The 60,945-nt window shown below is 41.3% G+C and overlaps 2 protein-coding genes across 2 annotated transcripts; one reads left to right on the top strand and one right to left on the bottom strand.

The window, feature by feature from the left end:
- The first annotated feature begins 2,055 nt into the window (after positions 1-2,055).
- Positions 2,056-28,981, top strand: PP2D1 (protein phosphatase 2C like domain containing 1). The gene is made up of 3 exons (XM_043874540.1): positions 2,056-2,154; positions 4,519-5,591; positions 26,950-28,981. Exons 1-3 carry the CDS (start codon positions 2,132-2,134, stop codon positions 27,750-27,752), a joined length of 1,899 nt encoding a protein of 632 aa, XP_043730475.1. The 5' UTR covers positions 2,056-2,131; the 3' UTR covers positions 27,753-28,981.
- On the bottom strand, positions 27,932-59,556 carry RAB5A (RAB5A, member RAS oncogene family). The gene is made up of 6 exons (XM_043874541.1): positions 59,176-59,556; positions 55,811-56,066; positions 35,199-35,350; positions 34,779-34,901; positions 32,684-32,777; positions 27,932-29,314 (listed from the first exon to the last, which is right to left on the bottom strand). The coding sequence occupies exons 2-6, from the start codon at positions 55,971-55,973 to the stop codon at positions 29,199-29,201; spliced, it is 648 nt and encodes a 215-aa protein (XP_043730476.1). The 5' UTR covers positions 55,974-56,066; positions 59,176-59,556; the 3' UTR covers positions 27,932-29,198.
- Between the last annotated feature and the right edge of the window lie 1,389 nt (positions 59,557-60,945).

The raw sequence follows: 60,945 nt of genomic DNA on the forward strand, positions 1-60,945 counted from the left end.
GAACTGTGATGTTGGAGAAGACTGTTGAGAGTCCCTTGGACTCCAAGGAGATCCAATGAGTCCATCCTAAAGGAGATCAGTCCTGGGTGTTCACTGGAAGGACTGGTGTTGAAACTCCAATACTTTGGCCACCTCATGCGAAGAACTGACTCATTGGAAAAGACCCTGATGCTGGGAAAGATTGAAGGCAGGAGGAGAAGGGGAGGACAGAGGATGAGGTGGTTGGATGGCATCACCGACACAATGGACATGAGTTTGAGCAAGCTCTGGGAGTTGGTGACGGACAGGGTGGCCTGGTGTGCTGCAGTCCATGGGGTCACAAAGAGTCGGATACGACTGAGCGACTGAACTGAACTGAACTGAACTGAAAAGAGGTGGAGCTTGAAGGTTTTATCCCAAGAACAAGGGCAAATCGGTCACGAGGCTCAGGCAGTAGGGTCAGCACTGCGTGCTCCGAGGGGGTCGCGCTGAGGAGCCGCCAGACGAGGGGGAAGAGCGGCCTCCTCCCAGGGGGGTCCTGCTGGCCGAGTGTTTTGGTCCCGAGACCACGTGGGAGAGGCGGGGCTGCGACAGCCGGTCCTGAAGGGGAGGACCGGTGATGCTGGTGGCGCCTGTGTCAGCTCGGGTTCAGTCAGTAACGCTGAAGCCCACGAGTGATGGAGTGAAGATTTTACTGTTGAAATCTGACCTTACACAGTTTGTGGAAGGAGCCGGGCAAGCAGACCTCCGGGACAGGGAAGGGGCAGAGGAGTCCCCGACAAGCCTGAGAAGCTGAGAAGGCGCAGCCGCGGAGGGAGCACCATGCGGGGACGCTGGCGGACGAGTCTGCAGGGAGCGTCTGCCTTCGGGGTTCCGAGGGCAGGAGCTGCTGCGGATTCGGGGAGTCTTCATCAGTGCTGAGAGCCGGACAAGCGCCCCTGCACCTGAGGTCGACACGCTGAGACGTGACGGCGCTCAGAGGCGGTGCCCCCAGGCTCCCTTCTTGGCCAACTCTAATCTGGAACCGCAGGGAAAGGGACCCAGACCAACACTGTCTCCAGCCTCAGCACGTTAACGGTGGGAGGCGATTCTGGAGGAAAGGGGAGTGTGTGAGTGCTCAGTGGTGTCTGACTCTTTGCGACCCCGTGGCCTGCAGCCCGCCAGGCTCCTCCGTCCATGGGATTCTCCAGGTAAGAATGCTGGAGTGGGTTTCCTTTTCTTACTCCAGGGGATCTTCCTGACCCAGGGATTGAACCTGAGTCTCCTGCATCTCCTGCATTGGCCGGTGGATTCTTTACCCCGACACCACCTGGGAAGCCCAGAGGAAAGGTAGTGAGTTCCATTTTGGACGAATAACTTTGGGTTGACTGGGATATGTGCCTGCTGTGATGGCAAGTAAGTAGCCAGGCTTGTCCAATCTTCAATATGCAAACAAGCTACTCTTGGACTCCAGTTCTAATCCAGCCCAGGGTGAGAAAGTGGAATACAGCTGTGGATTAAGAACCTAGGAACCCAGACTTTCCTGGTGATCGAACGGTTAAGACTGTGTGCTTCCATTGTAGCGAGGGCAGCTTCAAAGAGCCTAAGAACTAAAGGTATCGGCCACAAAGAAGTCAGCCTCAAGAAACAACAAGTCCAGAAAAAATGGCGGGGACTGGAGCTGTAACTTTCAAGCAAAGATTTGGAGCAGACAGGCTCTCCAGGACAGGGAAGAAGGCATGTCCTTGAGAGATGGCCCAAGATACCTTTCCCTGAGTGGGAACACAACTTAATTGACAGTCAATTAGTTGACATGAATTGATAGGCACTCCTTTCATTTTTTGAATCTGATCATGCAGGCATAAAGCAGTATATTCAATGAATGATCCTTCTTTCAGAAATTTCAAAGACAATTTGTTACTTAGCACAATTTGTGCCCTTATTGCTTCATAGTCCTTCAGAATCAGAGTCAGTTCTGACTGAGGTTCCAGATGATGTAGCAAACCTTCCACATGGGGAGGTCCATGACCAAGTCAGGGGACCCTCCCCCGGCCATCAACACCGTCCCCATCAGCCCACTCCTACCGCCACCATCGCCAGGCAGGTTGGAGGGACAGGGGCCGGGGGACACTGGTGAAGAGAGGGCAAAGGAAGGTGGCAATCCCAAAGGAGCATGGAGGCAAACAGTGCTTTCAGGTAATTTTTTTTTTTTCATTTGTATCAGATAACAAATGTAGTTTGTAAACAATTATATTTGCAGTTTTCTTTTTCTTCCACTTTCTCAGTCAAATGAAACCGTGATTTCTTGGTAGACTATGTTCATGGAGGGGTGATATATTCATCTGACTACCTTATACTAAAAGTGCTTCTGTCTCTCTACCTTTTGTTGTTGTTGTTTTTTGGGCCATGCCACACAGCATGTGGGATCTTCTCTGACCAGTGACTGAACTGGTGCCCCGCAATGGAAGCTCAGGGTCTGAACCACTGGACCGCCCAGAAGTCCCTCTTTGTCTACTCTTATTCTTTTCCCTAACAGTGTCTTTATTTATTTTTAGCTTACCGTTGGCTGCACTGGGTCTCATTTCTGCCTGCGGGCTTTCCCAGCTGCGGGAGTGGGAGCTCCTCTCCACCGAGGTGGCTTCTCTCACCGCGGAGCGCGGGCTCCAGGCCCTCAGTGGCTGTGCCTCTCGGGCTCAGCTGCCCAGTGGCAGGGGTTCTTCCCTGGCTGGGGATCAAACCTGTGTCCGCTGCCTCAGCGGCAGACTCTTAAGTACGGGACCTCTGGGGACGTCCTTCCTCTTGTCCTGCCCTGTTTCTCACGCTAGTAGTTCTCTGTCTGATGGCATCAGTTTCCGTGTTTCCTTTAGTTATTGTCTGTTTTCGTATGAGGCTATAAGCTTAATCACAGGCAATGCCTTTGTTCACCTCTCTGTCTGAAGCAAATAAAACAGTCCCTGGCAAATGGCAGACCCCCCCTAATGTTTGTTGAACGAATGAACGGACATGTTACTTTCCCAGAGTGGCTCTATGTGAGAGAGAGTTGTATTATGGCTATCCTCTATAGACGGAAAAATAAAGTGATGATATAACTTGATTTTTATTTGAAGACTCTAGGTCTAACTACAGAATAAGTGTGCTTTAAATATGGTCCAAACAGTTCAACAAGCCTCAGAAAAACTGCATCCTTTACATGGATGTTATGCAATAATAGCAGTTAAAAGATATTTGATATACATTTTGGTCAGAAGAGCTGAAAAGTTTTGCCATTTTCCCATACATCTGTGCTTGCCTGTCCAGCTCCCTGGCTGGGTCCTCTTCCCCCTCCTGCCTGCTAACTGGTAGCCCCGTGTGTTTGCCTTGGAGCTCTTGCTGCTTTTTCTCAACTGAGTGTTTCTCGAGTCAGCTCAGCTGTCACAGGGCCCCTTTCCTGCGCAGATGAAGGGCTGGGCCCTTGGTTGGGCCTCATCACGGGGCTCTGCCTGGCTCCATTGGACCTGTCTGGTTCTTTGTATGAGCGTGCGGATGAGGCCACAGACTCCTTGCCTTGTTGCTTCAAGGCCAAGGCACCGACTTGATTCCTAAGCGGCACTGTGGCTGCACGGCAGCTGGCCTGTGGTAGATATTGAAGAAGTGAATGTGTGCTGACTAAGTACTGGAGTGATGAGTGAGACCGATAGAATTGGAGGATGTGCTTTAAAATACTCCAGTAAAGAAATGAGTAAAATGAAATAATATGTGGTTGAGGACATAGAGGAAATGAGAGTGAAAAAATGTTAATAGTGGTTGAAGCTGGTGATGGGGGCTCACTACATATTTCCATTCTTTTGTGTTGTTTGAATTTTCCATTAAAAAAGAGAAACAAGAATTGGCTGGTGAGGCAAAGCCAGGAAAGTTTGCTAATAGGCTAATAGACCAACGAGCATTATGAAGTGGAAATTGGTGAATGAAATGTTCCTGTAGGGATGAATGGCTACATCCAACAGAGCTGTGTATGGCAGGGATTTAAATACATGCAGGGAAAGCAGCACATTAAATGCACCCGCATCAGATACATCTCCCATTCATTTCCTTGAGAATGCTTTAATTAGGACAAAAGTGCTTTTAAAAATTATTATATCTCTTTATACTATATATTATTATATAATTATTTTATAATAATATAATGTGTGATATCATTATAATAAACAATAAATTATTAATTATTATATAATAAATTACTTTATTATTAGGAAAAATTTAAGTACAAAAATAATTATGCTCATACTTGAAATCACATTGCTAAGGCTCAAGCATATACCTTCACTTGCCCAGATACAGTATAATGCTGATTTCTCTATTTGTTCTTAGAGGTCTATCTGGCTTCCTAGAGATTTTGCCTAATTTCACTGAGGCCTACACAGATCAGTGACCAATTTTTTGGGTTGGTACTCTGTATTTTGGAGGAGGAATCACAGAAAGAGCAATCAGAATATTTTAGAGCAATATTAAATCTCGAGGAGTCAAAGCAAACTGCAAATTGCCTCATTTCTGGCATGTAAATATCTTTCATCCTGTTCGTAGAGTGTTTTGGAAATCAAGGCAATTGTACACGAGAGAACCAACAGCTGATTCAGAGTATGAAGTCCCACTGACATGGAAAAGAAAGCACTTTAAAAGGAAGAAGAAGAGACCATCAAAAGAAGTCTCTGAAAAACACTCTCCAGTGCAGGACTGTGATGAGATGATCACGTTCCCCTGCTCCATTTGCAAGCGTGAGGTTGGCCTGCCTGGAGTTTTCCTCCACAAAAAGCGGCACGTGGCTCTGAACACGCTGGGCCTGCAGTGGACTGGGGAGAGGAGACCAGGGCTCTCGGCGATCATGGACCAGAGACAGTCCGTCATTACTAAGCTGCTGTCATCTTTTGCGTTCAATGAGAAAACCTTGCAGAGCATTAATAATGCTTTTGAGCTACTGTGGAAGAGACAGGTACCAGCATACTATAGGATTATGGAGAACATTTGCGAGAGTTCCATACACCCTCAAAAAATCAGTCACCTATTAATTAAAGGAGCAGCTATTTGCAATGACAGGAATGCCACATGGAGAGTTGACATGAACGATAAATTCATTGTTGTGAATAATTTTGGCAGTAAACCCAATGTGTGTTTTTTTGGTTTGTTTGATGGACATCACGGAGCCTCAGCGGCCGACTTGACCTCAACAGAACTCCCAGTTTTACTTCTCCATCAACTTTCCAGACTTGATCCTTCCTACCAAATGACTCCTGAAGAGCAAAAAGTAATCAATTCTTTTAACACAGTGTTTAGAGAAGACTATAGAGCTATAGAAGACTCCTTCTCCTCCAAAAAGAAAAGGACAAAAGGAATGAAAAGCGTGTATGAGAACATACACAAAGCCTTTGCCAAAGCGTTTTGGAGAATGGACAGGCTTTTACGTCTTGGAAGGAGGGAAGTGTCCAGGGTCCGATGGAGTGGCTGTTCTGCAGTCACTTGCGTGCTGGAAAGCAATGCTGAGAGTCCCGAAGCCAGGAAGTCTTGGGGAAGAATCAGTGACCTTGGTGCTTTGGCAGATAGGCATCTTTGCTCAGGAATGCCAAAAATCACCACTGGAGTGCTACACGTTGCAAATGCTGGTATGTATGTTGAATGGTGGCAGATTACATCTTAATATGTTTTATTCCTGGCAGCAAAACATCTCATGCTTCCAGAATTATCTACTGATCTATTCTTTAGTGACTTATTCATGCCTAGATATTACATTGACCAGTTTAAGAAATGATCAACAACCACAGTTTAGATTCAGATTGCAGACACAAAATGAATTGTAATTATTTCTCAAAGAGGCACGTATATGAAACAATGTGATTCAAATATGAAGTTTTCTAAATGGGGTAGTCACACAGCAGTTGATAAAGGCAAAGCGAATCTATTACACTGGCTTAGGTCTGGATGGAACCAAAACATTTCCCACACTTCCCTCTTTTAGGAGAAAGGAAAGTTCTTTGAGTGTTGTTAATATAGCTGCTCAAAGTGGTCAGTTATTCCGGTAACTAACACGTTTGCAAGAGGTCATTCTTGTGCTCACTGGCCAAGCCGCGTCAGTTTCACCTTAGAGGAACCAGTCGTTCATGACTGTGTTACCGGTGTGGGTTTTTTCTGTTTTCATCTTTTTTACTGCGCCACTTGGCATATGGGGATCTCAGTTGCCCAACCAGGGACCGAACCTGTGTCTCCTGCATTGGAAGGGGGAGTCCTAACCACTGGAACACCAGGCCAGTCCCTAGGCATATATATGCTTCTTCAAAAACGTGGCTGGAGTGTTTTATTTCAAGAAGCAGTTCTTTTTAAATTTTATTTTAATTTGTACTCATCTATGCACTTATTTGTGGCTGTGCTGGGTCCTCCTTGCTGTGTGTGGGCTTTCTCTGGTTGCAGAGAGCAGGGGCTGCCATCCCCCGGGGTGCGAGGGTGTGTCACGGTGTCAGTTTCCCTTGTTGCGGTGATCGGGCCTAATTGCCTCACAGCATGTGGAATCCTCCCAGACCAGGGATTGAACCTGTGTCCCTGCATTGGCAGGCGGATTCCCAACCGCCAGGGAAGTCCAAGAAGCAATTCTTTTCACCTGCATTCTAAAGTTCTAGCTAAGGAACTTGCCAAAATGGAAAGCCCGGAGGTCAAAAGTCTCAGCCAAGTTAACCTGAGCTCCTTGAGATGCTTAACCAGGGTTCCACCACCCTTTCCTGGGTAGAATTATTACAAATGACAATGTCCACCTATTAAATATAGAGTGATTTCTCACACAGTCTTCCAAGAATTCTCATATCTAAGGGTATCTAGGTACCGCTTTTAAAAAGTACATATTTTTATTTGTACATATTTGTACTTTGTAACATTCTGTCAGTTTAAGAGGTACATGTTAATTTGATACAATTTTATACTGTAACATGACTGCCATAGTAGCAATAATTACCACTTCTATCACATTACATAATTATAATTTCTTTTCAGTGGCTGGAAGTTCTAGTCTCTTCGCAAGTTTGATGATTAAAATATATATGCTCTCTCGTCCCGATACTGTGCATTCCATCTCTAGGACTGATTTACTGATCATTGTAAGTCTGAATCCTTAAACAACATCTGTTCTATCTCTTTCTCAACCCCTGCCACCATTTCTAAGTGGTGTTGACTCGATTTTCCAGATGAGAGAATGGAAACTCGAGAGGTGAAATTATCTGTTTAAGGTGTCAGAGGTAATAGGAACTGGAGATGGAAATCAAGCTGCCTCTGAAGGGGATTGTTCTCGAGTCTGAAGAGTCTGGGCCTCAGGGAGGAGGACTTTGACTCCAGAGCAGGGCTTGGTAGACCCACGGAGACCATTACAATGTCAGGGTCCCTGGAAGCGGGCCTGTTTCTGATTAGCTCTGGCTGTGAGCCCAAAATGCAGACTCCAAACTAAGCAAAACCAAGGAGGCAAATGTAATGCCAGCTTCCTCAGGGTCTTTGCCATTTCTCAGGTTATACCCTGAGGTTCCAAAGTGCTTCAGAGAAGGCCTCCTTCATGGGTGGAGGATTTTAAGGTTTCAGACTAACCTGGGAACTGACCCATATCTTTGGACTTGAGACCTCTGTTAGAATGTATCATTTGATATCAGGGTTCTTGGAAAATGAAAAGTAAATTTATGAGATATTCAGTAAGGAGATACTATCATCAAATGTTCAGTTTACTCTGATTGATTCTTTCTTTCTTTCTTTTTTTTTTTTTTTGATTCATTATTTCTAAGCTCATTTCACTGCTGTTCGGCAGGTTCTAATCTCCAGGTCAAACATTTGTTGGAGCTAACTTACAGGAATTGTGTTAAATAATTGTGTTAAAATGTGTTAATTGTGTTAAAATGGTTTCACTTGGGCATCTTTCATTTTAATAGAAACAAATAAGTAGAGGAAAAAAATTCAACTTGTGAAAGGGAGGTCATGATTTATAGTATAAAAGTGCTCCTAAAAGAAAGTAATTTAAGTGAGTTACAAAAAAATTAATTTGGACACAAACTTATCAGGAGCATATTTTGTATTTTATAAAATAAGACCTATAAAACTAGCAAGGAGATTCATTTTTCTTTGAAATTTATCAAATACCAGTATCACCATAACTCTGAAATTAAAACAAAAAACAAACAAAAAAAACCCCAAACCCACCTCACTTTATAATGAAGCGCAAATGTGGTGATAAAGCCATTGAATAAATGTTGAATTTGTGCATGTGGGAAAAGATTCTTCAAAACAGACATTCTTGGTTGTTTGTTCTTGGCACTTCTCATTTACATTGCATTTTATCATTTCTCTTGGCACTCAATTATTTTACTTCAGTTAATCCTCATAGGATTAGAATACTAATAAACTTATTGATATGGAAACATACACTTTTTTCATAATATCAAGTAAACCACAAACTTTATGTTTTTACTTAACCACACTAGTCCTTATAAACATAAGGGATTTTCATTTGATCTCTTAAATCCTTTTCCCCAGTGCTTTCATCTTTAATAGCTCCTCTGACACACAGCTCACAAAGCACTAAGTCGCCCAGGTGAAGTGTGAGTCTCCGTGGTCTTTAGTACAGTCGCTGGGATGGTCCTTTCTCCCCGGCCCTGGGCTTTCAGTTTATGTGTCTTTGAATCAAGTGTCTTCTTAGCTATAGTTGGATATTGCTTCTCTTCGTTCCCTGTGGCTGCTATTACAAATTTATCATAAACTTGGTGGCTTAAACTACAGAAATTTCTTCTCTCACGGTTCAAAACCTCCTGCTTCAGCATAACTGGCTCAGCATCTTCACGGCAGTGCCCCCTCCGGAGGGGGTGGGAAGGATCTGTTTCCTGTTTCTAGCTTCTGTCTGGCTGCCAGTATTCCCTGGGTTGTGGCTGGTCAGTCAAGTGTGCCTCCACAGGCCAAACCTCCAGCCTGTGATGGCATTTAGAGCCCACCCAGACAATCCCGTGTAAGCATCTCACGGTCAAAGTCACATCTTCAAAGTCCTTGCCGTTTAAAGTAACACTTTCAGGCTCCAAAAGTTAGGGTCTGATACCTCTGGGGACTTTATTCAGCCTCCCACTGTGTGTGTTTGTTGTTCCATTTTGCCATTCTTTCCCTTTTGATTCAAGTTAGGAATTCATTTACATTTAATGTAATTAATTATAGGGTAGGATATATGTTAGATATTTTGCTGTTAGCTTTCTATCTCTTTTTTCTATCATTACTGCTTTCTTTTGTATTAGATATTGTCTAGTTTTCTATTTTGACTCCTGTGTTTCTCTTCCTATATATTAAAAAAATTTAGTGGCTATCCTGAAGATTATAATAAAATCTTAAAAACAATTTGGCTTGGATTCATGCCAATTTAACTTCAAAAAGATGTATACAACATCTTTGCTCCAGTACAGCTCTATTTCCTCCACCCTTCTTTGTACTTTATAGAATTACATCTTTACAGAGTACAAGCCTAAAAAAGTTTTATAATTTTTGTCTCATGCAGGACAGAAGAAGAGTGTTAAAAAGTAGTTTTTACTGTTTTATATTTACCTATATACAGTTGTGCCTTGAATGACATGAATTTGAACTGTGTGGGTTTACTTATATGCAGAATTTTTTCGATAGTAAATGCCTATTACACAATCCATGGTTGGCAGAATCTGTGAATGTGCAGATATGGGGGCGGGGCTGGCTGTTGGACTTGAATATCCACAGATTTTGGTGGATCTTGAGTACCCACAGGTACTTTTCGTGCCTGGACTTGAATACCCACAGATATCTTCAGGGAGTCCCAGAACCAATGCTCCCCGATACTCAAAGACAACAGTAGTGACTTTTCTTTTCTGTCGGTGGGTTCAACTTACAGTCTGGTGTTTTCATTTTAATCTGAAAGACTCCCTTCTTATTTCTTGTATGGCAGATCTGCTAGTGATGAATTCTCTTGTCTTTGTTTACTTGGGAACATGTTAATTTCTTCACCGTTAAAAGGACAGTTTGCCTTTTGACTATGTCATGCCATTGCCATCTAGCCTCTGTGGTTTCTGATGAGACATGATTGTTGATCTTATTGAATTTCCCTTGGCTGTAGGTAATGAGTCACTTTTCTCATGCTGTTTTCAATATTCTTTTTTCCTTTGTTTTTAGACAGTTTGATTATGACGTGATTAAGTACTGACCTCTAATTTATACTATTTCGGGTTTTTTGAGCTTCTTGGATCTTTTGATTGAAATTTGGGACATTTCTGGCCATCATTTCTTTGAACATTCTTTCCCCGCTCTTTTCGTTCACCGTGTGCATGTTGGTGTACCTGGTGGTAACTCGCAGGCCTCTGAGACTGTTTGCATTACTTCATTCTATTTCTTCTCTTCTTCAGACTGGATGATTTCAATTTATCAATCAAATTTGCTGATACTTCCGCCAGTTCAAATATGATTCTGAGTTCATTTTAGTGAATTTTCCACTTAAGACAGTGTCGTTTTCGACACTGCTCCAGAATTTGGTTTGCTTGTTAAAATTGCCAGCTCTTTACTGAGAGTTTCTAACTCGGGGGATCAGCATTCTCATGCTTCCAGTTTCAGCCTTATTTCCCTTTAAACATTTTATAACTTCTAAAACATTTGTTTTTTTGGGACAGTAATTCTAATGCCTGGAATTCCTCAGGGACAGTTTCTGCTGATTTCTTTCTCTCCTGCATATGGTTGTTTCATTGCCTGTTTCACTGTTCTTTTTTGTTGTTGTTGAAAAGTGGACATTTACAATAATACAGATGTCCTTCCTCTCCAGGGCTTGTTGTTGCTGCTGCTTTGTGACTTTTAAGAACTAATTTTCTAGAGTCTATAAGCTGTGTCATGTGTAGACACAAAGTCTCTGCTTGGTTGGTTATCTTGGAGTTCAGCTAAGAACTAGATGAAGATTTCCTTAAACACCTAGTACTAATACATATGTCTTCCAGTCTTTCTGAAGCTTGTCTTGTAAACAATAGCAGGCAGTTTACAATGCTGCCTAAACTTTTACTTGCTATTTGGGTCTGTCCTGAAGACCACCCACAGGTGAGTCATCCGGGCCTCTTCGCATCCCGGCAGGGACACAGTCTGCCACGTGTGCACCCTTTTCTGTTTCCCCAGGAATATATTTGAGCTTTTCAAAGCCCTCTACAGTGTCTCGTTATTCAGCTCGTTATTATTTCTTACACATTTCATTGGATGCTGGGATCAATCTCTTGTCATCACTGCTTCAGGCAGCTGTGCTCTGAAACAGTTGCAGCTGACTGTTCTCAGCATGCACACTGCTCAGTCACTCAGTTGTGTCCGACTCTTTGTGGCCCCAAGGACTGTCACGCACCAGGCTCCTCTGTCCATGGGATTCTCCAGGCAAGAATACCGGGGTGGGTTGCCATTTCCTCCTCCAGGGGTGCTTCCCAACCCAGGGATCGAACTTGCATCTCTTATATCTCCTGCATTGGCAGACAGATTTTTTACCACTAACATCATTTGGGAAGCCTGGCAAACACACTGAGGGCCAGTTATTTGCAGAGTAAGCTCTGAGTCTGATCAAATGATGACAAGATTTGAGAATGCAGCTTTCTTCAGGTAACTGCAATATAGTCCGAATAGTGACGTTTCTCTGAGGGTAGATTTTTAGGGAGGTCCAAAGCCATTCTTTCCCCTGCAGAGGCTTCTAGACTGGACTGTTGATTTTCATTATAAAACTTTTGGTTTTCAAGGCTACTGCAGAGCTGAAGAGAAAAGGTTTGGAGTAGGTCAAGTTATAAGGCCATAAACACTTCTATTTTTATTAATACCTACTTCAAGCTGTCTCTCTTCAATAATGCTCAGATTTTTGCAAACCTTTGGTCAACTTCCAGCATTCTAGGAAAATTGACTTTGCCAGCTTTTCACAGTGCTCCCCTTCCTTTTACTGAGGAGCAGATTTTCAGAGATCCTTACTCTGCAATGGGCTTCCCAGTTGGCACAGTGGTAAAGAATCCACTTGCCATTGGAGGAAATGCAGGAGATCAGGTTTGATCCCTGGGTTGGGAAGATCCGCTGGAGTAGGAAATGACAACCTACTCCAGTACTCTTGCCTGGAAAACCTCATGGACAGAGGAGCCTGGTGGGTTTTAGTCCTTGGGTTTGCAGAGTTGGGCGTGACCGAGCACACATTGACTCACATTACTCTGCAAGAATCTAACCTTTTCTTCTGGGATGTTGAATCTGCTGTTAATCATATCCAGTGCATCTTTCATTTATTTATTTCTGGCTGTGCTGAGTCTTCGCTGCCGCACAGGCTTCTCACGTGGCGGCGTCTCTCGTGGCCCATGGGTTCTTGGCACGCAGGTTTCAGTAGCTGCACTTGCAGGCTCTAGAGCACAAGCCCCAACGTTCTGGCACGTGACTTTAGTTGCTCCATGGCCTGTGGGATCTTCTGGGACCAGGGATTAAATTCATGTCTCCTGAATTGGCAGGCAGATTCTTTACCATTGAGCCACCAGGGAAACCCACATTTCATATTTTGTATTTTATATCTTCAGAAGTTTGATTTTTAAAATTATCTTCCATGCCTATGGGCTTCCCTGGTGGCTCAGACGGTAGAGTCTGCCTGCAACACAGGAGACCTGAGTTCGATCCCTGGGTTGGGAATATCCCCTGGAGAAGGGGATGGCTGCCCACCCCAGTATTCTTTTTTTTTTTTTCCACACTAGCATGTCACTTTTATTTTTATTTTTTATTTATTTATTTATTTTATTTTTTATTTTTTTTATTAGTTGGAGGCTAATTACTTCACATTTCACTGGGTTTTGTCATACATTGACATGAATCAGCCATAGATTTACACGTATTCCCCATCCCGATCCCCCCTCCCACCTCCCTTTCCACCCGATTCCTCTGGGTCTTCCCAGTGCACCAGGCCCGAGCACTTGTCTCATGCATCCCACCTGGGCTGGTGATCTGTTTCACCATAGATAGTATACATGCTGTTCTTTTGAAACATCCCACCCTCACCTTCTCCCACAGACTTCAAAAGTCTGTTCTCTACTTCTGTGTCTCTTTTTCTGTTTTGCATATAGGGTTATCGTTACCATCTTTCTAGATTCCATATATATGTGTTAGTATGTTGTAATGTTCTTTATCTTTCTGGCTTACTTCACTCTGTATAATGGGCTCCAGTTTCATCCATCTCATTAGGACTGATTCAAATGAATTCTTTTTAACGGCTGAGTAATATTCCACGGTGTATATGTACCACAGCTTCCTTATCCATTCATCTGCTGATGGGCATCTAGGTTGCTTCCATGTCCTGGCTATTATAAACAGTGCTGCGATGAACATTGGGGTGCACGTGTCTCTTTCAGATCTGGTTTCCTCGGTGTGTATGCCCAGAAGTGGTATTGCTGGGTCATATGGCAGTTCTATTTCCAGTTTTTTAAGAAATCTCCACACTGTTTTCCATAGTGGCTGTACTAGTTTGCATTCCCACCAACAGTGTAAGAGGATTCCCTTTTCTCCACACCCTCTCCAGCATTTATTGCTTGTAGAGTTTTGGATAGCAGCCATCCTGACTGGTGTGTAATGGTACCTCACTGTGGTTTTGATTTGCATTTCTCTGATAATGAGTGATGTTGAGCATCTTTTCATGTGTTTGTTAGCCATCTGTAAGTCTTCTTTGGAGAAATGTCTGTTTAGTTCTTTGGCCCATTTTTGGATTGGGTCATTTATTTTTCTGGAATTGAGCTGCAGGAGTTGCTTGTATATTTTTGAGGTTAATCCTTTGTCTGTTTCTTCATTTGCTATTATTTTCTCCCAATCTGAGGGCTGTCTTTTCACCTTGCTTATAGTTTCCTTTGTTGAGCAAAAGCTTTTAAGTTTCATTAGGTCCCATTTGTTTAGTTTTGCTTTTATTTCCAATATTCTGGGAGGTGGGTCATAGAGGATCTTGCTGTGGTTTATGTCGGAGAGTGTTTTGCCTATGTTCTCCTCTAGGAGTTTTATAGTTTCTGGTCTTACATTTAGATCTTTAATCCATTTTGAGTTTATTTTTGTGTATGGTGTTAGAAAGTGTTCTTGTTTCATTCTTTTACAAGTGGTTGACCAGTTTTCCCAGCACCACTTGTTAAAGAGGTTGTCTTTTGTCCATTGTATATCCTTGCCTCCTTTGTCAAAGATGAGGTGTCCATAGGTTCGTGGATTTATCTCTGGCCTTTCTATTCTGTTCCATTGATCTATATTTCTGTCTTTGTGCCAGTACCATACTGTCTTGATGACTGTGGCTTTGTAGTAGAGTCTGATGTCAGGCAGGTTGATTCCTCCAGTTCCATTCTTCTTTCTCAAGATTACTTTGGCTATTCGAGGTTTTTTTGTATTTCCATACAAATTGTGAAATTATTTGTTCCAGTTCTGTGAAAAATACCGTTGGTAGCTTGATAGGGATTGCATTGAATCTATAGATTGCTTTGTGTAGAATACCCATTTTGACAATATTGATTCTTCCAATCCATGAACACGGTATGTTTCTCCATCTGTTTGTGTCCTCTTTGATTTCTTTCATCAGTGTTTTATAGTTTTCTATGTATAGGTCTTTTGTTTCTTTAGGTAGATATACTCCTAAGTATTTTATTCTTTTTGTTGCAATGGTGAATGGTATTGTTTCCTTAATTTCTCTTTCTGTTTTTTCATTGTTAGTATATAGGAATGCAAGGGATTTCTGCATGTTAATTTTATATCCTGCAACTTTACTATATTCATTGATTAGCTCTAGTAATTTTCTGGAAGAGTCTTTAGGGTTTTCTATGTAGAGGATCATGTCATCTGCAAACAGTGAGAGTTTCACTTCTTCTTTTCCTATCTGGATTCCTTTTACTTCTTTTTCTGCTCTGATTGCTGTGGCCAAAACTTCCAACACTATGTTGAATAGTAGTGGTGAGAGTGGGCACCCTTGTCTTGTTCCTGATTTCAGGGGAAATGCTTTCAATTTTTCACCATTGAGGGTGATGCTTGCTGTGGGTTTGTCATATATAGCTTTTATTATGTTGAGGTATGTTCCTTCTATTCCTGCTTTCTGGAGAGTTTTAATCATAAATGAGTGTTGAATTTTGTCAAAGGCTTTCTCTGCATCTATTGAGATAATCATATGGTTTTTATCTTTCAATTTGTTAATGTGGTGTATTACATTGATTGATTTGCAGATATTAAAGAATCCTTGCATTCCTGGGATAAAGCCCACTTGGTCATGGTGTACGATTTTTTTAATATGTTGTTGGATTCTGTTTGCTAGAATTTTGTTAAGGATTTTTGCATCTATGTTCATCAGTGATATTGGCCTGTAGTTTTCTTTTTTTGTGGCATCCTTGTCTGGTTTTGGAATTAGGGTGATGGTGGCCTCATAGAATGAGTTTGGAAGCTTACCTTTATCTGCAATTTTCTCGAAGAGTTTGAGTAAGATAGGTGTTAGCTCTTCACTAAATTTTTGGTAGAATTCAGCTGTGAAGCCATCTGGTCATGGGCTTTTGTTTGCTGGAAGATTTCTGATTACAGTTTCGATTTCCTTGCTTGTGATGGCTCTGTTAAGATCTTCTATTTCTTCCTGGTTCAGTTTTGGAAAGTTATACTTTTCTAAGAATTTGTCCATTTCATCCAAGTTGTCCATTTTATTGGCATAGAGCTTCTGGTAGTAGTCTCTTATGATCCTTTGTATTTCAATGTTGTCTATTGTGATCTCTCCATTTTCATTTCTAATTTTGTTAATTTGGTTCTTCTCTCTTTGTTTCTTAATGAGTCTTGCTAATGGTTTATCAATTTTGTTTATTTTTTAAAAAAACCAGCTTTTAGCTTTGTTGATTTTTGCTATGGTCTCTTTAGTTTCTTTTGCATTTATTTCTGCCCTGATTTTTAAGATTTCTTTCCTTCTGCTAACCCTGGGGTTCTTCATTTCTTCCTTCTCTAATTGCTTTAGGTGTAGAGTTAGGTTATTTATTTGGCTTTTTTCTTGTTTCTTGATGTAAGCCTGTAATGCTATGAACCTTCCCCTTAGCACTGCTTTTACAGTGTCCCATAGGTTTTGGGTTGTTGTGTTTTCATTTTCATTCATTTCTATACATATTTTGATTTCTTTTTTGATTTCTTCTATGAAATGTTGGTTATTCAGAAGCGTGTTATTTAGCCTCCATATGTTTGAATTTTTAACAATTTTTTTCCTGTAATTGAGATCTAATCTTACTGCACTGTGGTCAGAAAAGATGACTGGAATGATTTCAATTTTTTTGAATTTTCCAAGACCAGATTTATGGCCCAGGATGTGATCTCTTCTGGAGAAGGTTCCGTGTGCACTTGAGAAAAAGGTGAAGTTGATTGTTTTGGGGTGAAATGTCCTATAGATATCAATTAGGTCTAGCTGGTCCATTGTGTCATTTAAGGTTTGTGTTTCCTTGTTAATTTTCTGTTTAGTTGATCTATCCATAGTTGTGAGTGGGGTATTAAAGTCTCCCACTATTATTGTGTTACTATTAATTTCCTCTTTCATACTCGTTAGTGTTTGCCATACATATTGTGGTGCTCCTATGTTGGGTGCATATATATTTATAATTGTTATATCTTCTTCTTGGATTGATCCTTTGATCATTATGTAGTGTCCTTCTTTGTCTCTTTTCACAGCCTTTATTTGAAAGTCTATTTTATCTGATATGAGTATTGTGACTCCTGCTTTCTTTTGGTCTCCGTTTGCGTGAAATATTTTTTTCCAGCCCTTCACTTTTAGTCTGTATGTGTCTCTTGTTTTGAGGTGGGTCTCTTGTAGACAGCATATATAGGGGTCTTGTTTTTGTATCCATTCAGCCAGTCTTTGTCTTTTGGTTGGGGCATTCAACCCATTTACATTTAAGGTAGTTATTGATAGGTGTGGTCCCGTTGCCATTTACTTTATTGTTTTGGGTTCATGTTTATACAACCTTTCTGTGTTTCCTGTCTAGAGAAGATCCTTTAGCATTTGTTGAAGAGCTGGTTTGGTGGTGTTGAATTCTCTCAGCTTTTGCTTGTCTGTAAAGCTTTTGAATTCTCCTTCATATCTGAATGAGATCCTTGCTGGATACAGTAATCTAGGTTGTAGGTTATTCTCTTTCATTACTTTCAGTACATCCTGCCATTCCCTTCTGGCCTGGAGGGTTTCTATTGATAGATCAGCTGTTATCCTTACGGGAATCCCTTTGTGTGTTATTTGTTGTTTCTCCCTTGCTGCTTTTAATATTTGTTCTTTGTGTTTGATCTTTGTTAATTTGATTAATATGTGTCTTGGGGTGTTTTGCCTTGGGTTTATCCTGTTTGGGACTCTCTGGGTTTCTTGGACTTGGGTGGCTATTTCCTTCCCAATTTCAGAGAAGTTTTCAGCTATTATCTCCTCGAGTATTTTCTCATGGCCTTTCTTTTTGTCTTCTTCTTCTGGGACTCCTATGATTCGAATGTTGGGGCGTTTCACATTGTCCCAGAGGTCCCTGAGGTTATCCTCATTTCTTTTGATCCTTTTTTCTTTTTTCCTCTCTGCTTCATTTATTTCCACCATTTTATCTTCTACCTCACTTATCCTATCTTCTGCCTCCGTTATTCTACTCTTGGTTCCCTCCAAAGTGTTTTTGATCTCATTCATTGCATTATTCATTTTTAATTGACTCTTTTTTATTTCTTCTAGGTCTTTATTAAACATTTCTTGCATCTTTTCAATCTTTGTCTCCAGGCTATTTATCTGTAACTCCATTTTGTTTTCAAGATTTTGGATCATTTTTATTATCATTATTCTAAATTCTTTTTCAGGTAGATTCCCTATCTCTTCCTCTTTTGTTTGACTTGGTGGGCATTTTTCATGTTCCTTTACCTGTTGGGTATTTCTCTGCCTTTTCATCTTGTTTAGGTTGCTGTGTCTGGAGTGGGTTTTCTGTATTCCGGAGGTCTGTGGTTCCTTTTTATTGTGGAGGATTTACCCAGTAGGTGGGGTTAGACGATTGGCTTGTCAAGGTTTCCTGGTTAGGGAAGCTTGCGTCAGTGGTCTGGTGCGTGGAACTTGATTTCTTCTCTTTGGAGAGCAATGGAGTGCCCAGTAATGAGTTTTGAGATGGGTCTATGTGTTAGGTGTGACCTTGGGCAGCCTGTATGTTGACGTTCAGGGCTATGTTCCTGCATTGCTGGAGAATTTGCGTGGTATGTCTTGCTCTAAACTTATTGGCTCTTGGGTGGTGGTTGGTTTTAGTGTAGGTATGGAGGCTTTTGGACGGTCACTTTTAATTACTTAAAGTTCCATGTAGTCAGGAGTTTTCTGGTGTTCTCAGGTTTTGGGCTTAAGTCTCCTGCCTCTGGATTTCAGTTTTATTCTTCCTGTTGTCTCAGGACTTCTCCAACTATACAGCACTGATAATAAAACTTCTAGGTTAATGGTGAAAAGATTCTCCCCCGTTAGGGACACCCAGAGAGGTTCACAGAGTTACATGAAGAAGAAGAGAGGGAGGAGGGAGATAGAGATGAGCAGGAGGAGAAAAAGGGGGACTCAAGAGGAGAGAGACAGATCTACGCAGTTGTCTGTTCCCAGAGTGTTCTCCGTAGCCCAGACACCTACAAAGATTCACAGAATTGGATTGGGAAGAGAAGGGGAAAGGAGGAAATAGAGGTGTTTGGAGGTAGAAAACAGAGAGTCAAGATTGGGAGAGAATAATCAACACACTCCTGAATAAAAATGGGAACTGAATTTCAGTTTAAAAATAGGGCTTCTCTTCTTTTTTTTTGTAAGGTTATAGTGTATTGAAAATGAAAATTAAGGAGTGGTAGAGGAGTACTATAGGACTTTAAAAGAAATAAGAGAAAAAGAAAAATAGAAAATGGAAGAGAAAAAGGAAAGAAAAAAAAGAAGAAAAAAGAAAAAAAAATTTTTTTCCGTAATTAAAAAAATCATAAAAATCTGTGAAAATGAAAGTTAAGGAGTAATGGGGGAGTAATAGGGAATTTTAAAGGAAAATAAAACAAAAAATAAAAAAGAAAAAAAAAATTTTTTTTTTCTTACTTAAAAAAAAAAAAGTAAAAATATATCTAGGAGTTTCTCTGGAGCTGTTGCGGTAAGTGTGGGTTCGGCTCAGTTTCAGCTAGCTCCTCGTTCCAGCTTACACTTCTCGATATCTATAGTCCTCTTCCGGAGTAGTCGGTGTTTTCTACAGGGATTTTAATCTGTTGCACCGGTCCCTTCTGAAGCGGTTCCCTTTGTTTATTTGGCTTCTGTTTGCCGGTCTCTTCAGAGCCTCATTTCTGCCCTGACACAGGCGGGCGGAGGTGGACTCTTATTCAGGTAGCTAGTTCCGTCGCTCTGCGGGGAGGGGCTGGCGCTGCAGGGAGGGGCTGGCGCTGCAGGGAGGGGCTGGCGCTGCGGGGAGGGGCTGGTGCTGTGGGGAGGGTCTGGCGCTGCAGGGAGGGGCTGGCACTGCAGGGAGGGGCTGACGCTGCTTTCTCCGTCTGCGCTGCTCAGGCTCCCGGCCGCTCCATATGGAGCGCGCCGGGCGCTGCGCGCGGTTCCAGCCCTCGGGTGTTCCACAAAAGCGCGGAGCAAAAAGCTGCGCCTGCTCTCTGCGCCTTCCCCGTCAGAGCGGTCCAGGCAGCCAGGGGCTTGATGGGTGCACTCTCCCCAGGTGTGGCGCGCCCACTGCCTTCTGCGGACCCAGACTCAGTTTCCGCTGGCGCCAGTCGGGTGCGTGCGCCTTCTGCCCTCCGCGTCCCCAGCCCCAGTCCCCGCCCGCGCCGTTCGGGTGCCTGCGCCCTGTGTCTCGCGGCGACCTTCCCCTCCCCCCTGCCTCCTGCCTCCGGCGGGGCTGGGCCGGTCCACAGCCTGCGAGCTCTTCTCTGGACTTTCTCAGTCCCTTTGTTCTGCGAATGGCCGGCAGTGTGTTCGGGCCGGCAGTGTGTTCGGGCCGGTTAATTTTCTCTCTCTCTTTTGGTCTCCCACAGTTCAAGTTGGCAACTCACAGAAGCTCCCTCCGATTGTCCTCAGGGCACTCAGGCCCGGACCCTACCCCAAGCAATGCCGCCTAAGACTCCCTTCCCGGAACGGATCTCTGTCCTTAGCTCTTTTGTCTCACTTTTTATCTTTTATATTTTGTCCTACCTCCTTTCGAAGACAATGGGCTGCTTTTCTGGGCGTCTGATGACCTCAGATAGCGATCAGAAGTTGTTTTGTGAAGTTTGCTCTGCGTTCAGTTATTCTTTTGATGAATTTGTAGGAGAGAAAGTGGTCTCTCCGTCCTACTCCTCCGCCATCCTCTTGCTGTGATTTATGTCAGAGAGTGTTTTGCCTATGTTCTCCTCTAGGAGTTTTATAGTTTCTTGTCTTACATTTAGATCTTTAATCCATTTTGAGTTTATTTTTGTGTATGGTGTTAGAAAGTGTTCTTGTTTCATTCTTTTACAAGTGGTTGACCAGTTTTCCCAGCACCACTTGTTAAAGAGGTTGTCTTTTGTCCATTGTATATCCTTGCCTCCTTTGTCAAAGATGAGGTGTCCATAGGTTCGTGGATTTATCTCTGGCCTTTCTATTCTGTTCCATTGATCTATATTTCTGTCTTTGTGCCAGTACCATACTGTCTTGATGACTGTGGCTTTGTAGTAGAGTCTGAAGTCAGGCAGGTTGATTCCTCCAGTTCCATTCTTCTTTCTCAAGATTACTTTGGCTATTCGAGGTTTTTTTGTATTTCCATACAAATTGTGAAATTATTTGTTCCAGTTCTGTGAAAAATACCGTTGGTAGCTTGATAGGGATTGCATTGAATCTATAGATTGCTTTGTGTAGAATACCCATTTTGACAATATTGATTCTTCCAATCCATGAACACGGTATGTTTCTCCATCTGTTTGTGTCCTCTTTGATTTCTTTCATCAGTGTTTTATAGTTTTCTATGTATAGGTCTTTTGTTTCTTTAGGTAGATATACTCCTAAGTATTTTATTCTTTTTGTTGCAATGGTGAATGGTATTGTTTCCTTAATTTCTCTTTCTGTTTTTTCATTGTTAGTATATAGGAATGCAAGGGATTTCTGCATGTTAATTTTATATCCTGCAACTTTACTATATTCATTGATTAGCTCTAGTAATTTTCTGGAAGAGTCTTTAGGGTTTTCTATGTAGAGGATCATGTCATCTGCAAACAGTGAGAGTTTCACTTCTTCTTTTCCTATCTGGATTCCTTTTACTTCTTTTTCTGCTCTGATTGCTGTGGCCAAAACTTCCAACACTATGTTGAATAGTAGTGGTGAGAGTGGGCACCCTTGTCTTGTTCCTGATTTCAGGGGAAATGCTTTCAATTTTTCACCATTGAGGGTGATGCTTGCTGTGGGTTTGTCATATATAGCTTTTATTATGTTGAGACATGTTCCTTCTATTCCTGCTTTCTGGAGAGTTTTAATCATAAATGGCACTCCAGTATTCTTGCCTGGAAATTCCCATGGATGTAGGAGCCTGGACCCAGTTCATAGGGTCACAAAGAGTCTGACATGACTGAGCGCCTTCACTTTTACTTTCTTTCACTTTCCATGCCTATATTTAACTTCCTAAACAAATGCACTCCACTTAAACAACTTTGAGAGTTCTTCCTACTAATTCCAGTATCTGTGTCAGCTCTGCATTGGTTTCAATGGATTTTTTGCTTTATTATGTGTAGTATTTCCTGACTTATTTGCACGCTTTGTGTTCTAGTTTTTCAGGGCTACCATAACAAATTATTTTGAACTTGGAAGCTTAACACAACAAAAATCCCTTCTCTCACAGTTCTGGAGACTAGATGCTCCCGATCTAAGTGTTTCCAAGGCCATGCTCCCCTGAATTCTTCAGGGAAGAATTCTTCCTTGCCTCTTTCAGCTTCCAGTGGATCCAGGCACTTCTCGGCCTGTAGTTGCAAAAGTGAAAGTGAGTCGCTCAGTTGTGTCTGACTCTTGCAGCCCCATGGACTGTAGCCCGCCTGGCTCCTCTGTCCATGGGATTCTCCAGGCAAGAATACTGGAGTGGGTTGCCATTCCCTTCTCCAGGATCTTCCCGACTCAGGGGTCAAACCTGGGTCTCCTGCATTGCAGGCAGATGCTTTACCATCTGAGCCAGTAGGGAAGCCCCATAGTTGACAAAAACCCTCCCAGTATCTTCCTGGTTTTTTTTTTCGGGGGGGGGGGGCAGGCACTTGGCATGTGGGGTGGGATCTTGGTTCCCCCACCAGGGAATGAGCCTGTGCGCCCCACATCTGAAAGCACAGCCTTAACCACTAGACTCCCAGGGAGATCCCTCTGTCTTCACCGTGTGTCTCTTCTATGATGATACTTTTTGGGTTTAGGATCAACTTGGATAATCCATCTCAAAACCCTAACTTACACTTGTAAAGATTTGTTTCCAAATAAAATCATATTCACAGGTCTTATAAGGGGGGTAGTATATGGGTTTTTTTTTTCTTAACTTCCTGAGCTGTGTTCTAGGGTGGAGTTAGAAACATTTGATCCTTTCAGATTTTACAATTTGTCCAATAAACTCAGAGTAGCGTCTGATTCGGGTTGAGGCAAGCCGGTCCTCAGGACACTACTCACTGACCCACCGCTGAGTTTTTCTAGTCTGACTGGTGTGAGTCCTCAGCCATGCTCTGCTGATCGGTCTGATAGCTCTTTGCCAGTGCTGGGGTCGGGGGATTCCTCACACACATGGATCGGGACCTCACTGAACCCCCGGGGAGGCTTCTCGATCACGACCTTGCTGAACACCTGGGGACACGTCTCTGCAGACCCCTGGCGGTTTCTGAGCACCCTTCCCTCTGGTTCTTTCCCCGGTGAAGTCTCGCTATCTTGGTCTCCCTGGGCTCTCAGTTCTGTCTCCTCAACACAGATCAGAGGGTAAGGCCAGTCCCTGTTACTATATCTTGGCTGGAAGCAGAGGAATTCCCCATGTTAATACTTGGGAGGATTTAACTGAGGCCTGCGTCATCCCGACTACACTCTGACCACCACCTGATCCCTGCCTGTTAACACTATCAATCTGACTTAAAACTATCAATTTGAGATTTTCTGGACTACAGATACACAAAGGTTGTGTTTCCAAATGCTTTGTGGTTCCCTTTCTTTCATCCACTGTTTAGCATCGATTTTGAAGTAGTTCATTTTTCTGGCGGTCTGGGAGGGTGAATGAGGGGCATATATTTCTGTTCAGTGTTTCAGTGAGGGCACGGTCATCTGTGGTCCTAGCTTTGTTGGGGAGAACCACTAGCCTCCCCAAGCTAAACAAGTCCTAGGCTTCGTTTCCTGTTCCATAATCCTGTGAAAAGTCCAAGGTCACGCATTTAGCTCAATAAACGCTCTCAGCTAAAGGCTGACTTGTGCTCTTGGCATACTCTGGGGTTCAGCCGTTACAGATTCTGTTCCTTCGTGACATTAAAGTGTTTTAGCGTATCTGCTATTCCAGTGTCTTTATGTCTGGATGATACATTCTTGTTCATCATTCCTTTTAACGAGGCCTCAGAAACGACTGCTTCCTGTGTCTGGTGCTCTGTCCCGGGAGCCCGCTGTGGTGCCGAGCCCACGCGGGCCGCACCCGCCGCTCCCCTCTGCTCGCAGCTCCTTCGCCAGCAGCCTCCTGTGTCCGAGGTGTCCCTCCACTCCCAGGTCCTCTCCTTTCTCATTTCACGACTGACGCTGTGTTTGCAGGTATTTTCATTTGTTGTGATTCTGTCTAGAAATGATTGTCCTTAAAGACGGTTTAGTTTCTTTTAAAATGATTTCCAGCCCCATCTTTTCCCCTAAAACACAATTCAACTCCAGAGTCATCTTAAGCAGAAAAAAAACCCTGTAAACATTCACCTTTTGTAGACATTTCCTTCCCCACCTTCCTTTTAAGGGGTGGGTTGGTGGTGGACTCATACATACACAACAAATATTGGGCAGGCAGTTGAGGATGACTGTTAAGTCCTCCTTAGACTCCAGCCGGAAAATGGTGCAGATGAGGTTCATGCTTACACATCTTACAAAAACAAAGGAATCTTTTTGAACGTACGGTGAGAACTGTCTACTTAATAGTTAAATGTTACTCAGAGAAATAAAGTGCCTTAATGAAAGACACACCGACAAAATTGGGACTGATGTCCCACGTCAGGTTCTGGTCCCAAGTCCTGCTTCTGAACCAAGCCTTTATGCCGGGGCCTCAGGCATACAAGGGATGCTTCCTTTTCTTACCACCACAGAACATTTCTCGTCCTCTTTCCTCCAGTCCTTTCCTAAAACTTTCCTGTTATTTTTAACACTGAACTTAGTGGCCTTATCTGAAGGAAAAAGAAAATTGACCTTGCCCATTCAGGCCTAGAATTCCCTGTATGGGATTCCAGAGGTCACTCTGAAGTTCCAGGGAGACTTCCTCTTCACAAACTGGAGACAGCCCAGCAACTGCAGGAGATAGCTACCTCACCACCCTTTGTGTAACGAACATGCATGCTGTTAGGGCTCCCGTGTCCTCTCAGAGCAGCTCTTCAGTTCCCTTTTGACACACATCCCTGCACACGTGGCCCTTCTGGTCCCCTGCTCCGTTTTGTCTGAAGAGCACCATCTCTCCAGCTGCTGAAAGCTGCTAAGTTCGTGTCTAGGGACGTGAACTCTCCGCATTGCTGGTTCACCGCGCCTTGAGTGAGGGTCATCGCAGTTCACCACGTTCCTCTTTTCCTCCAGGCTTCACAGGGGCCCTCCCTGAAAGGCGATCGTGCTCTCAAACTGCCAAACCTTGCTCTTCTCTTTTGCCTCAATTCTCCCAAGACACGTGGACATTGAGGGTTATTTTAAAATCTCCCTTCAATTTCCTATTTTCCTTGAAGCTTTTTGTTCATTCCACTCTAGCTCTCAGCGGTGTAGTTGATAGCTTATAGGAACTCCGTTTGCAGCTGACAGCTTAGCAGCCCGAGGTTCAGGAGATGCAACCACCCACTTTTCATCCTGTGTGCCAGGAATACTCTTCCAGGGCCTGAGTAGTCTTCCTTATCATCCCGTATTTCCTGAGTTACACATGAACAGTTGAGAAACACCGGGTACCCCTCCTTCCTTCATGCAAATTCACACAGGTAAGGATGTGAGCTATTCAGAAGGCAGCATGTATCAGGATGAATAAACTGTCAAAGTAATGACTCACTCATGCAAATCAACGGCAGGACAAAACCTGAAGCTATTCCTTAGTGTCCTCAATTTCTGGAAATTTATTTGTGCTGACCTCAAGGGATGTTCACAAAAATAAAATCAACCAAAATGGCATTTCCTACTCTGTAGCACAACAATAAAAAAAAAAAAAAGGCAAACAGTAGTATGTATCTTTACCAAGCTCTCTGCACAGGCAACTAAAATCAAAATACCAGTTTAGTCCCTTCCACTGTAACTAGATAATTGTATTAAGTTCTTTTCAAACCACAGAGGAGACAGTGCTTTTTGCTGGGTGAGCTCTGGCATGCCACATGCAAATAGGACATCCAGGAAGTCAGTGGATTTCCCTATTGTGAGCCCCGTTTTCAGAGCTCCGGTCGCACTATTTATGTGCAGGCACACACAAAGACATTTTCTGATTTAAAAGAGGAAGTGAACCACGTGTTCTGCTAACAGAACAATTCAGTTTACTCTGTTGGCACAATCATAATTTACAACTAGCAAAAGCCAAGAATTACTTTACTGATTTATCTTCTGCAGAGTGTAAACAGAGTGACCAGCAGAAAAGTTAATAGAAATCGTTAATAACCAAACCACAAATAAATGAGGTCATGCAGTTTTGAAGACTATCATTTACACAGTTATCAAGTTTCCAAAATTGTCCACATAATCATCTTTTGGTCCCATCCAGTAGCTATTATTATTATGATACTATTATTAATCTAATGCCCAGAAGATATTAGCAGTTTCCATTATGTAAATAAGCCAACAGGCTCCCTCTCTGCCTGAGCTAATGCTTTACCAACTCAGGTTCTGTCCGGATTAGGGGTGTGAAACTCACCCTCTGACACCTGCGTCCCTCTACCTAAAGTATGAGGGGATTCGGAACTAAGGGCTGCAACAACAAAATTCTGATTCCAGGTACAGTACCATGCTTGAAATCAGAATATTCTAATGTAAATTTTGCCTATGATTCCAGGAATATTAATTCTCATAGGTATTATAAACATACAATTATGTTCCTAAAAACTTTAGGAAGATCAGTTTTTCCTAACAAATGAAAAAAACAATTCTTTTTTTGTATACCAAAGAAAAGTTTGGTAATATAACCATCCTTCAGACTGTTTCAAAGGATGACATTTAAATTTTCTTAGGATTTCAATAAAGCACACCTCACAGGTTTGTCTGAACCATGAACAAACTCTAAGACCTCAGTTTCAATCAAAGGGTTTAATGTTGGCTAAATATTATCCACTTCAGACACTAATGCCACGTTATTTTCTCTTCCCAGGGCTGGCTGACTGAATTTAACATACATAACAAACCCAGTAAGATGGATACTAACAGTGGCATTATAATTTTTTAATCATCCACACCTATAATATATTCAGGTTTTAATTTTAACCAGTTAAAAAATTATCAAACTCCACTCCTAGAAAAAAATCAGCTTGCGTTTTTAATTGAAAAGGCATCTATCAAAACATTAAAAAAATACCTGCTCTATGGAATTATACATTAGAAAAAAGTTTAATTCTTGACTCTATAATACTCAGAAGCTGCTTCATAAAAAGATTATTTTTCATTATCAATACTAAATATATTTTAAACACTAAGTTGCTAGGAGGAATAAATGAGCCTTCCAGTTTGAAATCTGAATTACTATAAATCTAATCATGAGTATTACATATATTAAAAAAATTTTTAAATGGCCTGCTTTCTGTCTATGCTCTGGAACAAATTAATGAAGTTAACAGCATGCTTTGATACAACTGGTTATAAATCTCTAGGACCAATTTTTTAAAATAATCTTCTAGGTAACGTGCAAGCAGTCTTATGCAGAAATGGGAAAGGCTTCCGCTTAACCAAAGAGCACACCACCCGGAACGCAGACGAGAGGCGGCGGGTGCTCGGGCAGGGAGCGGCCATCAGCGCCAACGCGCCGCACGGCCTCCTCCAGGGGAAAAGGACCACCACACGAGGACTTGGCTTCCATGGGGATCTCAAGCTGAAAAAATTCATCATTCCAGCACCTCAGACGATCTCTGTGCCCATAGATGACTTGTGTCAGTTCCTCATCCTGGGCACTGATGGGCTCTGGGACGTTCTGGACACAAAAGAGGTCACCGCGCTCACCATGTCAGCTTTCCAAGCGCACAGAGAGACGCGGGGTCCTGCCGCGGGCAACAAACCGTCACCACCCAGAGGGTCTCCGCTTTGCCCCAACAGTGAACAAACCACATCAAAATCGGAGCCTAACATCCACACAGTGTTTCAGTGCAAGTCTGCAGAATGCGTGTCAACTGTCAATTCAAAAGAAAACCTGTCAGTTTCAAAACATTCTATTTGTGACCCTGAAAGTTCAGGACTGTTTCCACCGAAAATGACCACTCGTGATCCCTGCAGTGAGGAAGGAACCGACGGACGGACCAGTGTGGAAAGAGAGCCAAGAGACTCAAGAGAAGAACAGAGAGGACTAGGCTCTCAGCACTTCTATGACGGCGCCGCCGCGTACATCAGCCACGAGCTCGTCAAGGCTGCTCTGGCAGCCGGCTCCAGAGACAACGTCACCGTCATGGTGATGCTTCTCAGCGGGACTGAGCATCAGCTGCTGACATAAAAGCTCTGGTTATCCAGAGAAGAGAAACACGGAGACAATTCGGCAATGAACCAGGTACCACAACATCACATCAATACCACATAATTGTTACGAATGCAGTAAAGAAAATATAAAAGCAGATTTCAGGTTACACAATGCCATTTATATATGTTCATGTGAAAAAAGAGAAGAACCAGTACTTGCTTTTTAATACCACTTTATTCCAACCTGAGCACCTCAATATAAAACTAAACACTGGTGAACTGTTTTCCTTACTAATTTTGAGTTACTGTAAATGTACAAGTTCTGCTAGCAGTTCAACACTTAAATAGATTAAATCATCTCTGACACATGGTAGATTTCATATAATGAAAATGCCTAAAATAGTTAGTGCAATATACTGATCAAAATTAAATGAACTTTGGAAAACAAGGCTGCAAGATTGTTACTAACATATCCAATACTCATGTTACAAATTACTGGTACTTTTTTATTATGGTTCTAGCCAGGTAGGAACAATTGAAGCCCCTTCCTTTCAAAGGGGGAGAAAAGGAAAAAATTAGCTGTTTTAGTAACTGTACATTTTGTATACTTTTAAGCAACTCTTAAATATTACAGAAAAGTAATAAACATATATGGAGACTACAATGCAGTACCCTATTTACAGTACAGCTGAAGATCAAATTTAAAATAATCAAGTTTGAATGTACATAATTGTTAGTGCATTGACTATACTTATGTCCAAAGGGCACAAAGGCCCCTCCCTACACCCAAACAAAACCTGTGTAATGGCCAGCAGTGATTACACGTAAATCACAGACACCTGGTTTGCTTCATTTTTGCTGAAGAACTCACATGTTTGAGGGGAACACTATCCTTTAAGATGCATTTTACCCCATTTTATAAAACAACAGGATCAGCTATAATTTAGATGCCACTAAGGTTCATCTTTTCCCACTGAAGATGTGGGACTGTTTCCTTGTGGCGAATTTGTTAAAATGTGGAATGTATACTTTAAATAAGGACACGAAGAGAAATTACAGGTTGCCTGGATATGGCAGCTAAGCATAAATATCTTTAGAACCTCCTTCCAAAGCAAGAAGTTTTTTCTGAAAAGCCCAAATGAGTAAGTTCCAAATTTTTTTCACAGAACTGGCTGGTTCACTGTGGGTTCAGAGTCATTTGTCTACATCCCTGGAGAAGAGAAATGAGTCCCGCTAACCTTCCAAGGAAACAAGTGTGCGCACAGCTCTCACTTCCCCTCCCACCGCTGAAACACTAGTCAGAGGGCCACATGCAAGTCATTAAAAATTAAGTTCAAAACACTTAAAATAATTCTGTATTAGAAACTTGACTATTGTTAAGTCTCTTCTTTTTGGAAGTCATACTGGGCTGGTTAAATGCTCCAATTCCACGGTTGCTGACAATCAGGAGGCAGAAAGCCGCCCCCGGAGTCTCCGTGGAGGGCTAGTTACTGCAGCACTGACTCCTGGTGGGCTGTGTGGGCTCAGTCAGGTCTACTCCTCTTCCTCTGGTAGAGTTTGCTCCTGGATTCTGTGGTTCATTCTTTGGCAACTTTTTAGCTGAGGGATAAATTATCAAAACAAACACAATCAGAATAGCTGCATTTAACTGTTTATATAGATGCACTTCACAATTCCAGAAAAGGTTATACTTTATTTCCTAATCACTAGTACTCCTACTATTTAAAGGAAATCTCAAGTTATAAAGATAATAGCAGCCAGAATGTTTAGAACCAAGAAGCTCGGCTCCAGGACTTCCTTGGGGGTCTAGTGGTTAAGACTCCGAGCTCCCAACGCGGGGGCACGGATTCGATTCCTGGCTGCAGAACTAAGATCGCCCAAGCCGCCTGACGCAGCCAAAAACCAAAACCAACAAGCTCAGCTCCGCCTGTCAGCGCCCTCTGGACGGCCACACACTTTCTGGAACAAGTCAGGACATAAAACTATCCCCCCAGTAGAATGTGTCCTCTACTGAGCGAGTTATTACCCTAAATCATAACAGACTCAATCTCCTATTTTCTTCCTCACTTATACACCTCTACCTTCAAATGGGTATCCTCTCTTGTGGCTGCCAAAGAATCCAAATCTGATTCACCAATAGCTCTGCCTGATATAAATGGACTTGATCCTGAAGGTGCTATCTCAAAAAACCATTTTCCAATGCTAAGCCAGATAGGCATGGCTGGCCACATTTGGACAAACCCCCACGACTGTAGCTAACAGCTTCAGCTTTGCTAATTCTCTGCAGTGTGGCTCCCACTGGTGAGAAAACTACCAGCTAGATGCAGTCTGCTTGGATCTCAAAGATCTTTGCATGCTGGGATTTATGAAGCATCTCTAAGAGCACTGTTCCTGTCGCCTCAGGGATGGCCCACTTTGGCAAGAATCCAGCTCGGCCTGAGCCAGGACTTGGGTTACACAAAAGCCAAACAGGCTCTACTTTGAAATGTAAATACCTAGGTGTGTCCTGGACCTTTTACTCCTTGTTGTAATATTCCACAACAGCACTAATCATCTTTAGAATCCCAGAGGCTGGGCGGAACGCTGGATCTGGGAGCCAGGAGCACTGAGGTTTGGGAAGCAAAGCGTCACTGGGCCACTTCTCTAGCAATGGCTCCAGAAGTGGCAGGGTGAATGGTAATAAAAGGCTGCATTTGCAGTCAAATGTATTTACAAACAGAGCCCCATAAGGACAAACAGTAGGCTAACATTACAAACTCTATTATAATTAACAAATTGTTTTAGACTGAGTGATCATTTCTCCCTTTAGCATACTTCTGCAAGGGCTTTTTGTAATTAGATCTAAGTGAAGCAGGGGCTGAAAGACATAAGCTGGAATGAGAAACCTTTAACTTATACTGGTTAATTTTTATTGTGTTAAGATAATCTAAAACATATCTTTAGGGAGTCTCAAAAGAAGTAGTCTCCTATCTTATTGAGTGCTACCAAAGTGAAGCTGGTAGTATCTGTTTTGTATACAGATAGATAGCTGTGGTTTATCAATCTGACCCTGAATTGATTAGGATTGTAAGAAGCTAAAAATCCTGAATCAAGTTAAGAAAGATGTGTAATGAAAAAAGCCACTGAAGACCTTATCAAATTAAAAGCAGATGATAAATTTATTGTAGACTCTCCCACTAAACAAGTGTACTCTACTTGGGAAGTCATCAAAAGTGCAAATATGAGTTCAGTGTGTGATTTATTTAAGGTACTAATGGAGAGATCACAATTCAATTTACACTTGCGGAGTTTCTTTCAAGGGAAAAAACATTCTACTTTCAGAAATGTAAACAAAAGCTCTAATACACAGACTACTTTCTGACTGGAAAAAAAAAATAACCTTATTAGCAAGCCTGAATAAAAGGTACAAATTAAATAAAGCCCATCTGGTGGAGTTTTAATAGTGTCAGAAAGAAAGGCTTAAAGTTCAGCCTGATTGGAAAGGCCCATCATCTCTTAATTTCCTGTTATTAACTTTTCAGATGTGGTTTTGGGTGTGATTTGTTCCATTTATTAGAAAAGAAAGAAGTATATACTGTCGCATAATCCCTCTTAACTATGCTAGTATATCCCTAACAACCTGCAAGCCTGAGTTTCTCAGGAAAATATTTTACACAGCGAACAGGCAAGGTTTTACTACATGAAGCCACCATCAAACTCCCTCATCTAGGGAGAGACAGTACGACCGCGCTAGCCGCTCTCACTGGGTTTTCTTTAGCCTCTCAACCAGCTGTGAACTGGTTAATTTATGACTTCAACATCACAGAAAATTTATTAGGGGTCCAGGATGTAGACACCCCAGGTGATAATCACTGCCGTGTACAGAGCTGCCGGGGATGCCACGCGTGGGCGGCACGTGACCGGTCCGGAGCCGGAGACTGAGCGCCTTCCCAGAAAGCCTGCGCCTTCAAACCACCAGGGGGCGGTGGTGGAATGGAGTGTCCGACTCTGACCCCATGGCTGCAGCCCGCCAGGCTCCTGTCCATGGGATTCTCCGGGCAAGAACACTGGAGTGGGTTGTCATTTCTTTCTCCAGACGATCTTCCTGACCCAGGGATCGAACCTGGGTCTCCTGCACTGCAGGCAGATTCTTTACCAGCTGAGCTACCAGGGAAGCCCCACACCAGAAGGCAAGGGTCAATAAAAATATTTTAATTGTTACAAAAAAGGGAAGCTTCCTTATTACTACTAAACTTCATTACCTATAGTCAACAACTGCGCAAGGGCACTCATTATTACTGGAAGTTCTTAGAGGAAAGGTAAGAGCATACTGTAGGATCAAACAACCCCCAAGGCAACAGAAACAGTGGACAGTTTTGCTTTCCTTTCTTTCTTCTGTGCCTCAAAGCTTTGAAATGTTCTCTGTTACAATAGTTGCATTAAAACAATTTGTATGTACAATGTACTTATCAGTGTTATACCTGTCAGTAATCAATGATTTAAAAAGAACTTGAAAAATCAAAACAGTGCTCTGTTTAGGGCAAAGGAGAGATGAGTTAATGATCAGTGAGAAAAACCTCATCAAGACTTTATGTTGCACCAAAAAACATTACTGAACTTATCCCTCTTTTATATAAAAGCTATAATATAACCTAATACAAAAATGTATTTATCCAAAATTTTCAGTGAAATCTTCAGAAAATCTACCTGCGTGAACCATAAGCTCAAAGTTTAGGCTTTCAACTCACCTAGAAGAAACTTAACTAAACTGAAAGCGCTGTAACCTAACGGGTAATAATGGGCAACAATATGCCTAACAAAGTAACGCTTCATGGAAGAAATCGAGGATAGCTGTACAATCGTTAAAAAAAAAACAAAACCAAGAATTTTTTTTTTTTATAAAATATGCCCCCAGTATGTCAAACCAAATATGCCCCCAGTATAACTTGTTTTAACTATATTTACTGTGTGCAAAAAAGCGAATCTTACCTATTGCCATGAATATTTCATTTACATTCATTGATGTTTTAGCTGATGTCTCCATAAATAATAAACTGTTATCATCTGCATAGGACTGTGCCTCCTGTTTGCATAACAAAAAATGATAAATGAGATACTTTTATACATACTATTACTATACCTCCCTTATTTTTGTTATTAAGAAAAAAAGAGGCTTCCTTAGTATTATTCCAACTTGATCACCTATAACCAACAACTGTATAATAAGCAATTACTTATAGCTAAAACAAAGGTAAGGGTACTGCAGTTATAATTTCCTTTTCCTGCCTTAACTTCTCGCACCATCCCAGCCTGCTTCATCTGGTCTCCGGTGAAATCTGCTTTCAGATGCCGAGTCTGAGAGAGGTGGTGGCGGGGGTGGAGTCACTGAGCTGTGTCTGACTCTTGCGACCCCCTGGACTGTAGCCCGCCAGGCTCCTCCGTCCATGGGACTTTCCAGGCAAGGACACTGGAGTCGGTTGCCGTTTCCTTCTCTGGGAGAAGGGGGAAGCCATTTTGTTCTAAATACTATAAAACTCTCTTTGATCTCTATGGCAATTTAATTTTACTTATGCTCATTATTTGCAATGAGGACAAAGGGAAACCAAATACTGAACACTGACTTCCACCACTAAATGGTACCCTGTATTTATTTAATCCTGAATGACTTCTACAAGCAATATTTTGAGTATGCCATGAGTCATTTCTGTGAAAATTTTATTACCACTTTACAGAGTCATGCTTTACAGTTTACTTGTATTACTGTTTTTGAGCCTCACAGCTGTTGTGAAGAACCATCAGTGATCTTTCCAATTTGATAAAGAAAACAAAATAATGAAGTTCCTTAGAAATGTTATGTGACAGGGCCACTTCTGACTATAATGTAACTGCTCTGCCTGCGCCTCTGTGCTGAGGAGGTAACGACCTCAGAAAGAGCAGTAGATGACACCACACCTCAGGGCCGTTACAGAATTAAAGGGAACACGTGTGCGCATGCTCAGGTTACTACCTGCAGCGCAAGAGCCACCAGTGCTCCTCCTCCCGTGGGGACACTCCATCTCCAAAGAAGAAAATCATCCCGTCACTGACAATACACTTAGGGACCACAAGCAAACTTCTCTGGTAGAGAAGCTAAGGAGCAAGAGGACGGGAGATTCTAAAAACGTCTAACTAGAGACAGCTGATTTATTTTAAATGACTGTTTTGCAGCAAGCTAATTCTTAATTAGCTATATTAGAAAACATGCAAACTGGATTTTTAAAAAACTTTCATTTCTGAAGACTCTTTTAAGAACAACTACACAAGTGCATGTGACTATGTGGGCATGCACATGTGTGCTGATATATATAGGTAAATTTTTAAAAAGGAAGGATACTGAAGAGTATGTGATCAGGGTTGAGCGATTAGGGTAGGAGGTAATCCCTTTTTGCTTTATATACTTCCATACTGTTTGTGAACAAATTACTTCTTTTGTTAACTGTTTAGGTCAACAAAATCTTTGAATCAACTTATATATTACAATTAAATAAAGATATTTTAAAATTCTTTATTGTGAGTTTCTTTACACGTATGTGTGAGATTCTCAAATGGATATAAATAAATTTTCTTAAAAAATTTTTTTAAATTTTATACTGGAATATAGTTGATTAAAAATGCTGTGTTAGTTTCAGGTAGACAGCAAAGTGATTCAGCTACATGTATATACATATATCTGTTCTTTTTCAGATTCTTTTCCCATTTAAGTTGTTATATTGAGCAGTGTATGCCATACAGTAGGTCCTTGTTGGTTATCCATTTTTATTATTTTTTTTGGTTATCCATTTTTAGATACAGCAGTGCATACATGTCCATCCCAAACTCACTACTCCTCCCCCCACTGCCCCGTAACCATTAAGTCATTCTTTAAGTCAGTCTGTGAGTCTGAGATCTTATCATCATGAGATTTAATTACATAGTATACCACATGTTTAATTACAAAGCATACCACATACCATTTATCTAAAAATTTTCTATCATTTGTATAGTTTTAAAATTCAAGTGTGGACACAGAAGAAAAATATGCACCCACAAGTTAAATTCAACATACCTGGAAGTCAACAGCTCTTTTATTTGCCAGATCGGCCTTGTTTCCTGATAAAGCTATTACAATGTTAGGACTGGCTTGCCTCTGAAGTTCTTTAACCCAGTTTTTGGCTCTGGCAAAGGACTCCTGGGAACAAAGAAACGGGTATTTGGCACAGGCTCAAAAAATAAGGAACGTCTTTGTGAGATGAGGCTTTAAAGACCGTCCAATGTGACTCTTGGAAAGACATTCTTAGGACTACTGTATTATTTGAGACACTTTTATGTTTTTTAAAGTCAGCTTTCCTATTTCATAAAAGCTTTGGCAGAAATGTCATACTTGGCTAACAAAAAGAGACTTTTAAAAATCTCTTAGGAACTGAAATTCTGAATACTAGAAATGGATATTCAGACAAGTTTCCATGTAGCATGCATCTCTACTCACCTCATTCGTGATATCGTACACAACTATGGCTGCCTGGGCTCCTCTGTAGTACATGGGTGCTAGGCTATGGTACCGTTCTTGACCAGCCGTATCCCATATTTCAAACTTTACTGTTGTGTCATCAAGACACACCGTCTGAGTTAGAAAAGCAGCTGAAAGAAGAAAATGTCTACAGTAAGTTATCATTTTCCTCCTAATATTTTAATTTTATAGAAAACACCTGGAAACCTTATTTACTGCATACTCACAGTTAATAGTGGCTTTAAATACCTGCAAGATCTATGCTTCAAAGCTAGATTAAAAATGCTTACATATAAAACCTTTGTAATAAAATCACAGATTGAAAGTGCTTCCTACATTTTTTTTTGCTTCTTACATTCTTAAAAATTATGTTGTAATTCGTAAGCTGTTTTTACAAACTGTGAACTTAAAAAATTTAATTGTAAAATGATTTAAGAAATACATATGCTGATATTGTTGAAAAAAAGCGGGGGGATGAGCAGACCTGTAACTCCCAACTACACTGACAGCAGCACACCAACCTGCTCCGCTCCCCGGGGTTTACTGGCACGCTCTGGAGTTCAGGGCCCGTTCATCATCACTGAATCAGTGTATTTCTTTTATTATTCCATCAAAGTATCATGAGACCTTAATTTCTGTAACTGTTACTACCTCAACCTAGACTTAATTTATTAACAGAGATTCAGTATCAATTCCTAGCTTTCATCCCTTGCCTTATGGATTTTTTGATTTGTACTTTTTCATCTGTTCTTTTCTCAGATTTTAATAAGAAAGTAACATTTTACAATGATATTTTTGCTCTTAAAAAGATGACCGTCGTATCTCACAAAGAATTAATATATCACTTATTTTCTCACTTGTTTTCTGAGAATAATATGAAGTAAAATGTCTTTTATAAGAAGATTCTCCTGGCTCTAGAAATAAGCATCAGGAAAGACAAGTATATTTATGAAAAATGAGAAACTGATTTGTAAGAGGTAAGTTATAAAGAAGTGAACTGCACTTTAAAGTACGGTAACCTTTCAGGAGTAGTTGGCGGCACAAGACGTCAACAAGACCAACACCCAGCTGCGCCCCCAGCACAGTCAGCACCCCTACAGTTCCCCTCCTTCATGACTGCGCTAACTAAACCTTGCTGCTCCATCATTCACACTAGTTGGTATGCTCCTTCCTTTTTCTTTTAGCTCAAGGTGTATTCCATTCCTTCTCTGAAACTGGCATAGATTTAAGTTATAAAATTTTCAAATACTCTGTCGTCCCATGTAAGAGAATTATTATTCATTCCTGTAAACTGTAGCAGTTTATCTAGTGATGTCAATCTTAAGAAATTTACTAGTTAACATCACTATGCTGAATAAGTCAAGTTTAATTTGATTTACATCACTTATATTAAACGTTACATACATTTTTCATGCTATTTTTATTAGGTCAACTGCTGTGATGGCTTTAGTATCAATAACTATAATCTTCTCAATTTTGCAACCATCATAATAGAAATGTACTTTCAGCCAAATTCTATTAATAGTTCTGTGAATTCTCACAAGTGGCTAGTCATATTTAAAATATACACCAATGAAAACTTCTTTTACCATACAAAATCAGCAATAATATTTTAAAAAATTCTGTATGTACAAGAAAGGATACCAAAAAAGTACTATGTCACTTTTTCACAGAGATGAAAAGTTCTCATGCAGAATCAGTATTTTTAAACACTTAAAAAAATTAAGTACTCCTTTTTAAATGAAAGGGATAAAAGGTATGGAATGGATCACAAAATACAATCCCTTTCTCAAGTATAGTTTGATGCAATTTGAAAAAACTGGGTTATAATTTGCATTCAGACTTTTGTTTTCTCTGTTCCATAACCACAAAGTACACTGGTCACAAGCAGATTCATTTACACTTTCATAAATCAACCCTAGGCTCAGGTAAAGAATTATGAATTATGCTGCCTTAAAGGAAATATAATCTGATTCTCAAACCAGTTAAAGATACCACAAAAGGCTACCAATTTTTTTTTATAAATGCATGTACAAAATGACAAAACACAGGAAAGAGAAATTTCAACCAACACATTAAAAGAATAACAGCTCCGTGACTAAGTAGATTCTTTTGAAAATACAAAGCTATTACACCAATAGGCCAAAAAAGAAAAATCATATATTATTTAAATAAAGGCATTTGAGTCAATATTCTTAATATACACACAGAATTCTTCCTTAAAACAGATCAAGTGTCAATTTCATCCTTAAGCCTGAAACCAGCATTTTACACAAAGCTCTTGGGCAATCTCTCTAAACCTAGAAACCAGATATGAAAGTCAACATCACAATTATGTAATATCACTTCAGATATTCTTATAATAATTAAAGTAACAAATTATTAGAAAGAGACATTATTTGGAAGAATCAAGAAGACTAAAATGAAAATCCAAAGACACCAGCTAAAACAAAGCAGACAGTAAGTCCTTTAAATTGGCTGGAAAAGATCAAGGTAATTGCCTTACAATACACAAGCAACGACCAGATTTTCAGTGGTATCCTGGGAGAAGACTTGATCCCTTATCAAGCTAGCAAAGAACAAGGACAATCAGGTTGCTCCTCGAGGCTCTGAGAAGCTTCCTCTATCGCACCCTCCCAGCAGGTCCTGTCTGTGCGCTCCCAGAGCTCCCTGGGCAAGGACATGTTTCACACTTGCTATAATTACTGGTTTACAGTATCTTTTTTCTCCTAGTCTTTGAGAGTTCCTTAAGAAACAATCTGTTCTTGTCCATATCTAGTATCTTAATATAAATCTCAGTTCATGTAAATATTCAGAAAGTTTGCTCAAGTTCATAACAGATATGTACAATTATTCTGGACTATTTTGACTAATTACAGTTTCCAAATAGGAAAAAATAGGTATTTCAAAAGGCCTCGCTCAAGTTACTATGTAACTAACACAACTTCAAACTGCCAACAAGATCTTTTTAACTTAGTAACACCATATTGTTAACCCAGTATGTTAAAAAGAGCGTGATTTGGAGGGAGGAAAGGCCAATGTTAGAGGCCAGTGGAACGATACGAGTACAATCACAAAAGTGAGAACTATTTAAAAGTGCTGTAGTGCCACAAGAGCAGAAATACAGGACTAAAATAGCCCAGTACTGTAAACATTATATACTGCATGACCATCAAGATTTCCCCAAATCCTCAAGTTTTCAAGGACTACTGAAGGATTTAACTCCTCCCATAAGTCAGTCAAGTATAGCTGATACTTTCAAATCCTCAGTGCTTCTAAAAGGACATTACTAGTCATTTATAAAGTTGTAAAAATAAATTCTAGCACTCAAAACATAAACTACTACATCAATACTGTAGCAACATTAACCAACCACCAACTTCCCTGAATCTGCAAAACCACTTTAATTTATCCAAAACGTCTATTTTCTCGCTAAGAACCATCACTTTCTTAGACCTCTTCAGTTTTCTCTTTGCTTCCATCACCAGCACTAGCAGTTGGTTTTCTTTTCGGGCCCATATTTCACAAAGAAACAGCTTTTATCACTTCGAGAGTTACTGTGTAGGCAACGACAGGTAGAGAAACACAAAGCCGCGTGGAGATGCAGGTGCCGGCCTGTCGGCCAGGCCCCCTCTGAGCTGACACGTCAGCTTCTACAGCAAGCTTGGCAGCAGGTAACACTGCCGTCTCAGCCACACTGCAGATTACTGAGTGACAGGCCCTGGGGTCAGCTGAGAGTAGCTGAAACTGTGAATGTTAAATCTGCAAAACCCCAAAGCCTGTAATGTGTCAGACCCCGACAAACAATAAGCAAGGAGAGGGCACTGCGGTACACTGGGTGAGGGGAGACCGCCGCCGTCAGCAGCGTCAGCCAAAGGTCAGTGAAAAAGAGAATTCAAACAGCTGCCGTGAGTCCACAGGGACTGAACAGGAGAGCAACACAGAGAAAGTACAGAACCAGTTGTCACCCCAGCCCTCAACTTACTGTTTTACCAAATTGATAGGAAAGAATTACTTTATTAGAACTGACCAAAAATCCTTAGTTCTATCAGACTTGATTATATAAAAATTAAGGTCTTCAGGTTTGTAATTAGAACATGTGTCACACATTCAAAACACAGGGGCAAACATCTAGAAAAACTTCTACAGTGGATGCTATGAGCTTGACTTTTAATATGTAGAAACCTCATGTAAATCTTAAGAAAACTTTTACATTAAAGATAAATGTGTAAAAAAATTCACAAAAGCCATGTAACATAGAAAAAAATCAACACCACTAGTAATCAACAAAATCATTTTCAGAGCAAAAATACTTAAATTTTATCCCTTAACTAAGCAAAATTGAAAAATGAAACTAAAACAGTATAGCAAAAACTCATGCTCTGGTGGAGACACCATGTAACTGTTTTGGAAATAATTCTGCCAACATGTGACAGAGCCACAAAAACTCTTATCTGTTACCGTAACATCTCATGGAATCTCTAAAGATGGTATGGCAGCAAGGAGGGTAGGGAGAACACACCTTTTAAGTTTGAAGTATTTTTATATTTAACAGTAAGAAATAACCCAATGTATAAGATGGCTAGCAAACACATGAAAAGATGCTCAAGATCACACATTATCAGAGAAATGCAAATCAAAACAACAGTGAGGTACCATCTCACACCAGTCAGAATGGCTGCTATCAAAAAGTCTACAAACAATAAATGCTAGAGAGGGTTCAGAGAGAAGGGAACGCTCTTACACTGCTGGTGGAATGTGGAGATTCCTTAAAAAACTGGAAACAGAACTGCCATACAACCCAGCAATCCCACTGCTGGGCATATATACCGAGGACACCAGAACTGAAAGAGACACGTGTAACCCAATGTTCATCGCAGCACTGTTTACAATAGCCAGGACATGGAAGCAACCTAGATGTCCATCGGCAGATGAATGGGTAAGGAAGTCATGATATATATACACATGGAATATTACTCAGCTATTAAAAAAAAAAAACCACATTTGAGTCATTTCTAATGAGGTGGATGAAACTGGGGCCCATTATACAGAGTGAAGTAAATCAGAAAAACTAAATACAATACAATACCAATACAAAACTAAATACCAATACAGTATATTAATGCATATATATGGAATTTAGAAAGATGGGTAACAACCCCCCTATATGCAAGACAGCAAAAGAGACACAGATATAAAGCAGCCTTTAGGACCCTGTGGGAGAAGGGGAGGGTAGAATGACTTGAGAGAAAGCACTGAAACATGTATGTTACCATATGTGAAACAGATGACCAGTGCAAGTTCGATGCATGAAACAGGTGCTCTGGGACAACCCAGAGGGACGGGGTGGGAGGGAGGTGGGAGGGGGCTTCAGGATGGGGGACACACGTGCACCCATGGCTGATTCATGTTGAGTAAGTGCTAAGAAGGAATTAAATTTAAAATTTACAAAATGACCTCTTATTGTCAAAAACAAATTATATAAATGTTTTACATATCTAAATATACATAGATATGTAAATGTCCTCCCTTATGTAAACTTCCACACAAGTGGTGGATTTGATGCCCTATTAAAACTAAAAGGGTATAGTAGTTAGAGACGGGAAGAGCTTTGTTCAGGATCTCAGACGTGGATCAGGGACTTGGGATCATAAAATCCAAGTTGAAGCCTGTCTGGGAGTGATGTGCAGGGGCAGCCCTAGAGGTTTCAGAGCTGAGTGAGTCAACGGCGGAGTCTGACGGATCTGGACCAAACTCCAGGGAGAAAGATGGCGGAAACTGACCAAGAAAGAGGTATCAAAGTTATCCATGAAGGCAGACACTGGTTTGCTCAGAAAAAGGGAATCAATGGCCACTAGTACTCTTGCCTGGAAAATCCCATGGACCAAGGAGCCTGGTAGGCTGCAGTCCATGGGGTCTTCGAGAATGGACACAACTGAGCGACTTCACTTTCACCTTTCACTTTCATGCACTGGAGAAGGAAATGGCAACCCACTCCAGTGTTCTTGCCTGGAGAATCCCAGGGACAACGGAGCCTGGTGGGCTGCCATCTGTGGGGTCGTACAGAGTCAGACACAACTGAAGCGACTTAGCAGCAGGAGAAACAGTATCATAATATTAATAGAATGAATTTTATCAGACAGATGAGCACTGACTTCAGATGATAAAACTGCACACAAACAGGAATGTATGAATGGTCTAAAGCCAACAACAGAAAAAATAAAAGCTAACGCCATTTTTATTTTCCATTAAAACTGCATGTGTGTATGGGAGATTAGACTATGGAGCACCAGATTACAGAGCAAAGATGAAGACGAAGCATTCACAGAAGAGTTACAGTTGGACTAATCCAAGGAGGAACTTAGCAAAGGGGGTAAAACCAGACTGAGACAAACAGAAAAGCATACACAGTGATTAAACTCAAACAGAAAACACTCCAAAAGAATGGCAAGGTAAAACTTACTATATAGATCATATATTAAAAACACGGCAGGGACTTCCCTGATGGTCCAGCGGTTAAGACTCCGCCTCCTAATGCAGGGCACACGAGCTGGACCCCTGTTCAGGGAGGTAGGACTCCACACGCTCTGGGGCAACTCAGCCCGCAAGGCACAGCACAGACCCCGAGCGGCCAAAAGGCGGCAACGTGCCCCAAGGCAACTCCATTCCACAAGCCGGTCTGTCCAACACTCAGCGCACGGAGCTCCTGCCTAAACATCTGATAAGAGACTGACCAGGGACTGGGGCTTCCCTGGCGGCTCGGATGTAAACAACCTGCCTGCGATGCAGGAGACCTGGATTTGAACCCTGGGTCAGGAAGATCCCCTGGAGAAGGGCATGGCAACCACTCCAGTATTCTTGCCTGGAGAATTTCATGGCCAGAGGAGCCTGGCGGGCTACAGTCCACGGGGTCACAAGAGTCGGATACGACTGAGCAACTAACACTTTCACTTTCAAGGGGTTGGTATCCAGAATATACATAGAACTTCTACAACTTAGCAACACAAAAAAATTCCAAACTACCCAGTTAAAAAAATGGACAAAGGACTTTAATATACATTTCTCCAGAGATATACAAATGGCCAGGAATTTCCTGGCAGTCCAGTGGTTAGAACTCAGGGTGTTCACTGCTGGGGCCCAGGTTGGATCCCAGATCAGGGAACTAAGATTCCACAAGCCATGGGGCATGGCCAAGGGGGGAAAATACACACACATATGGCTAAGCAGCACACGGAGATGCTCGACATCACCACTAGAAAAATGCAGATCAATACAAGATACAACTTCACACCCGTTAGAACAGCCATCAAAACGGCAAAAAACAAGAGTTCACAAAGATGGAGAGAAACTGAAACCCTTATGCACTAAAAGTGGGTATGTTAAATAGTGCAGCCACTGTGGAAAATGGTATAGAAATTCTTCAAAAATATTAAACACAGAATTATCATATGATCCAGCAATTCTACTTCCAGGTATATGCTCAAAAGACATGAAAGGTATTTGTACACCAATATTTACAGCAGAGTTATTCACAATAGCCAAAAGGTGGAAGAGACTGAAGAGTTCATCATAGGATGAATGAAAAAGCAAAATGTGGTACATGGAATATTATTTTCCCTTTAAAAATCAGGAAAATTTGACACATTCACAAGAGGGATGAACCTTGATCACATACTAAGTGAACTAAGTCAGTCATAAAAGGACACTATCATATAGTTTCTCATATATGAGTGAGGTTCCTAGAGCAGTCAAATTCATAAACAGTAGGATGGTATTTGACAGGGGTGGGTGGGGGTGGGAAATAGGGAGTTACTGTTGAATGATTAGGGTTGGATGTGATGCCTGCACAACAATGTGAATGTACCTAATGCCACAGAACTGTACATTTAAAATGGTTAGAATTATAAAAACTTTATTATGCATATCTTAACATAACAAAAATCATTCAAGCAACATCTGAAGATAATTGTTGCCAAATGAATACAATCCTAGAGTACATAATGATACACAGGGAAGAGTATGCATGAAGTCATGAAAAATGAGGTAAAAAACAATCATCACTTTTTCTCTAACACTGTCTAGGAGGAAGATACACTTTTTAAAAAGACTAATTCATGTAATTTTTTTCAGAAATAACAAAAGAGTGAAAGAAGCCAAGGTGTTTTTTTTATTTCACAATCACAGCTTGATGGTTATTCTTAAAGGACAGTACTCTTCTAAGGGAATCTACTAGCCAGGACTAAGCTAGTCACATGTCCAGCTGAACAGGATCATATTAGTACATCTAATAGTACACTAATGCATATTGTTTTAAAATTAGTCGCAGGAGTTTGATTTTGGTTAGTATCAAGCCAGTGCACCAAACCTGATTGCCCGAGATAAAACCAGTGTTTGAACCCTCAAGGCTGACAGTCTGTGGTCACCACACCAAGGGGACTCAGCAGATTGGGTTTATGTAACAATGATGCACCAAATACTAAACTGGGGAGCAGAATGAAGGCACAGAATACAAAGAGGAACGGGGAAGAAAGGGAAGAAATGTGAGAAACGGGAGAAAAGGGGAGAGGTTGTTATAATCTAGTAACCAGTGTCAGACAAATGCTCCCCAACAAACATCAAAAGAAAAAGTTAATAAAATTAACTTAGCTTGAAGGGATATACGTCTATGAAAGACATTTTCTTTCTCTTTTACTTTTTGGCTGCATCGCATGGCTGTGGGATCTCGGTTCCCCAACCAGGGATGGAACCCACACTTCTTGCAGTGGAAGTCTGGAGTCTTAACTGTTGGACAGCCAGGCAAGTCCCTATAAAGGACATTTTATTTATAGACAACAGATACGCTGCTGAATAGTTTAAACAGTACTTTAAAAAAAATCCCTGCAAGGACTTCCGTGGCAATCCAGTGGTTAAGACTACGTGTCCCCAGTGCAGGGGGCACAGGTTCGGTCCCTGGTCGGGGAACTGAGATCCCACATGCTGCATAAAGTGGCCTGATTCTGCACATCAGGAACTCAGAGTTCATGCCAACCTGACAAAGGAGAAACTACACAAGCTGAAAAATCAGTAATTGTTCTTCAATCTGAAAAAGTGAGGTTACAAGGTGATCTACCGCTCCCAAATTGGAGAAACAAGACAGGTTGGTACAGAAGACCACAGCGTCTGGGAACAGTCACCTGAGGAAACCAGTGCTACTGCAGGAAACTGTAACTGCTTAAACTGCTGGAGGCTAGTTATGGACAAGTCTGAGTTAAAACTCCAGGAGGACGTCCTTGGCAGGCCAGCGGCTGAGAATATGCCTGCTGATGCACGGTACACGGGTTCGATCCCTGGTCTGGGAAGATCCCATATGCCGCGGAGCAACTAAGCCTGTGTGTCTGGGGCCCATGCTCTGCAACAAGAGGTGCCACCGCAGCGAGAAGCCCAGCACCACAACTGGGGAGCAGCCCCCTATCACGGAACCTGGAAAAGCCTGCAAGAAGCAGCAGAGACCCAGAGCAACCGTAAACAGACCAACGCTGGGAGAAGCCAGCAGGAAGGGAGGCACCACATTTCTGTGGGATTGACAACCAGGAACTAGATTAGGCTCTCACAGTAAATATCAGAGAGAAATGCTCTCCTGCTTCTGGCAAGGTGAGGGGAAAGGAACCATTCTGAAATAAACGAGATCATCATGTTCTTAACAAAGACAGTCCACATAAGAAACTAGCTGATCTGAGCATAACCTGTTGGGAGTATTATCAGACTCTTAACAGACCTGGAGAAGGAAATGGCAACCCACTGCAGTTCCTTGCCTGGAAAATACCATGGACGAATGAGCCTGGCAGGCTACAGTCCATGGGGTCGCAAAGAGTCGGACACAACTGAGCGACTTCACTTTAACAGACCTGGAGAAAGAAAGAACCAACTTAAACCAGTTCTATCCTTCCATGTGGGAGAAAGGAAATTTCTAATTCCAGCCCATTCTAGCCATCCTGTCTTGTCTAAGGCAGGGGAGAAAAAAACTGATGACCACTTGCTCAACAACTCTACCACACTACTAAAAGCGTACTTACAGCAGTTGCTTTTACTTACTGTATCATATCCAGATAGCAACAAAATTATAAGGCATACTAAAACGCAAAAAACAGTTTGAAGAGATAGAAAAAGTATCAGAACTAGATCAGCAGCAGAAATGTTGGAATTAAAAGACTGTGAATTGGAAACGATTAGGATTAATGAGCCAAGAACCCTAATGTAAAGACAGAATGCAAGAACAGATGGGCAATGTCAGCAGAGAGATGAAAATATTAAGAACCCCCAAAAGTGCCAAGATCAAAAATACTGTAACAGAAATAAAGAATGCCTCTGATGGACTTATATAGATGACTGGACACGGCTGTGCCAAGAACCTCAGACCTTGAGGTCTATCAACAGAACCCTCCAAAGTTGAAATATAAAGAGAATCAAGACCAAAAAACATAGAACACAATATCCAAGAGCTTTGGGACAACTACAGAAGGTGTATTACACTCACAATGGGAATCACAAGAATAAAGGAACAGAACACATGAGGCAATAGACAGAATTTCCCCCAAATAATGTGAAACACCAAATTACATATCCAGGGAGCTCAGAGAACACTAAGAAAGATAAATGCTGAAAATTTTATACTCAGACATATCATTTTCAAATGACAGAAAATCAAAGGTAATATGCAGGACAGGGCCCAGGCTATTTTGCAAAGGAGGCTTCTTCCCCCCTTCTCTTTAGTGATATTCCTACTCCATTTGGTTGAAGAATCTAGCACTTAATAGTTCCCAGGCCTGAAAGAAATCTAGCAGACTTTTAAAACATTACTGGCCTTGAAAGTGACCTTTAATGCTTAGCAATAATCCTATCTAAGTGAGTTTAAAATAAAAGTTCTAGTATCTTGAGAATTTTATAATAGAAGACTGGAAAAGGGCAAGCTAAAGAAAGCGAAAAGAGGCAGAGAAGACTAAACCCCAGAGTGAAAGTTCAGAAACCTATAGACCCAGATATAATTATCTATGCTAAGCAAGGCCCAACCAAGTTGGGAATATCTATCTCCAAGGGAAGAAAAAAGTGATGAAATGATTAAAATTCCTTTGATACCATAATCATTAAATAAAATTACTTTGATTCAGTAACCACAACTAGAAATTGACCTTACAGAAATAAGTCCAGGGGGGAACATTTTCCAAGAATATATTCAATATTATATGATTACCCAAAACAGCAAACAAAAATGTAAACACTAAATGTCTAACAATAATGGTATGGTTAAAAAATAGATTACCAGTTACTAAAATAAATATGAATATAGAGATATAGAGTATTATCACTAATAAAGAGAACAGAGTACAATAGTATGATTACTACAAATAATCCTATATAGAAATACCATGAAGTTATAGTTTACAGAAAATGGAAACATATGGACCCTAAAATATGAAAAGATGCGTCACCTCATCCCTATTATGAGAAAAATGTACACTAAAAAATGTAGAGATCAATGTATGTAAGAAAGGCAAAGATCTACAATATGACACTATCTTGAGTTAGTAAAATAGGGTACCAGGCATTCTGTGCATTGCTGGGGAGGGCAGTGGGGAAAAATGTATCAGAATTACAAGAGTATATAACTTTTGACACAGCAATCAACTTCAAGAAGTTTGTTACAAAAATACTTGGAATACATAAGAAATGACTACGATGTTATTCATTGCAGCACTGTTAATACCCCAAAGTATAAAACTGCTGTGCAAATCTGAAACTAGAATTGATAAAAAATATTGACAGGATCCATTCAATGGAATGTTGATATAGCCAAGAAAAATGAGGACATTCTTCATAAAATGATACAAAAAATCAGTGTATTTTCCAAGATGGCCACAATATTTCACACATATTCTTGTTAAAACATGACACTGGCTTTCTTTCCTCAAACCTGTACAAGCCTGTGATTTGAGCATCACTGATGCTATCTCTGAACTCCTGGGAGTAGGTCATAAAAAGCCACTCAGCCTCTGCCTGGTATCTTGGGGACATTCATGCTTGAACCCAGTGCCATGCTATGAGGAACCCAGACCAGGAGGCAGGCCACATGCAGGTATTCTGGGCGACAGCCCCAGCTGAGCGCCCAGACATGCTGAGGTGACATGAGCCCCAGGACTGACCGACCCCCTACCCTGACATCAGAAAATCACTTAAGCCCACTCAACCCCCAGAACCAAGAGACAATAATTGTTTTAGATGACTAAGCTTTGGAGTCATTTGCTTCTGCACAATAGATAACTGGAACAGTAATAAAGAGAAAAATAAAAAGTATATTATAGAGAGTCTGATACGTTTTAAATTGCATAAAATGGAGAAAACATATCGATATGAATATAACAGCAACTTTCCAAGGAAAAGGTAACACCAGGGCTGCCCTGTGTGTGGTCGCTCAGGCTGCCTGACTCTCTGACCCTCTGGACTGTGGTCTACCAGGCTACCGTGTCCCTGAGATGCTCCAGGCAAGGATATTGGGGCAGTCTGCCGTTTTACTCCTCAAGGGGGTCTTTCCAAACCAGGGATCGAACCCACTTCTCCTGCATCTCCTGCACTGCCGGTGGGTTCTTCACCCGCTGAGCAAACAGGAAATCTCTGGAAAAAAAGAACTAAGTAGGCAGAAGATAGGAAGGAAACTTTTCAACAGAAACCATTTGAATTTTGACTCACAAGAACAAATTAATGAAATAAAAATGTGACACATGTGGATGACATAAAGATGAACACCAGGGCACTAACTCTGGAACATGAGTGATCTAAATTTTTATTTGAAATACTTTCACATTATTTTCCTTATAAATCGATACATAAGGGGGGGTCTGCATCTGTCAAGTAGCACATATTTAATTGTAGCAGAATGCTTACATCTTGCATATCCTGACCCTAGATGTCATGAATTCCAGAATACAGACTGCACTGAAGAAAGATCTGTCTTTAATCCCAAAGGTCACTTAGTTGCAAAACCTTAGCCACATCACTTTTGTTGCCTTAGTTTCCTCATCTATAAAATTAGTATCTCCTCACAAAGCCACAGTAAGGTCTAGATGACGCTATGGGAATGCCAATTCTATGAGTGAGTCATATAACATGTAACCAACTTTAAAATTACCTTACAAACGATCCTAAAAATCACCCTGTATTTCACAGAAGTCACATTTTTCTAAAATTTACAAATTACTTATGAATACAATAGATAAAAAATAGATAAAAATAAAAATAGATTAAAAAGTTAGGATTCTATAGGTTCTAATATGCAAGAATAAATAAGTTAAAAGTATTTTTTAAAATTTCTTGGCCGCACCACATGGGATACGGGATCTTAGGTCCTTGACCAGGGACTGAACCTGTGCCCCGGCAGCGGAGGCACGAAATCTTAACCACTGAACCACCAGGAAGTCCCTGAATAACTATTTTATTTGACTGAGAAATGCTGACCGTGTCTGATAATTACAGAGTGACTGAAGTCCCCTATCATCACATAACTCTCTTCTTTTTGAATCCAAAGAGTGCCTGCTAGTAATACCTTCAACTTTGCAAACAGGATAAAGAACCGTGAATGACTGGTTCCTCACTCTGTTGTTACCCTTCCTTACCAAAAAAAAGAAAAGGGTGAATGCTGTTTACCAACACTTACCTCAAATATTGTTTTGTAACACTTGTAAAACATTAAGGATTATTTCTTATTTTCAAAATCCAGGATGTGAATTCATTCTCATCCTGCGAGATTTAATAATTTGGTAGCCAGAGTTCATGTTTAAATCAAAACAGCCAATGATCAAATTCCAAAAGTCCCTGGAATAACTCCTGTTCTTATTGGCTCCTAATTCACAGCAATGTTTAAGTAGCCACATATGATAACATCTAAAACCAGGGCACTGGAGAATAATTAAAGTTAAGACTATTAAAATATTTTTGGTCAGAACTGGTACAAATATATAAAAAATATCACATCTTTACTAACTTCTTCAAGTAATACAACCTATCTCAAATGCTGAATATGTACTTTTTATAAGGAAATATTATTACACATAAATACAATATTCTTTCACTTGAAGCCAAAAGATTTTCAAAAAATTTCAACTCTCACTGTAACAGAAAGAATAATGTGTATTTCAAAAATCATTTTCTCATGAATTGAAAACGATACACTGGTGGTTTGTCCCCAGGTCTTCTATCCTTTCTCAAAAGTATTGTTTAATTGAAAACAATATGCAGATGCCTTTGTGTGGATAACCATGATGATGTGGTCACTCACCAAGAGCCACATCCTGGCGTGGGAAGTCAGGTGGGCCTTAGGAAGCTTTACTATGAACAAAGCTAGGTGAAGCTGACAGAATTTTAGTCAAGCAATTTTAAATCCTAAAAGATGATGCTGGTAAAGTGCTGCACTCAATGTCAGCAAATTTGGAAAACTCAGCAGTGGCCACAGGACTGGAAAAGGTTAGTTTTCATTCCAATCCCAAAGAAAGGCAATGCAAAGAATGTTCGAACTACTGCACAATTGCACTCATCTCACACACTAGCAAAGTAATGCTCAAAATTCTCCAAGCTAGGCTTCAACAGTACATGAACTGAGAACTTCCCAGTGTGCAAGCTGGATTTAGAAAAGGCAGAGGAACCAGAGATCATATTGCCAACATCCACTGGATCACAGAAAAAGCAAGAGAATTCCAGAAAAACATCTACTTTTGCTTCAATGACTACGCTAAATTTAGCCTCTGAATGTGTGGATCACAACAAACTGTGGAACATTTTTACAGAGATGGGAATACCAGACCACCTTACCTGCCTCCTGAGAAACCTGTATGCAGGTCAAGAAGCAACGGTTAGAACTGGACATGGAACAACAGACTGGTTCCAAATAGGAAAAGGAGTATGTCAAGGCTGTATATTGTCACCCTGCTTATTTAACTTATATGCAGAGTACATCATGAGAAACGCTGGGCTGGACGAAGCACAAGCTGGAATCAAGATTGCTGGGAGAAATATCAATAACCTCAGATATGCAGATGATACCACACTTATGGCAGAAAATGAAGAGGAACTAAAGAGCCTCTTGATGAGGGTGAAAGAGGAGAGTGAAAAGGCTAGCTAAAAACTCAACATTCAAAAAACTAAGATCATGGCATCTTGTCTTATCACTTCATGGCAAATAGATAGGTAAAAAGTGGAAACTGTGACAGATTTTATTTTCTTGTGGAAAAATCACTGTGGACAGTGATTGCAGCCACAAAATTAAAAGATACTTGCTCCTTGGAAGAAAAGTTATGACAAACCTAGACAGCGTACTAAAAAGCAGACATCACCTTGCTGACAAAGGTCCATCTAGTCAAGGCTATGGTTTTTCTAGTTGTCAGGTATGGATGTGAGAGTTGGACTATAAAGAAAGTTGAGCGCCGAAGAATTGATGTTTTTGAACTGTAGTGTTGGAAAAGACTCTTAAGAGTCCCTTGGCCTGCAAGGAGATCCAACCAGTCCATCTTAAAGGAAATCAGTCCTGGGTGTTCATTGGAAGGACTGATGTTGAAGCTGAAACTCCAACACTTTGGCCACCTGATGTGAAGAGCCGATTCACTGGAAAACTCTGATGTTGGGAAAGATTGAGGGCAGGAGGAAGAGAAGGGGACGACAGAGGATGAGATGGTTGGATGGCATCACCAACTCAATGACATTAATTTAAGCAAACTCTAGGAGACCGTAAAGAACAGGAAGACTGGCGTGCTACAGTCCATGGAGTCAGACACGATTTGGCAACTTAATATAATGCAGATGCAAAAAGATAAAGGAAGTAAACAAATGTACAGATTACAATTACACAAACAAGTCTTTCTTAAGGCTCACAAGGAAAGGGCAATAGTAGAAAGCTTACTACAGGGAAAACATGAGTTATTCCGATTCACATTTTCTAGCTGCCTTTTATTTCTCAGTTTAGCAAGCAAGTTTAGTTAATCTACATACATGTAGTACTCTATTTAACTGTGTAATTTCTCCCACTGATAAAATGTCCATAAATAACTTAGTTGACATGGGGAGAAGGCATTTAACATAATGTACATGACTAACCACTTGTATGAAAACCAGCAAATGCTGGGGTAGTTAAGCAAGAATTTACCATATAGAATTTAAAGAAATGTAACTGTATTAATAAATGCTATCTACTTGAAGTCCATTTTTAGGAAGGCTCAAATTTAGGAAGCAGTTGCTCATAAAGGTTTTTTACATCTTATTTGCTCTTAAAATCTTTAATAAGACATTTCCAAGAGAAGAAAATCTGGACATAAAATTCGTTAACACTGTCAAATCCTAAAATGCTATGCACTTGGTAGAACAGTCACAATTCTAACATAACGCCATGTCATGACAATACCAGAAAAGTATCAACAGTAATAAAAATGACTCAGCAAAAAGTAATGGTGGTGACAATAAAGGTACTAGCTAACATTTAATTAGCATTTTACTCTGTGCTAGGCATTGTGCCAAGAAATGTATATGTACTTTCATTTAATAATAATAAAAAAAAAAACTGTCAAATTTAGGTACTATTATTTTCATTCCATATTAAGAGTAAATAAAGCTGGGTATGACTTGTGTAAGATGATGTAGCTGGTACGTGCTGGAGCTAGAATTTTAAATCAAACAATGTGGACACAGAGTCTGTCCCCAGGCCACACCCCTTTCTTAACCACAATGCTTGACTCTTAAGAAAGTCCTGGCCATAAACTGGTAAGGTAAGGTAAGACCAATAACAGTATCTTTGAAACTAACTTTGTGTTTCTTAATTTTTAATAATAACCTTTGCCCCATTAGATGTTTTGAATCTGAAAAGAAAAACAAGTCCTGGTAGCCCGGTAGAGGAAATTGGACAGATGTTAAATAAAGTATAAACTTTGTACTACTGGTAAAAAAAAGTCCTGAAATAGATATGTAAACATTCTTCTTAGGGTTAATAACTGCTTCAAATAGCTTTAAAAAGAGGGCACTTATTTCGTCCATTTTGTGAACAACCAGTCCTTGACTACCAATGGCAACAAAGGGGAGCAGCCTCAGTACAGACGACTGAAGACGCTGGTTATTTAACTCCTTTGAGTAAAGACAAGGCAGGGTACCCTTGATGGAACAGAGAAGGACTATGGTTTTTGAAAGAGGCCTAGTAGATTAATGTAACCAGCATACAACACTTGCAATTCTCAAACTGGAGTAGCTGACGAACAGCATGTTTTTAAATCCTACAAAAATCACAGTTAGAAAAAAAAAGGAATTTTTCCATGTACTGACCGTGACATCAAACATTTCTCTCAGAGAGAAGAGTCGAGAGACCATGCTCTTTCATTGTACATTATAAGCTTGCTCCAATCTACTCTGAGGATCCACTTGCTTATAAATATCATATAACAGTCTTTTTAAAAACAAGAATTTTTTTGATACAAGGAATTCCCCAGAAATCTTTAAAGTCTTTAGGTGTTCAAATTGTTAAATGGAAGATGGCCAGCCCTATCACCCAACGAGTATTGACTGAAGAACTTCTGAGCCTCCAGATGAGATAACAAGAAGGGAGGCAACCACCTTAGCCTAAAGCTCCCCGTGAACCGCATGGGATAGTCTTAGACAAACAGCAGGAACACAAACGTCATGCAGCCTTTAACTCCTACCATAAGCTAGACCTCCCCAAAGCACTAAACCCAGCACCTAACTACCCATCTCACTATAAGAGCTATAAAATCAAGGGGCAGGGGCTGGGGATATAGGGAGATAATATGGATTCTTGTTTTCTTAAATCAAGCCATCATGTTTAAGAAGAACCACAAAAACTGAAGACATTTTAATGTTCTTGATCACTATAAGGTTCTAGAATACACAAATTCAAGAGTACAGTATATGATTTCCACCTTACAATGCAATCATAGATGGAAATTTTAAGTGAGCTCTTCAGACCATAACTAATGTTACTAAACATAAATAGTTAAGTCTAAAATAAACAATAGATGAAACATAAAACATCTGGCCAGGTTCATTTTTAGATAACTCCTCCCACACATCAGCCAAACAAAAATGCATATTACCTACAAGTTATAGATCTTAAACAACTCAAACCTTGAAATCCTGAAATGCTCACAATCTACTCTAGTCCTTAACAGTGAAGAGCTGTTTAGCAAAGAGCATAAAAGAACAGTGCTCACTCTGTAAAGAAGTTAATACATCTTATGCCTTAAACACATATGTTAATGATCTTTCAAATACAAACAAAAAACCAGGACTAATATATGGTCAACATACTGAAAAAGGTATTCAATAATCATTAAGACAGAAACTTGGATGTAAATTCCTTCTAAAGGTGGTTAAAAAAGCCAGACTCAATTTGTACAAGTACAAAGTATTAGAAATTTTACATGTTAAAATGAAAACCTTTTGATAACTTCAATAATGAAATGTAAACAATCTAATTGGTATTAAATGGAAATGGAGATTATATACACACACTCATACACACATATCAGAGGATATGTCTATTTACGATGCACTGACGTGGGGTTAAACTTTTCTTTTAAATGTCCTTCTTGAGAGGTCATTAGGAAAAACTACTCTTAGAAGGTAACTGGGAGCATCCATAACAAAAACAACAATTCTACTCTTGGGTTACAGTTCCCAGGAATTAAGTTCTTTACTATAGCACTTCACTGCTTTTGTTATTTTAATATGTACTGTGAAGGCAGGGAGGGTTAAGAACACAGCAGGTCCCAAATGTATTTCGGCCTAGGTGTTTAGCCTACAATGCACGTGTATTTTGGCAAATGCTGCAAGCAACAATCAGTCACCAAAAGTAGTTATAATAATTAACCTTTTGCACCAGGTTAAGGTGGATGGCCACAATCTCGAAAGTCTTTAAAATTTTTCCTACCATATGGGCTGGGCGTCTCTGGTGGCTCAGTTGGTAAAGAATCTGCCTGCAATTGAGGAGACCTGGGTTCAATGCCTGGGTTGGGAAGACCTCCTGAAGAAAGAAATGGCTACCCACTCTTTATTCTTGCCTGGAGAATTCCACTGATAGAGAAGCCTGGTGGGCTACAGCCCATGGGAACACAAAGAGCCAGACACAACTGAGTGACTAATATACTATGTGGACTTACCTTTGGTCCAATTTGTTTTCTGAAGGAGGCTAAAGCTTGACAGGTAATATTTTACTACTAAACCACATATACACAGATATATTAACAAGGAAACAACAAAGAATGTGTGATATACTGTTCATCACAATTTTTAAAGATATCAAGATTTCTGAATCAAAATAAAAAACTCATGTAAAGGGCTGTATTTTTGATGCTCATTCATTATAAAAAACAAAGTATTAACACTAAAATGGGATCACACTGTAACATGATATACAAACACTGGGGGTTGGCTGTCACTTGTTATATTGCTAGTCTATTAAATAGGAAATATCACTTATCTACTATATTTCCTATAGAAAAGTCAAGAGATAGCAGAGTTCTGTAATTTATGTTAAAGGGATAATCTGAAATCATAATATAATTCTCAGTGTATTTATTTGACATCATATACTCAATGCACAGCATAAGTTATGCTTCTGAAAGATGGACTCCCAAGAACTTGCTACATGCCAAAGAGTATCTGCCTTATGTATTTCAAAAGTAAAAAAAAAAGTATTTGACTTTTTAAAACATAAGGTTAAAAATGTATTCGTGAACACCTGAAAAAATATGGTCCTGCTTATTACACACCTCTTGCAAAGCAGTGTGAATCTTATAGCTGTGTGATTCCTCTGACATTACCTAATTCAAAAGCTTCATTTGACACATTAAGCAGAACCAAAAAGGGCTTTGCCCCACCGCTATACACAGCTACAGATCTAAGTTCAGGGATCTCACTTCTTACCTTCTTTTCCCAGTATGGCACTGCTGGCTATCTCCTCTTGGTCCCGCACCTTCCTTCCCCTCTGAACACCGTCCCTGTAAGCAGTCTTGATGCCACCTCTTTCCCCTTTTCTTTCACTTTCTCTCCAGGTCCCATTTCCCTTTCATGTCCCTCTTCATTAATCACTCACTTCTCCTCCCTCACTCTAGGAACATTCTTAAACATGTTTAATAAAATGTAACTAATTTTGCAAATCAGTGTAATTTGTAAATAGTCCAGTTATTTAGAATTTTAATGGTAACTCTTTTACTCTTTACTTTTACTATTTTCACCATTCATTCTAAAACCAACACAATTCAGCAGACATGTGATAATTTGAAAATGCTTTTAAACATCATCAAGAAAGATACCAATCAAATCTGAGACCTGGGACACTGATTCTACTCATATTTGCATCTGTATTTTATCATCTTGGAGACAGCCAGGAAGTCAAAATATTAAAACACATTATCTTATCAAAAATCAAGCTATAAAGCTTGAGTCTGCAGCTCAGCTCTTTTATTCACTCTGTGACCTATTTAGGTACCCATCATCATACAATCAGAACTGCAAAACCTTATTTGTCAATGTATGAGTCAATTAAATGAAGAAAGGGTAAAAGAAAATCTCACCCCCGATGGTACTCTCTTGAAATTCATGAAACTGGCCCTTCACAAAACGAAGCACAAGGCTCGATTTGCCAACAGCAGACTCTCCCAGAAGTACTAGTTTGAACTGGCATATTTTATTTCCAGTATTTGGCCCGTTGGGTCTTGTTGCTCCTCGATTAGCCATGTCCAAATTTGAAAGAAGTCCCTAATTTCAGTTTCTTAAATGAACTTCCAGGATGCAAGGTGTCAATTCTTTTCTTTCTGGAGGTAAAGAAACCTGTAAAAAAACAAATATGAAGTAATTAAGAATACAAATCAGCAAAACAAAGCAAACCTCATATTATCACTTTAAAATTTTGCCTGTAACACATTAATACATGACAATTATAACCTCTATTGGACACTGACTGTCATTTAATTCACTGCCTTGATTAATAAGTAAAGGCACGAGCTTTGACCCTAAAATCATACTGTAATTTTTAAGGCTCTGTAAACATTTTAAACCTAACCTTTATTAAAGACTAAATTTTGTGCCAGATGGTTTTAATTATTTAACATAGCCACTCAACAATCCTATAAAGTTGCCTATTCCAATCCTTAAAAAATAAGGAAACAGGCACAGAAAGGTTAGCTAACTTGACTGAGGTCACACAGTTACTGTGACAGAGCTTCAACAGAGCTGAGTTTCAACCCACGCAACCTGAAAGGTGACTAGTTCTGGTTCTGGAACTCAATTAGTTAGGTTAAAACGGTTTTGAGTAAAATTAAGTCACTTAAGGGAAAAATCTTAGAACAGAGCTTAAAACAGTAAGTTCAATAAAAGTCAGCCATTATTATTTGAAGGCTCCTTTTAAATGGCACATGCTTTTTATTGAATGGTATCTTTGGAGCAACAAATATTTTAAGTAGATCTATTTCTGGTGGCTAAAGGATTTAATACTGTATTCTCATGTTCTAAAATACATCATTCGTGGAAGTGTCAACAGCGGTTCTCCGGATGGTGAGTGAATTAGTGTCTTATTTACTTATACTCTTCTGTAGTTTTGGGGCTAACAATTAAATGTGTCATTATTTTCTATTTAACACACTTACAAAAAACTAGCCTAAAGCTAAACCGCTAAGTCTTCTTTTATCATTTAATAATGATAATTCTCAAAGTAATCAGCAAACTTTTAAAAAATTATTTTCTAAGCTACTCACAAATTATAATAGCTTTCTTCTACTCTTAATCAAAATCTGACCATGTGCTAATATTAAATATGATGATTCTCCTTCTCAAGTCACTGTTGGATTTCATTTAGGTACCTCATAAGAAATTTGTCTCGCCCATGAAATGAGTTTATACAAGAATCTCTCCTAACAGTGAACTCATTAATAAACATATCTATGAAACCATACATCCAAGACAATAAAATCACCTCTACTTTATCTAAACGGCAGTGTTGAAGACCTCTTATCTTTCAGTAATACATACTGTACCTAAAATATTTACAAATGAAATAATAGATCTGAGTTGCTCCCAAACAATGGGGATATAAATAGAACAAGATAACTGAAGCTAGTTGATGGGTTCATTATACTATTCTTCCTACTTCTGCATAAAGAATTTTCTGTGATTAAAAAAAATGCTCGGGGGTACTCTTTCTGCCCCCTTCTGATGCCTATGTCAGAAGCTTTCTCTGTCTCCTTTATACTTTAATAAAACTTTATTACACACACACACACACACACACACACACAAAATGCTCCAATCTCACATCTATCCTCCCACCACTCCCAAACATACTACATTTGGGGATCTAATTCGATGTAGCTGTACTAATTTCTGTTAGAGCAAGTGCTTTCATTTCAAGCTCTCTACTCCAGAATATCCAATTTTCATAACTGCTGTGAGAATTAAGAGAATATAAACGTAAAATATTTCTGATACAGTGGTCAACACATAGCAGCGATTGAAAACAGGCAATTAAAGTGCCCCTTTGATGAAATAATGACCAAATATCAACAAAATGTCATGTAAACTGAAAATGTACCAACAAACCTGCACACATTACACACAACAGCAACTGAAACACTTCCCACTATTACCTACAAAACAGCAAACTGAGTTACTCATCAAGGACAACATGCTCTGAATTCCTATAGTGCTCCCGAAATTTCAGGGAAAACATCAGATGCTCGTTAAAGGGGAAAAAAAAATTTAGCTTTGGTTATAGTTCCCTCCAAAGGCCTCAAACAAAAATATTAACTAAATCTAATTATAAATATAAATAGCATTACATTAAGGTTAAAAGTTATATTCTGTAATATTCATTTGTATTCATTACAAACTTTTGTTTTCCAAAACCAAAGATTTTGCAGAAAATGCATTTTAAATCTTTTGAAAATAACTGCTATTCTGTAGTTAAAGTCCTTCTGGGTGCTCTTTGATTAAAATTGAATTCATAACAGCAGCTAACATTATAGGCATTTATTTTTTGCCAATCACCATTCCACGAATTAGGCTTACAGCAACCTTAAGAAGCTCTTATGATCCCCATTTTACATTAACAATTAAGTTTCTGAACTGCCAAGAATTATCGCAGTAGTGTCCATGTGGTTGTTTTCCCCCACCAGTTATATGAAAGGCAACTGACTAGACACTTAGGCTCCACTTCAGCAAAAGACAAAAACCAATGTGAATTATGACGTTCAGAGCTTAAAAAGCCTGCAAGTCTTCAGAGAGCAGCCAGTTTGCAGGGAGGCGAACAGCAGAGCACGTTCAAAGGGCTCTACCGTCTGAGAGCTTCGGCGGCCTAGCTGTGTCGGGTTGTTTTCAGGCTCTTCACCTGAAACACCACTTTCCAGAGCGGAGACAAGAGTCCCCAGACAACAGGGCTCCCCGGGCCGCCGCCTCCCTCCATTACCCGGCTCGGGGAGCCGGGGTGGGCGGAGCTCCCCGAATTCACACCTGCCAGAGGCCCAGGTTCCTCCTCGGGGAACACATGAGCCACCGGCAGCAGCTCCGACCGGCCAGCAGGGCAGGTCCGCCGGCCCGCGCGCATCCCTCCTGCCTCTTCCCGGAACCCGGCCCGACTCCGGCTGCGGACACCCCACCCGGCTGCCGGGACAGGGCAGCGGCGCCGCGGCCTCCGGGCCGCTCTCGCGGCGCCATCTTGAGAAGGGAACGGGGTGACACCCGCCGCTCCCTCGGCCGGTCCCCAAACCCTGGCCTCCGGGGCCCCTTCCGATGGTCACGGGAGCCGCCGGGCCGAGACACCACGTCCGGCGGCTCTCCGGTTCGGGGCTCCGGCGCGAGCAGGAAGGCTGGGGGCCCCTGTGACGGCGGGGCCCGCGGACCACCGGGGCTCTGACCCGCTTCGCGGGCGGAAGGCCGGCGGGGCTACCTGGGCTCGCAGCGCGCGGGGCCGCGGCGCCGAAGCTCCGGCTGCAGGTTCCAGGCGTAGCCCAAGCGGGGCCTGAAGCGGCGGCGGCGCGTCCTCCAGTCGCGCCGCTCCCCTCAGACTGGACGGTGCGGGGATCGCGCCGCGGTGCCGCCCCCGTCGGGCTCCGTCCCCGCCTCTCTCCGCTCCGCCTTCCTCTTTCCTTTCTCCTCCTCCTCCTCCTCCTCCTCCGCAGCCGCCGCCCGGCGCTGGAGCTCCCACTGATTCTTCCTCCTCCTCCCTCCTCCCCTCAGGCCCGCCGCCGGCTCCTCCGCAAACCAAAACACAAACACTTCAGTCCCAGCGCCAGAGCCACTTCCGCCGCCGGGCGCCAGCCTCGCCGCCACGTCGCCGCACGTAGCGAGGCGCGCCCCTCCGTCACTTCCGCCGTCGCCCGCCCGCCCGCTCCGCCCGCGCCCCCGCCGGCTCCCAGAGCCCTTCCTGGCGGGGCGGGGGCCGCAGGGGGTCACGTGACCCCGCCCGCCACGGGGCGGGTCCAGCCGCGGGCCACCTCCCATCCCCTGCGGCCCCTGCGCGCGCAGCCCCGCCCACGCTCTCGCCATTGTTGTCCGCCTGGCGGCTTGGGGCTCCTTCAGGCCGAGGGCTGGGAAAGGCAGCGAGCGGTTCTGTAGCTGCTCTGCTCTCGGGGGCACCCTGGAGAGCTTGGGCCTACGTAGGGCTGTCACTGTTGGCGCGGTGTCCCCCGCCCCTTACCCTGCACCACCGACTCTGCTAGCTCGGCAGACTTTTCTGGCAGAGAGAGGCTCCTGACGCGCGACCTTGGGGGTGGATGGGTGGGTGAAGGCTGGTGAGGGGCGTTTACTCCGGGGAGGAGGGTGTGACCCAGAGGCGTCTTTAGGCGGGGAGGTCTTCCCTAATAACCTGCTTCTCCCAGAGTTTTACCAGTTTGGGGTGGAGAAGGGCACATTATGAAATAATAGGTAGCTTTTACAGAGAATTTCCTGTCATGGGTTAGTGTTTGTACTAAATTCTTCACAGGAATCAATCCATTTTTCTTCCTACGCTAGGAGGCTTTCACTCTGAGACTATTCCGACTTCCTCCATTGGACTATGACCTCCACAGAGTGGTCTCGCTGCTGTCTAGCACAGTGACTGACAGCCTGGAAGTCTTCAGTCCTGTTTGTGGAATTCGTGAATGTGCCCTGCCTGTTTAACTGGTAAAGAATTCGAGGCACGGAGATTGTGTAACTTGTCAAGAATCGCGGCGGAGTAGGCGCTGAAATCGTCTTTAAATTGCAGACTGGCTCGGAACCTGAGTTCTTAAGCACAGTTCGGTTAAAGAACCCAAGACATTCATTAGCTTCCTTTGCAGGAAGTTAGAGAACTAATATGTTTGCCAGGAGGGAAGGTTGGAGGGAGGGGATAGGGAGTTTGGAATGGACATGTACACACTGCTGTGTTTTAAACGCATAACCAACAAGCACCTACTGTATAGTCCAGGGAGCTCTGCTCAATGTAAAATGCAGCCCCGCTGGGAGGGGAGTTTGGAGGAGAATGTGTGTTCGCCATTGAGTCCTGTCAGGCTTTTTGATACGCCAGGGACTGTAACCTGCCAGGCTTCTTTCTCCATGGAATGTACCAGGCAAGGATACTGCAGAAGGTTGCCATTTCCTACTCGAGGGCCTCTTCTGGACCCGGGGATCAAATACGAGTTTCATGCGTCTCCTGCATTGGCAGGTGGATTCTTCACCACTGTGACACCTGAGAAGCCAC

The sequence above is a fragment of the Cervus elaphus genome, chromosome 19 (assembly GCF_910594005.1).
Source record: "Cervus elaphus chromosome 19, mCerEla1.1, whole genome shotgun sequence".
NCBI classification, from domain to species: domain Eukaryota; kingdom Metazoa; phylum Chordata; class Mammalia; order Artiodactyla; family Cervidae; genus Cervus; species Cervus elaphus.

What these genes read in the sequence shown, in the direction of transcription:
- RAB5A (XM_043874541.1), bottom strand. Translation starts at nt 55,973, where the DNA reads ATGGCTAATCGAGGAGCAACAAGACCCAACGGGCCAAATACTGGAAAT. An exon ending in TCAAGAGAGTACCATCGGGG is followed by an intron (nt 35,351 to 55,810) that starts GTGAGATTTTCT and finishes TTCTTCTTTCAG; the next exon opens with CTGCTTTTCTAACTCAGACG. An exon ending in TGAAATATTCATGGCAATAG is followed by an intron (nt 29,315 to 32,683) that starts GTAAGATTCGCT and finishes TTTATCCCTCAG; the next exon opens with CTAAAAAGTTGCCAAAGAAT.
- PP2D1 (XM_043874540.1), top strand. Translation starts at nt 2,132, where the DNA reads ATGGAGGCAAACAGTGCTTTCAG. An exon ending in GAGGCAAACAGTGCTTTCAG is followed by an intron (nt 2,155 to 4,518) that starts GTAATTTTTTTT and finishes TCCTGTTCGTAG; the next exon opens with AGTGTTTTGGAAATCAAGGC. An exon ending in GCTACACGTTGCAAATGCTG is followed by an intron (nt 5,592 to 26,949) that starts GTATGTATGTTG and finishes ATAATCTTCTAG; the next exon opens with GTAACGTGCAAGCAGTCTTA.